Here is a 72,089-nt window from a genome sequence, read left to right on the forward strand (position 1 = left end):
GTCTGAGACAACTGGTTTCCTGGCTACGGTTGACAAACAGGCCTAGAAAATCATGAGCTCTATCTCAAAACTCCTGCTCCAAAGGAACACACGTCACTTCCTTCCATATTTCTGGGGAACAAGTCAGTTGTGGCCTCTCAGAACTGTGTCTGAGGACATACAGACTTCCCGCAGGAAGCTGCGGCAGACACTTGAGCCAGCCCGATGACCAAAATCAATGATCCCATGAGCAGTTCAAATGTACGTGCCCCCCCCCCCTCCAGGCACACTCAACAAATGGGTAGCATGTTCTAAACTCGTATGTTAAAGTCTGTGATTTTTATAAACAATTCATCAGGCAGAAAAGTATAGACACAAGTACTTGCTATGGAAGAATTGATATCATTGGTCAAAGTGACATCAGCTCCCTTTGCTGGAACAGAAACAGGGTATTTCTGATGCAGTTGAAGACCTCTTAGTAGCCTTCCCATTCTCCAAGCTCTTCCTGTCTGGAATAACCCATTGTTGCCTCTGTGTGTGTGTGTGTGTGTGTGTGTGTGTGTGTGTGTATCCTTATATATTTGCTGCAAAAATTAAAATGTAAAATCTAATCTTTGCATCATTTCCATTGTCTTCAGATGTGTGCACATTGCTGTACACAGACCATTTTGTTCCGGGATCCATGTCCCTTCATAGAACCCATGTGCTTCTGTCCCATGAGCAGTTTTATTTACTAGAAAGGAGAACCTTATCTAGACCTAACTGGTCCCAGGTGAGTGTTTAGTTGGCTATACACGACTGTGGTAAAATACTGGAGGTAGCCAACTTATAACTGCAAAATGTTGATTGAGCCCATAGTTTATAGATTCAAAGGCATGCCACCTACACCGGTCACTCCTGGCAGCAGATGGCAGTGGTGGGAATATGTCAGAGAGAAAGGACACAATGGTAGTTACGAAGCAGAGGGAGAGAAGTGGTAGACAGGGGCTTGTTTTTCTTACAATGACACAAGGATCTCCCCCTAAGCCATACCTTCTAAAGATGGCACCTCGTACCAACCGTGTGGCCCTTGGAATTGAGGTGTGAACATGAGCCTTGGGGAAACAATATGTATTTTTAATCTCATTTTACTTTTAATCAGAGTATATTTCCTACATCCCCCCTTCTTCTCCAACCCCCCAGGCCCCCTCAAATCCATGCCTCCTTTTATTACTGTTATGTAACAATATAGTATATACATACCACTTTGTATTGCTCGTATGTATGTTTTAGGGCTGACCACTTGGTACTGGATACACACTTAGAGAACCCATCCCTGGGAAAACTGATTCTCTCTCTCGGCTGTCATTAACTGTAGCTCTCCATCTGAAAGCCCATGCGAGAGGCCACCTATATTTAAACTATAGAAGATGTGTTTGTGGGATGGAGAGATGGCTCAGAGGTTAAGAGCACTGACTGCTCTTCCAGAGGTCATGAGTTCAATTCCCAGCAACCACATGGTGGCTCACAACCATCTGTAATGGGATCTGATGCCCTCTTCTGGTGTGTCTGAAGATGGTGACAGTGTACTCACATACATAAAAGAAATAAATCTTAAAAAAAAAAAAAAGATGTGTATGCCAATCTGGATTTATAAGGATGGAGGAGAGACTTCCTAAGACTTCCCCTTTCCTTAGGTGGAACTTGGCTTGTGTTGGGCTGTAACTGCTGCAGCCTGTGAGAGAAACGGACACAGGGAGCCTCAGGGAATCACTGAACATGATCTGGCTCCTCCTACCTCCAGCCTCCAGGTGATGCTCTAGGACCCTGGTTGTTTAAGTTGTTTTAAAAACGCTGTCACCGAAAGTCTCTCAGTTGCTTCTGCAGTGGCGGAGTGTGTGTGTAGAGTTAAGCGCCTCACTGACCAAGACCCTCAAAAAACAAGTCTTCTCATGAGATGCAGGTTTAAAATTCGACATAGTTAGACACCATGAATTCTTCAGGAGCATGGTTCAAACTCCAGTGACCATAAGCTACATTAACTCTCAACTGAATTAAGCAGAATTCTGCTGTTTTGCCCACAGATGTTTATCAGCATCACCAATGTTTCTCACCAATTACTCTCCAAGGCATCCCTGCTGCCTGGGCTGTTTCTACCGTAAGGGGGATAATGTCCCGTCTGTCCACCAGTCTTGCATGAGTGGATCTGTCAAGACCACATCAAGGACCCAACAACGCTGGAGTCTCAGAAATGTAGCTGCCAGGTTTTCAGTCCCTGGGATAAGAACTAGAAAGTGGGCAGAAATGAGCCAGCCATCAGTAGCAGGGGACCACACATGGCTGGCAGGGTACGGTGGAAGCCAAGAGACCGGAAAGCATGCACAGCGAGTTACAGAAAGCTCCACTTTATAAGCATTACACACTCTGTGCAGCCCATTCTTCTGAAATAAAATGGAAACACTATTTTAGGTAAATGTCTAGTTACCAAAGCCAAGCAATGAAACAACTCTCTAAAGCTTTATCATTATCATCACCATTTAAAAATTATTTTTTAATTTAACTTAATTAAAAGAAAGCCAACTCTCTTTTAGCCCACTGTTTTGGAGATGTGCCTTTGAGACAGTCATACAACATAGTCACGTCCCATACGGCTTCTGTCCCTAGGAAGCTAAGTGTGGAGTTTGTTTTAGAGGGCTTGGGGGGATTAATTCATTGCATCTCAGAGTGGCTTCTCATAAATGCTGTGAAAGTGTTCTCATCATGTTTTAGCCAGCTTTTAAGTTAAATACCCTTACTAACTTAAGTCTGTAATTTCGTAGTGGCGTGTGAACTGCAAGGCTAGGGAGATGGCTCAGTGGGAAAAGTGTTGGGTGTGCAAGCATGAGGTCCTGAGTTCAAATCCCGGCACCCATGTAAAAGCTCTGGATAGCAGGGTACATCTGTGACTCCAGAGCTGGGGGGGGGATGGCAGAGACAGGTGGACCATGGGGGCTGAGAACAGCCCCCCCCAGTAATATAGGAAAACACCAGATGACATCTGCTGCCCCCTCCCCCAATTGATACAGGCATACACAAGTATACCTCCTTTCCCAAACCAACTTAACTGATCAGTGCTTCCCACTTCTCAACCCATTAACACTCTGGCTCCTCAGAGCCACTGAAATGAAAGGTTATCACTGGGTTAATGTAACAATGGATTTAGGTGTGGGAGAATGGAGATCATCTTAGTGTTTGGTATGGTTTCTTAAATCTGGAAGCATTCAGGCCAGAAAAGACAGAATCAATCACACCTTAACACCCAAACGAATTAACCGCCACAACTACTCTGTTCCATATGAAATATTAAGTACTCCAGGGGTCATCTGGCGAGGTGGGCATCCTGAACGGAAGGATATTGTAACAGGATATTAAAAGTGTGGCTGCAGCATCAGCTACAACAGACGCTCTCTTTCAAAGAAGCTGGGGATTCTGCAAAGCAAGCAACCCCCAAAGAACAAAGAGTAACACATCTATTGAGTTCCCTCACCCTCCAGGTTGTGAAAACTCGAGGAAACAGAATTAAAAATAGATTTAGTATCTGAATTATGCACCCTTGTCCGCCTCCCTCTTGCTTCCTTCCAGCCCTTCCTGAAGCAGGGTTTCTGGTAACTTTCTCCCGCCTGGGGAGATCTTAGGCTTGGGGTAGAGTTCAATTGGGCTTTCTTAGTCAGGAGAAAGGGCACTGGGTGTGTGCTAAGGAGATGATACCATCGGCCTGAGGCTGGTTCAGGTGAACCGCAGAGAAACCAGAGGCTGCTTCGGAAGAACAATGGCCGGAGGGAAATGCATTGCCCGTGTTACAGAGGTCAAGCCTCCTGTGGGACCCAGCTCAAGTCCCAGCTGTGTGAACCAGACTGTACCAACTAACAAGGTGACAGCAGAGCTGACACCTGGGTGCCACCAACCACACCCTCTGAGTCCGGAGAGCTGGGTGGAACTCAAGTTAACAGGTTTTGGTGTGAATGAAATTGAGCATGTGTTATACCGAAGGTGCTCTCACCTTTGACTTCTTGACCAAAACTTCCAGTTGGACTTTAGATACAAGGTCAACGGGATGCTTCCATGCTCCTAACCCCTTTCCCCACCCCCAGCTTTCAGATCAGACTGATGCTGTGTATTTGTGTGTGTGTGTCTCTGTGTGTGTGTCTGTGACAACTACAGGAAGGTCTCAGTAAAAAGATTTGTGTATCCATGTGGCTGCTGTAAGCAGTCTTACCATAAACTGAAGCAAAGAGAACTCACCAGGCTCAGCAGGCAAAGATTTCAGCCACTGAAGCTTACCAACTGATTTGGTCCCGGGGACTCACTGACTCCTACAAGTTGTCACCTCACCTCCACCCCCATGCCATGATGACGACAGACACACAAACACACACACACACACACACACACACACACACACACACACAGAAAATGTTTTAAAAGTAATATACCATACATGTCTTAGCAAATGCATTTATTGTCACTGCTACTTTATAAAGCTTAGTATTTTTTTTTTTCTAAAAGGAAGGATTGGTTTACATGTGGTAGCCTTACAAGTAGACGGATACTGGTCATCTAGCCACTAGGAAAGAGCAGAGCCAGAACCCCAAGACAACGAAGAGGCAAGCAGCAACAAAATTAACACCTACGTAGGCCTAGCCGTGCAACGAGGTAAGCAGGGAGCAGCCTTACCATGCAGCTACCTTAGTACAGAAGGAGCACCTTGCATTGAACAATGTAAACTTAGTAGGTAGGTTCAAGTATAAGTCACACCCCCAACTCTTGTACCGGAATGCAAGGGTTTTGGAAACCCCCCCCTGAAGGCACGGTTTGAGGTAGCGCACCCTCTCAGCGCTGACTCAAAGCCCATGCCCTCCCTTACGTTAGTTATTTCTTCTTGCACTAAACGAGAAGCCCCTGCTTCTGTCCCAGGCACTCAGGTGTAGCCGTACGGCTTCAAAGACCAGTCTTCCGCAAGAGCCCGAAGCCACAAGTGGGACCCTAATACAGAAGTTACGTTTTGTTTCCCACCGGTGGAACTGCTTGACTTGACGCCTCCCAAGAATCCTAAGTCCTCTCCGAGGTTAATACGGTCAATTCACAAACAGCACGAGTAAGTGTAGTAACGAGAAGGAACAGCAAAAGGTTAAACCCAATGAAGACCATCCGGGAAGGAGAAAAGACAAACGGTTTGTGTCTGTGTTGGAATGTCGAGGTCTTGATCGAAATGACCTATGGCAGTTCCTGTGTGTCACAGATCTTAAAAGCAAGCAGTGCACACGGACCCACTTGCTGCATGTCCGATACACTCCTGAAAAGGGGCTACTTTCAGGTTCCAGCAAGGAACCAGCAGTGTGGCTTCAGAGTCGCAGACACCATGCAATTTTTACCTAACTCAAGAAAAAAAAAATTAAAAAGAAAAAAAAAAACTTTTTTTTTTTTTGCAACTTTATAAGCTTAGTGTTGATGAAGAATTTGATTAAGTAGCGAATGTCTTAAACGGCTACCTATCTCAAGTTTCCCAAAGCTAGTGTTGGGGGTAGTAAGGCTAAAAGTATACTGTAGTTAATATAAAGCTACTCTCATCAGACTCCCAGAGTCTCTTAAATTAATATTTTTTATCCTTTTATATAGTATTTCGCAGGGTACAAAAATGCAAAGAGAAGAAATAGCCTTATATTAAGACCCTACATCTAAGAAGTTTAAATAGAAAACAGACTGAACGAAGAGAAGAAAAGGAAGCAAAAAGGCTAAAGGTTGACTTTGAACAAACCAGCGTGTGGTGACGTCAGTGTAGAACACAGGGGACCCTAAAGCAGCTCGGCTCACCAAGGCCACGTGCACTTCCCGCTGTTGGAACAAGCGGCCCCCGGGCTCACTGAGCTGCACTTCCCAGAGCTATCTGTTGGAACAAACGGCCCCCGGGCTCACTGAGCTTATTCTGGGATGAACACTCTCGGAAGTGAACAGAATGCCCATTCCCCCTCTTCTCCTCCCAACACAAGGAACATGTGTGAAAGAAGAAAACAATTGTCTATTGCTGCCTCCCTCCCGTGCTTCATCATTCAGCCAGAACCCTCATCCGGGTTCCTACAGCCTCCGTCCCGATCTGCCATCCCGATTCGTATAAATGGCAACCGTGAGAAGGCACACACCCCAGTACACCGCAGTGAACATTTAGGTTAGGATACACAGGGCACGGAGCAAAAGGAGCTGATCACAGGAGGATTAGTTTTGTTTTAAACACACAGCGAGACCCCGTTGTTCATCGTTGCTGGAGGAGCAGTCACCAGGCACCTTGTCTTCAGTTTTTGTTTCCACACCTCCAGACGGGTCAGGACAGTTCATTAACGACTATGTGTAGCATTCACAGTTATTTTGGTCTTGACATTTATCACGTATATACAATTATCCACATTATTCATAAGCTGAAGATTAAGTGCAGGGCAAAATCATAACAACAACAACAACAAAAGTATAAACATTCAAGTCGCGATACCCTGAAAATATATGTTAGGATGATGCTGTAAACTTTGTGCAGGTAAGTCCCACTTCAGGGACAAAATAAATAACACCATAGGGATCCTCACTGAAGGCGGCTTCCCGGAGCCTAAGGAAACAGTAGCATGTTTAGGCTGCAGAGACTCACTACAGACTTGCTCAGGGCAGGTAGAGAGGCTCATCACCAACACTTACCCTGGTTAAGTGCTAGGCAACCCCCCTTCAGAAAAGCTACAGCAGTCACATAGCAATACTGCGGTGACACCGCGCATGGCCTGGATGCTAGGTGGTATTAGATGCATAATTAGTAATAATTACTTCCAAGGAAACAGATGACCCACGATATCGGGAAGTTAGCAGAGTCAGTGGATTCGGGAGTGGGCGTAAGGACACGAGCTGAGGACTGGGTTGGCCCGGGTTCCACTTAGGACATTTGTCTGGGACACAGGGACCGTCGGGCACTGAGGCGACCCACCCACTGAAGCATCAGGTTAGTCAGGTCCGCTGCTGGAGATTTCTAGTCTCCTCTGGGCTGAGCTAGTGTTCCGTGATTGGTTCCTTTCTCTTCTTCTAAAGGCAGGATCGCCAAGGCTGCCAGGGGTCTTGAAGAATGTCTCCCGATGCCTCCGTTGGATGCTCTTCGGGGTTGCCGGTGCAGGGGACTAAACAGGAGAAGCAGAAGGGAAATAATGTTTCGTGCTCCAAGATGGCCATCTTTTTCCTGCCGGGTTATCACTAAGCTGCCTGCTCTCTCATCTGTCAGCCAACCCTTAGCACAACGCTGATTATCTCAGGGACGGAAGAGCAGCCTACCAAAACATGATACACATGTGGTCGAGGTCTAGAAGGCCAGGGCCATGGCCTCTGCCGTCGCTGGCTCTGTGACACAGGACCAATCATTTCACCTCGATGTCCCTCAGTTTCTGCATCCCCATCAGGGATGAATAACAACCTCACAGGGCTAGAAGGATTATGTGGAAAAAAATTCTGGGATTTTGGGAGATGTAAAGCAAACACACATGCTAGTGGTCCTTTCCGCTAACATCCATCCTCTTTACGGGCCCTGAACTGGAACGGGACAGGATGCTGCCAATTCTCTGGCTCCTGCACTGCCCAGATCGGTGCTCATAAGTAGCCATCAAAAGGCACTGAACTGTTGAATAGATAGCCACACCGGGACAGCATTCACAAGTGTGCAAACTCAGGCCAGTGAAAGAGCTATCTCATGGGGGCTCAACGCTCAACAGACTCTAGGGGACTGAAGAACTGGGACTGTTAATCACAGTGTTTCCCAGGGAAGAGCTTCCAAGCTGGTTATCCAACACCAAGTGGTCAGCCCTGAGATTATATACACAAGTAGCATTATAGGGACTAAGCAAATTACACTCCCCACACCCACAGACTTAGGAATATATAACACATACGTAACAACTATTAAAGAAATTGAGGCCATGAATTTAAGAATGTGAGGCATATGTGTATACGAGAAGGGTTGGAGGGAGAAAAAGAAAGATGGTAAATGACGTAATTAGAATTTTATTTAAAAAACAAACAAACAAAAAAAACCCCCCAAAACCCAGGAGGGTTAGGAGGTGGGCACAACGTCCCACTACTAGCTGAGGAGCTACTGGGGGCTGACTGGGCTGGGAAGGAGAAAGGCAGATTCTTTAATGTGACATTCGCTATACTGACCACAGTGTGGAGCAGGACCCCGCCCAAGAATGGCTGCCTAATACAAACTGGACTGAGTGGGCTCAGAAAGACAGACAGACAGAGAGAGAGAGTGGGGGGGGGGGAAACAGTGTTGGACGGGGAGGGTGGAAAAGATGGGGGGGGTGGGAGTTAGAGGGGATGAACAGAATCAAAATACAGCAAATCATTATTTTTCCAAAAGTGTACGTTCAGGCAAGGGGTATGGACAAGTGGCGAGCATTTGCCTAGCTTATGCGGGGGCCCTAGGTTTAATTCCCAGGACTGCAAAACCAAATCGTGTCTGAATAGGAATATGACTATTTAAGTATGTAGCAAACTTCTGAGCCTCTGAATAACAACTGAAGAATTTCGGCCAAACAGAATGACATTATTTTTTGGGGGACGGCGGGGGGGGGGGGAGAATAAAGAGTGACTGTGAACACTGTCTTGTAAGAATTCCTAACAGATTTCTATGACAGGAACACAAACAGAATCTGATAGACAAGTGCAGAACCGATTATGCGACAGTTGTCTGCGTGTGTTTTATGAGTGTGTGTGTGTGTGTGTGTGTGTGTGTGTGTGTGTAACCTCGGCTCCCGTGTGGTGGGAGCCGAGAAGACTGTGTGAGACAGCGAGCAGGATTTCAGCTGTACAGTTACAATCGGGATGGTCTTAACAGCCTAAAGAGATGAACGCCAGCAGGGAGGCAGTCCAAGTATGAGGGCCGCCGATAACCACGCCCATAAGGTTCCTTCTGCTGTTGAGAAGCCGGATGCCATTGCAAAGATTTGTCCTAAAGCATGACTTCTCTTGTCTTGGAGCCCGGTGCTTTGTGGGATAAGCAGTTAACACTGGGTTCACACTGGTGGGCCTGGATGTAAAACCTCTCCGTATCAGTCACGTGGCTGAGTGAATAGCTAACCGTAGCTAGGCATACCCCATTACGGAACAACGGGATCTTGGGGCTCACCTGCTCTGCCTTTACCATCGACACCGGATGTCTCATGTAGCCGGGGGACTCCGGGTGGACGACACCGTATGAGCCTGGCATCACTGGACTCAGGTTTAGTGAGGGCTGACACTGAAGCTGAGGATCTGCAGAAGGGAGGGTGGATGACTTTGGATTGACCATGGCTGCCGGGCTGAGGAGAAGGTGAGAGGCAGATCCCAGGGTGGACAAGCCGAAGTTCATGGCTCCAGTGTTTGGGAGAGTGCCGGCAGCTGAAGAGATGGGCCCGGGTATTGCGGGAGAGTAGAGAACTGGAAAGGGGCCCAGGCCTGGAGACGGTAAGAACATGCAGGGCACCCCGAAGGAGGGCAGCTGAGGCGAGGAGGGCGCCATGGCATGGGGGGTCTGACCGCCTGGCAAAAGCATGTTAAAGCCATTTAACCCTGAAAGAGAAGGAAAACAAAAGGAGAAAAAAAAATCACAATACAAGCCTCTATCCACGTTCCTATCTCTCATGGCTCCTCCAGTGGAGCCCATGGTGCACCAGTGACCGAAGGCACCTTCTCCCCGTTGGTGGCGAGCACGCGCTTGCTGTGCTCCCGCAGCTGCCGTGGGCGACATCACATAGGTGGTAAAACTACATGTCAACATTTACCTGCAGGGGCTTTGTTTTTTGAGACCCGGTTTCCCTGTGTAGTCCTGGCTGCCCTGGGACGAACTCTGTAGGGCAGTGTGGTGGTTTGAACAGATTTGGCCCACAGGGAGCGGCACTCTTAGGAGGTGTGGCCTTGTTGGAGGAAGTGTATCACTGTGGGGTCGGGCTTTGAGGTCTCCTATGCTCAAGCTGCGTCTAGTATAACACCGTCTCCTGCAGCCTTCGTATCAAAATGTGGAACTGTCGGCTCCTCCAGCACCATGTCTGCCTGCTTGCTGCCATGCTTCCTGTCATGATAATGGGCTAAATCTCTCAAACTGTAAGCCGGCCCCAAATCATTTTATTTAATTTTTAAAATAAGAGTCGTTATGGTTATATTGTCCCTTCATAGCAATAAAACACTAGCTAAGGCTGGCCTTGAACTCAGAGATCCGCCTGCCTCTGCCTCCCAAGTGTTGGAATTAAAGGATGTGCCATCAGCCCCTGGCTACATGCAGGGTCTTGTGGTCAGTGCCTGTGGAGAATTCTTTTTATTTTACTTTCTCTGTGGCTGTGTGAATCCATGCATGAATTTAGACAAACAGGGACATAAGAGGAACACTTTGAATGCTGTGACCTCACCTTTGAGTCAGGGGCTCTTGTTCCTAATGCTGGGCTGTGCACAATCACTGGCACACTCAATCTAGCATTCTGAACCAGCGCCAGATTCGCTTGAATCGGTCATCTTTTAAATAGGTGGTTTCTACATCAAATAAAGTGTAATTCGCAAAACAAACAAACAAATGAAACAAAACCCCACGCATTTAATTTCTTCTGTAGTTGGTGAATGGAGACCAGCAATCTCATCCTTCATTTAAAGGCTGGGAGTGACACAGGTACAACCCGTCAAGGACCTCCTCTCTCTGGTCAGGTGACAGTGGCACAGATGCAAGCCCAGCGCACAGTGTGAAGAACGCCCTGGAACCCCTTACCTGCGGGAGGCTGCATGTACAGACACTGCAGCAGGGGGGCATCTTTGGTAATGTCGTTTTCGCCGGAAGGCTTTTCCGTGTCCGGATTTCTCGGTGGGTATTCGTATTCAGAAGCGACGAAGCTGTTTGGGACAGCCTTCCCCAAAACTCCTTCTGCAGCAGGGAGCTGACCCTGAGCACAGGCATCCTCCGGGGGCGTTGTTCTCCCATTTCCCACGGTCACGGGACAGGCAAGGCCTGTGGGATTTGAGGGTTTCTAAGGACAGCCAAACCAGAAAGCAGAGAAGTGAAACTCTCAGCAATCAATTTTAGAAGAGTTTTCCTAAGTTATCTACCACGCAGACAAGAGATCAGCCGTGTGTCATTTAGATTCGTGGCTCAGTTGCTTTGGTTCTATTTAAAGGTACAACACAGAAACACGTGCTATGTATGTATGTGTAGCTGAGGGTGACGCCTAAGCACAGACATGACGGAGATGACAGTGACGACAGTTTGTCCGTGACAATGGATTCTGAAGGAGAAACCCCTGTGCCACAACAGTAGCAAAGTTACTGTTACAAAGGTGCAACAAAAATAATTTTATGTCGGAGGGACACCGCAACCTGTATTAAAGGGTTGCAGCATTAGGAAGGCTGGGAACCAGTGTCTTAGGGTCTTCTAAGAGATGTGGGCTGGGCCAGAGCCGTCTTGGGGTCTAACACATGTGTTTGCACATTTTTTCTTCTCCTTCGAGTTTTCAAGTAAACATTTGGTTTACTTTTCCCTAAGTTAGTTCTCTGACCATTTCACGCGCGTGCACAACACACCCTGGTTGCTCGGAGACCCCTCCACCTGCATCCATCTCTCTCTACTGCTGTGGGGCCTGCAGGCTCCTTACACCTCTAACCCGAAATGCTGGGCTCTATATAAGGTCAGAAAAAACCATTTTGGCAAAAGAAAGGTAGCATCATTATTTTGGTAATGAGTGAGACTATTATCTCAATGAACGGAGAAACGTCCATGCCGCGTGACTGACCCACCCAGACCTCTAGTCGCCTTTCAGTCTCCTTTGTTCTTTTTTGGTCTGCAGCTAAGGAACCAGGGTCTCTGGGCAGTGACAAGAGCTGAGACAGTCCAGCCTCAGCCCCCCAGAGGCATCCACATTCCTGACCCAGGAACCCCACGGCTTCCAGGGCTCAAATGATTACTGTAAGATTTCCAAACTTGTTTTTGCTGTTTTTTCACATTCACAAAAAACAGACTGAGAAATATACAAACATGTTAACTGTACTAACAGGGGAGCTTTTTACACACACACACACACACACACACACACACACACACACACACACACACACAATTTTGGGGAGGCATTTTAAGTGTGACATTTTTCTTTTAAATAAAAATCATTTTTCTTATCGTATTATTTTATGGTGAAATTATTTTGGAAATACATATGGTCCTATTCCAGACTATACCACTTGAAAGCACATGACTTCGTTAAACTCAGACAAACAGGATGGCACCAGACACACTCAACCATACTCCCTTACCTTGGGCATAACTAGGGACAAGGGGCTGTCTTCAAATTCCTGACTTTGTCTTTTTATGGCAGGCTCATCTTCCTCCTGAAGGTTCCTCTCTTCACACAGGCGCTTCTGAGCAGAGGGTGCCAGTGACAGGTCAGTCGGGACATCAGAGCCACCACTGTCCTCCTCGGACCTTGACTCCGGGGACAGTCCCTCCTGCACACTCCCGTACAGCATGAAAAGCGAGGTGGAGGGCACATAGACCAGGGGCTGGCTGGCAAGCAGAGCTGGCTTCAAGCTCTCTGCGTCTGAGGCTGCAGAAGGAACGGGGACACCTACTTGTCCATTTGGACCGTTCTGCACGGAGAAGGCCTGCAAATCTGTCTGAGCAACAGAAAATACCGGCTGGGCCAAAGGCTTAACACCGTATTCAGAGTCAACGGGGAGGGCAGAGTCCAAGGCGCTCTCGGGAGGCACTGCTCTCTTACCGACAAAGGCTTCCCCCCTGAAATAAAAAGATACAGTGAGTACCAGCAAGTCTCTGAGCTCTGCCACGGAGGGCTCTTCTTCACCAAACCTACATGAGTTCTCACTGTGTGTCTGGGAGATACCAACCCTCTCGAATTTCAACACTTTTGCCAGTTGGACCTTGACTCAAATGCTTCCTTTTTATTTATATTTTTTGAGAGACTTCTAAAATTATTTTTATACACGTGTGTGAGTGCAGGTGTCACAGTGCATGTGTGATGGTCAGAGGGCAGCTTTTGGGAACCAGGGACTGAACCTGGGTCATTAGACTTGGGGGTAATAGCCTTTATCCTCTCTGTGCCGCTCACCTCCGAAAGGCTTCTTACTAATGATATTCTTACTAATGGCTGCTACACTAATTAGCATTCTCTGTCTCTCCTCAGCCCCGCCACATCGCCACATCGTCTGCTCCTTCCCACACACCTGCCGCTACAGCTCTCTCTCATCCCTTTAGTGCTCTGCCTATGCTCTCTAAGATCCCTTCGAAATCACATCTCGCATTTAACTCAGAGGGGTTTTAGTCAGCTGTTGGGTGTGGGCTGTGTGAACCTGGACCTCTTACTCCACGTCTTGGGATTCTAGCTTCTTTCCTCCTTAATGAGGGTAAACATCTCAGCCCCTGAAAAGCTGCTAATAGAGGGTAACAAACATGGGGGCGGCTGGGAAAACAGCCGGTGTTCACTGATAACTGAGCTGCGGTCCTGAGAAAGCAAGGTTAGTGCTCGTGAGTTCTCAGTGGAGCAGCCTGAGAAAAAGCAGCATTCGCTTCCTTTAAGCTACGGTGGCTTAGGGGGCAGTTTCCAGGCATTTGTTGGCCCTATTAGCTTAGGGTTGGGCACATAAGGAAAGATGTGTCACTCCTTCCTAAAAAGAGTGGCTTAAAAGAAAGAATCCATTTTTCGATGGATCAATGTCAATATGGCCCGAGTTCTGGGTTCTTGAAGACCACTTACTGTGAATTATCTTCTACTTTCTGTCTGTAGATGGCCGCCAGACTTCCAATTTCCAGGGAATAGGCTGACCCTGCAAGGGAACGTGGAGGTCAGCAAAGATAGAAGGAGTCTTGCAGTCTCGGATACACACAACAGAGACCATTCCTCACAGCTTAGGGATTATGAAGGCTACCTCAAATTTGTTCTGGTTTGGTTTCAAAAAGGGTGATTTCCAGAAGTCCGCTGTGAATGAGGGTTCCAGGTCTCATTAAGAATAAGCAGGAAAGCAAAACAAGTCGTTTCCCAAGTCACGAGCATCTGTGACATATTGAGGAGGCAGAGCTTGGCGAGCCAATTGATCAAGGCTGACTGGATCAATTTCAGGCATGGGGCTATGTTCACACACTGTGAAGTCAGCATGTCTTTTGCAGCCAATAACTGTTTGACTTCAGGCCAGTGAAAAGTTGGTGGTTGAAAAAAAAAAATGGCGTGGTCTAGAGAGATAATTTGAAAATGCCTGCATCTCCCCATAGCAACCAACGGACTCCAAGGGCAGATACCTTGTTTTCCTCCCTGTGGGCTGCTGGGTTCTGAGCTCACTTTTCTCTGTATCTTCTCAGACGTCTGAACCGTGTTAAAGGAACCGTACCGCGCCAGCCTCTCTTTTGCACACACTCGAATCTGACCGTATGTTTCCTTCTTCAGTTCCGGTAAGACCGATGCAGAGACGTCCAGCAGGTCTTCATCTGGAGAAAGAGAGACAGAACTGCAGAGCCTCTATACAGCTACAGGCTTTGGTCATCTTCATCTCTTTAAGGGATGCTTCCAGGGGGCTGGAGAGGTGGCTCAGTGGTTAGAAGCACTGGCTGCTGGCTGCTTTTCCACATGGCAGCTAACAACTGTCTGGAACTCTAGTTTCAGGGGAGCTGACACCCCCACACAGACATTTATGCAGGCAATACATATTGTATATAAAACAAAAATAAATAAATTTTAAAAAGAGAGATGGCTTTGAACTTAAAGTTGAAATGGAGTTACCCTATTTAGAAAAAGTTAATGAGCTATCTCAAACCCTAATTTCTTTCCACGTCCTGGAAAAAGAAAAGTAGCTAACTATAAAATGAGAGTGAACCCATATGTATCCTAAAATTATTCTAACGGCAACCAAAGTGGGGCGAGATGTTCTTCAGCCCGAATTAGAACAGGCCTGGCATTTTAATGCTCGGTTAGGGTTCAACAGCAAAGGAAACGTGGATTTCGAGAGCCACTTTCAAGATGAATGGAGATCAGCCCCTCTCGCCAAAGCTCCAGGGCAATGCAGAAGCGAGCCTCAATTCCCTACTTTGCTTTTTTATTTCTTTCTTACGCAGGGAGAAGCCCGGTTACCAAGTGACCAAAGGAATAAGGTCAGCAGCCCTGGGGCTGAAGGCTGGGGATGAAGACCCTTTCATCCTTCAGGGTACCAGTATGCTGGAGTGAAGATGGAGAGTTCCAGACCCTGGGCATCCCTCCCTGCGGTCCCCATCTTCATGCCTGCCTTGGCTGTGTATTTCTTATAGAGCTCAAAGCATACATCTTTTAATTATAAATCTGATTCAACAATGTACTTTCACCTCATACAGCCTCGAAACCGAATGAAAAAATAAATCTTTACGGCCTTCACTTTCCTTCGACAAAAGCCCAAACGTACGTTCCTTTTCTAAAATCAGAAAATAAAACAAAAAGAGCAACAACAAAAAAGGTCAAGCCGATCTCAGGGACTGTATTCGCCCGCTCTCCTGAATCAAACCAAAGGCAGAGCAGAAACGGATACACACGTGGCCGGCTCTCAGGATCTGGGCAGACAGCCAGGCGACAGTTAGGCGGGCTTTGGCTGCCCTAATTGACCTGCTTGGAGGTTTCTAGGGTGTGGTGAAGGAACCCAAGGATGCAGCGGGGAGCACAGAAGCATTAGGCAGCTGGAGTTCACACGGCAGGGTGTCCTCTACAGAAAGTCATGCTGTTCGGAAACTGGTCACTTCACCATTGCTTCCTTTTCGACTCATGTCTCAGTCCTGACGGCCTAAAGACCTCAGTGCGGGGGCAAGAGTGGGAAAGGGCTTGAGACGGTAGCTCACATTTCTTTCATTCTCTCCTCGGCTCTCCTCTGGTTTCACTTGTCTCATTAAGTTGTTTATTTGAAACCCTATTTTTTAAATGCTAAACACAGGCGCGTAATTGTTATAAACCCCCTTCTTGTTACTGCTTTATCCCACAGATCCTTATGTTGTACTTAATTTCCATTAATTAAAAATAAAAGTTTAAGGATCTTCTTTTGATTTTTTTTCATTGATGGAATATTAAAGAAGGATTGTTTGACTTCAATGTATTTGTACAACTTAAAAAGTTCTTTTGTTGACTTCTAGTTTGATTCCTTTGTGGTCAGAGATGATACGATATTTATTTATCAGACACTCATTTGTTTGGTGGCGTGACAGATGACCTTAGGGAATGTCCCTCATGCTGATGCAAACGTGTACTTTATAGCTGTCAGACGAAAGATTCTATAAGTGTGTGTCTGTTTACTCTAACAGTGTAGTTTCATTTGGATGTTTCTTCTTCCATATTTAAAATCTGGCTGACCCACCCACTGCGGAAAGCAGTGAAGCCTCCGCTAATCATCTCTTCAGAGACGGTCTCTCTATGAAGACTGGCTGGCTTGAAACCGGCCCCGTAGACCAGGGTAGCTTCAAACTCAGAGATCAGCTGTTGCTGCCTCTGAAATGCTGGACTTCACGCCACTCAAACTACTGCTGTCTATCCGCCCATCTCCCCCTTGAAATCTACTGATGCTGGCTTTCTATCCTTGCGTAGTACTTTAGTAATGGGGGCATCCATACACGTTTACGCTTCTGGTTGAACTGATTCTTTTATGATTAAACACCCATTGCATCTTTTTACCATTGGTGATACAAAGGCCATTTTATCTGATGTAAAAGTACAGCTACTCCTCATCTCCCGTCTGCATGGCATTTCTCTCTCCTCCTCTACTTTGCTCTTCGTTTGCCTTGGTGTCCCCATCCAGCGGCCTTCATCTTGATGGGAGGTGTGGGGTGTCATCTATGTGCACCCCGTCATCGCTGACAGGACATAAGCTTATCAGCCCGTTCATTATTTTCTGGTTGTTTTGAACACCATCCTTTCCTCCTCTTTGAGGTTTGGCTCTCTACATCAATGAGGTTTGAGTCTCTCCTTTGTGGAACTACGTATTTGATTTATTCTCATGGTATAGTTATCCATTGTTAAGACTGCTTTAGGCATTCCAAAGTTATCTCTATTTTAGAGCAGTGTGTGTGCACATGCAGGGGTGGGTGAGCGAGCGCGTGGGAACAGAATGCATGTGGAGGTCTCTACTTTGGCTTTAGGTCCTGGGGCTCAGGCACAAACTGCCAAAAATGGCAGCAAGCACCTTTACTTGCTGAGTCACCTCAGCAGCCTCAGGTTTCTCTTACATTCTGGTGGGGACATATTTACTCAGGTTTTGCTTTGTCTTAGGAAAGATTTTAGCATTCTTCCTCAAGGATTACTCTGCTGGAAACAGTGTTCTCAGCTAACATTTCCCCCTTTATTATGTATGCGATCGGTCATCGACATTCGTGTAGGTGAGGGTGCCTGTGGGGTTAAAGGTGTTCGCTGTGGAGGTGTGGGTATCCCAACTGGTCCTCACAGATGTGCAGCACCCGTTCTTACCCACTGAGCTCTTTAGAACTCTGACTACATCACTGCATTCTCTCCCGGTGTAAGGCCCTGGCTGAGAGGTGGGCTGGTCCAATGGGAATGCCACCTGACACTTCTGGCTTTTGGATCCAATGATATTGTTGCCGGGTCTCTTAGATTCTGTTTGTGTGCCCGAGTGCTTCTCGAGATTGGATTTCTCCACCGTTCCCAAGACTTGAGAACTTCTCTGCACTTTCGACAGCAGTGTCGGATTCCCTTCTGTATTCCTCCGTAGGACTGCTTGCTTACTTCTGGTTGAGTAAGTCTCAACAGCATGAAGTTTTTTTTTTTTTTTCCTTTTTCTTTGTTTATAACCTGTCCTGTTCAAAGGATGTCAAGTTCAGAAATTCCTTCTGTGTAAATCTATTCTGTTGTTGGGCCTCTTGACTATTTTTTTCCTTTTTATTACTGTTATTTGGCTCGAGGATTTCTCTTTGGTTTTTACTTGAAATCCTGCTCCTTGCTAAGTTTCTTATACTCACAATCTAGTTTCCTAATTCCATTGACTCGTCCATACACTTGCATAGCTCATTAAATTTCTTAGAATTGTACTTTTGAATTCTGTCAGGTAATTAAGTTTCTTCTCTTCGGAGTCTGTTGCTGAACTTGCTATGTGGTTCCATTAGATCTTAAAAATGTTTCTCCCGTGCTGCCTTGGATGTCTAGCCGGCTGCCAGACCCACTGACTACCAGTTTTACAGGGTGGTTTTTACAGTAAAGCTTTTTCCTGGCAGCATGTCCAATGGCAGTATGTGGACAGGCTGCTTAGCTTAGGCTCCAGGCACATGCTTTAGTCATGCGACTTCTTGAGCTGTAATCAACATCTGCAACATATGTGGGTGTCTTAGATGTAGAACACACTTCCAGCTAAGAAGCGCTGTCTCAGGGGAAGTGCGTCTGCAGGCATCTCTCCAGTGTACCTGGACGTGCGGTACCCTGTCTGTTCTGCTACAGAGGTAATGCTGTCCCCGAGAGCCCAGATGAGTGTGGGAGGGACATGCTCAGGAGCAAAGTGCTGCTAATACTCGAGCACTGCAAACAAGTGGAGCTTGTCAGGGCTCCTGGGAATGTCTGAGGGCTGCATGGGTGAATTCACAGGCCCTCTGGAAGCTGATAGACTCAAGGCCAGCTGTCTGGCAGGTTCCTGGTCTGAGGCTAGGTAGGTGCGGTCCAGTCTGCTTCTTAGAGCTTCCTTGGGAGGAGACTGAGAACAGTTTGTCCAGTCGCCACTTGGGGCCACAGAACTGGTTTCCAGGAGTCTCAGTGGATTGGTGGCTGCTTTTAAGGTCACGGAGGAGTGGGCCACTCTTCCCAGAGGGGCCTCTCTAGGTCAAAGTTCCCAGAGATTTACTGGTACTATATGCCACTGTGGGCCTCAGACACCAGCTTGTTGCTGAGATGCTTTCTCTAGCATGGTCAAGTGGTTCTGGGGCAACAGGAAGAGCCACTCAGGGGCCTCTGTAAACTGAGCTGCTCAGGGTGGGTTGCCCAGGGAACTACCTGGGATGAGGAGGGCTACCAGGCTGGTGCACAAGACCAAGCGAGCTGGCTGAACTGTTTAGGAGCACCATCCTGACTGCATGAACTGAGTTTCAAGATGGCGGGCTCCTTCCTAGGACCTGTGAGGGCTGCAGGCTTTTCTAACACATTTCAGGGATCTGGTGAGAGTATCCCTTGAGCAGCAGTTCTCAACCTGTGTGTCTTAACTTCTTTGGGTCAGTTTGTGATACGGAAAATACATCCTGCACATCAGACATCTACGTTACGGTTCGTAACTAGCAAAATTATAGTTATGAAGTAGCAATAACAATCACTTTATGGGTGGTAACCTCAAGTGAAGGTGTCTATATAGTCAGCCATCTTGCTGATGTCTCTCTGGGGAGCCATTTTAAGTAGCAGAGTCACTGACAACAGGACACCAAAGACCGTGAAGCTGAAATAAGAAGTCTTGTACATCCACATCTAGGAACGAGTCCACTGGAAAACAAATCCCCCTTTTGTTGTTTTGCACATATGCAAATTCCTACACACGTGCCACAAACACTCATTTTCAAGTGATAAGTAAATTTTAGTGGCAAGTGGATTTCCATGGAAATCCAGTATGGAATCCATGAGTGATGAAGATCAACTTATGTAACTCACTTACAATTCTAGAATTAGATGTGCAGACCTTGAGTGTGTGTCTTGGAAGCAGAGCAATAGGGACGAGCCAGCAGGGAGGAAATGAAGGTGGGATGGCTTGTGAGGAAGCTGCTCTTCACTATTTAACCCTAGTAACATACTCAGAACTTACTGAACTCTGCTATTTTATCGCACCTGTGATATGCCAATAAAATTCAATACAATAAATACAATAAACTGTGCTGCCAGCGAGAGAGAGAGAGAGGAGAGAGAGAGAGAGAGAGAGAGAGAGAGAGAGAGAGAGAGAGAGAGAGAGAGAGAGAATGGGGGCGGGGCAGTGATGGAGCTGAAATGTGAGAACCTTAACGGGTGAACGGGAAATCAGGGATCCCCGAAGAGTGGTTGCTGGGTTGAGAGAGAGCATCTGTAACACAGGTTGCCAAAGGGTAGGGGATTTTAAGTTTGCAATTCCTGACCTGATTCCAAGTCACCCTCGCTGAACCAGAACAGAGTTCTGGCAGCTGTGGTCTCACTGGCTGTGCAGGAGTCTGAACTCCCTGGCTTCTGGACAGAACCTCACGTCTCTACTGATCCCTTGCTTGACGTCGTCACCACACTGCAATCTTTCTCCTCTACAGTCTCTATGCTCAAAGACTCCTTGTCACTTTCAGTACAGCCTTGGCTTAACTTCAGAGGCTATACTGTGTGTTCCCAGCTTCTTGTATTTGACTTACGTCCTCTACGTAAATCAGGATTCTCCCTAATGTGGACCAGATTTATCCCTAAATATGCGATTCTTCAAATTTACCGAAGTTGAGTCCAACAGATCTTACATCGTATGATTTGAATTTGTATGAGCCAGTACCACCCAGCTAGAACTCGATTGTTTTCTAACTTCCAAACTGGTGCTAATTCTGCACCTTTGACAAGATTTCATTATCCAGTTCAGTGGGTGACACAAGGTGGATCTGTCCTCGGATGTGTAGGGCAAGGGTAATCTCGAAATGTCAACTTCTATACTGCAGCTGTCCAGGGGAGATGCTCTCGACTGTAGATGACCAGGGAAACCATTATGGGGTTGGTATTTGAGCCAGATATAGGTTGAGACAACACATTCATATGCCACGAGATGCTTGGGTCAGGTATAGGGTTTATGTGACACTGCTCCCATACTGTCTAGTGGCCTTTTGGGTGTAGGTAGACTGTCATATTTATGTAAGGAAGAAGGTGCTTAATGGCATATGTCTCAGAATGCATGCCTGCCAGTAAGGAAGGCGTGACTATTTTAAAGCAAAGGAGAAGGCTTCACAGGAAAAGACATTGGAGCAGGACAGTGAAGTTTTTTATTTGATGTGTGCATGGGCTGCCCTGCACAGCGCTTAAACCTCTCACGGCACACGGTACAGTTCTTGGCCTGCAGCCCACACTCAGTAAATAGTCGCTGGGTTTGAAGTAGTTACACTTGACTTTAAGGTCTTTTTTTTTTTTTAATAAATCCTACTTATGTGACACAAATTTATGCCACTAATGCTGACACTGAAAGGGTAAATTACAAATAATCTTACAGGCTTGGGCCCAGGTAGCACCTTCCACAGAAGATCCAGCCCACGACTGCCTGGATGCTAACTGTGAAATTAACACAATACCTTTCTTTGATGAGGGTTTGGCAAAATCATGGTGTATTTACCCTTTTAACTACATTGCATAAAAGGTAGTTCACTACATCCCCACTAGATTTAGAAGCTACCTACCTCATGTTATGCTAGTTTTGAGTATTTGATTGTAGCTTTTCAAGGTTATTTGGGATTTCCCTATACAAGGACGGTTTATTTTGCTTTACGTAGAAATAACCCAGGTTCAGAAGTATCTCTTCAGACCTTTAGTCCTAAACTCTCAGGAAAAAGTTTCAGAACCAAACAAAAACTTCATATGTAGGGATACTGTAACAGTTATAGAAATCCACTGTCTATTGTTTCTGATGTGTACGTGGCAGCCCACACCTACGTGTTCTGGACCATAATTATTGTGGTAAGAATGAGGTCATTAGTCTAACGTTCGATGTGACACGGAGAGTGGGAAAAGGTCAGTTTTGCTGTCTAGATGAAGAATCAGGAAAAGGAATATACAAGAAGTCCTTATAAAAATTGCATCTCCTGAGGCTGGAGATGGCTCAGTGGTTAAGAGCTCTTCCAGAAGCCCCGAGTTCAAATCCCAGCAACCACATTGTGGCTCACGACCATCCGTAATGAGATCAGATATCCTATTCTGCTGTGACTGAAGACAGCTACAATGTACTCATATATAATAAATTAATTTTTAAAATGTACTTATATATAATAAATTAATTTTAAAAAATCACATCTCCTTACCAATGGAGCTGAAGTCCACAGGCCCAATCCATTTGAAGGCTGGTTTACGGCCTCGCTCTTCTGTTACGTGAACTTTCTTTATCAAAGCCAAGCTGGTCAGAACATTGGCTATGTCATAGAGCCTCCGTACCTTCGCTTGAAGATATAAAACAGTACAGTCATGCCCTGTGTAATGCTGTTACATTTTAATTTTGGTGACAGGGAACATCTCTTGGCTACCACATACACCTCCGGGGGACCTGTCGTATGAGGTCAGTGGCTCTGTCATGATATCACCTGAGATCTATGTGCCCGATGCCTCCACAGACACAGATGTAAGGAGAGGACAATATGTCCTTCCCCTCCCCCAACTTAGCATCTCAAGAATCCTCTGCTGATAAGCAGGGAATTCCCCAATAGCAAAACTACACGGGAAACAGGCTGTGACGAAAGGCTTAGTAAATGTAACTCTGGTATGTGGGCAGCTTGTCCTGAGTGTCCCCCAGCATGAGGTGGTGGCACCTGCCTCACAGGAAGCTGGCCTGTGTGAAAGTGACAGGGATACCCTGGGCAGCCAGTGAAGCCACACTCCTGGGTAGAGAGAACGCCCAAGGTTCAAGGTCATGACGTGCAGTTGTGAAGAACAGCAGCTGCTCACCTAAAACCCTAGCCAAGGGGGAGAGAGGTGTGAGGGGCACCTGATGCATTCTGGGAAAACTGTTGGAAACTGCATGTATGGAAGTAGGGAGACATAGAAAGACAAAAGAAGCCATGCTGAAAAAAAAAAAAAAAAAAGCAAAAAAGCAGGACAAGATAACATGCCTACTTTTTTATTCAAAATATGAATAAAGGGTCAGACGTCCACTTGAGGTCAGGGCCGCTGCCAGGGCTGGAATTTATCTTAACCGGCTCACCCACAGGGTGGCTATTATTTCAGAAAAACCAAACCAAAAGGCAATTGGAGAATTCCCTAGGACACGGACCCTGTAGCAACTGTAGCATCGCTCTCGGGGGAAGGAAGGGTATGACACTGACAGACTCTCCCTTCCAAGAGCCCTGCACCCTCCCGGACTCCACCCCGAGCATCCTCTCCTGCTTACCTGTAGACAACTTTCAACTCCACCCTTCAGAGAAGTAGGCGGGGGATGGGGAAGAAAGGGGAAAGAACACTCAGACAGTCTGCTTGGATGTCGTGTGAGCAGAGAAATGCACAGCCATCACACCCTCCCTGGCCTGTGCTCTCGGGGTGCATCCTGCCTCCCTGTCCACTGTAACCTGGGGGCGGGGGTCTTCTGACTTGGGTTTGGTGGGGGTTCTAATGGGTGACTGACTTCTTAAAGCACAGAAGGCTTTTATGAGCACAAGGAGTACATTTCTCCAAAACCAGCACGATCCATTAAAACCCTCTCCGTACACATTTATCTCAGAGGTGGGGAAACAGCATCTGCTGCCTTCCCTTATTGTGCAGATACGTGGATTAGGTGAAGGCTCTTACTTTTGAATTTACTGTGGTCCGGGGTATCTTGGCTTTCCTCTATGAGGATTTTGGCAGCTACATCCAGGGTAACAATCTTGGTTTTGGAGACGAGGAACAACATGACAAACTTCTGGCTCATAATTCTTAGAGATTTATCTTTCCGACTGTTTGCAGATGCTAAAAAAGGGGGGAGAAAAATCATCACAACATGAATTTACTACAAGAAAGACTTTGCACCAGTTTTCCAGAGTCACCTCGTCCCACCAGCACATGAAAGGATCATGCAGTCCTAGGCAGAAGCCTACTGAGTGCACATGACAAAAACAAGCCCGTAGAGAAGCTGGAAGGATTTCCCTGCATCTTGTAAAATGCCAATTGCAGGCGCAGACTCCATGGCTTTTCTACAGCTCTTAACAGTTCATACTTACGTACGTGATAGTGGCAGTTTTCCTTAAGCAACTCTTTTGAAAAGACTGATAAAAGGAGGGGGCTAGGGTTCGGTTGTTTTCCGAATACTGATTCATCTTTCAAAAGAACTTCATTTGCGTATATGGGGGAGGGGTGTAAGCACATGTGGAGCCCAGAGGTCCATGTGTTGTTGTATTTCAATTGCTTATCCATCTTATTTTTTTGAGACAGGGTCCCTCACAGAACCTGGAGCTCACCGATCCAGCTAGATTGGCAGGTCAGAGCCCTAGGGCTTGTCTTATCTCTGCCTCTCCAGTGCTAGGATCGTAGACAGGCACGCACCACTGCGACCTACTTTATTTGGGTACTGGGGATCTGGGTTCAGGTCCTTAGCTATCTCCCTAGCCTAACAACATCATCTTTTCTCTGTTATCACAATGTCTGGAATGTCCCCTAACAGAGTAGGTGGCTGCCTTTACAGAGAGAGGAAACTGATCATCGGTGGGTTTCTGTGGAAGGCAGGTGGAGAATCCTGATAGATGATTATCTCCTCTGGCTATACGGGTAAGTACTTCCTCGTGGAGCGGAGCTAAAAGTCATGAGACTGAGGAGCTAAAGAAAACTATTCTATTCTTCCTTGAGTGCTGAATACTGCAAATTGTCAGTGATGCCTGGCATATGCTGTCCTCACAGTGGGGAGGAGCACTGATGTTTAGAGCAAGAAGAGACATGTTAAGTTAGGGTAAAGGAAGAAAAGGAAGATACTTTAAAAAATTTATATATATATGCAAAACAACTGAATGGCAAAGGCAAACAGGGGTTGTCTGTCTTCACAAATTCAGCTACTGAGGCTGTTTTCCTTGGTAATTTCCTTTAATAAGTAATTGAATAACATGCTGCGAGAACATGTATTCAGTGTCAAGTCTCAAAGGCAAGCAGAATATGGCTATCATATACGGCCCACATTCTAACCAGGAAAGAGGGGGAGAGGGCAGCCTAGCTGGGAGCCCTCTGACTTAGTAGACAGAGTGAGAGAGCACCGCCCCGAGGGCTGTCACACCGACGCCTCACGTCCTCCCTTGGCCTTTAATTCACACGTTTATAACAGACTCACAAGAGGGGTAGTCGGATTCAGAAAAATCAAGTAGGTGTTGATCTCGGGGATCTGGAGACCCATCTTTCCTGCGTTCTCCGAACCTGTACCCCATCAAATCCAGCTCCTTCTGCTGGAGGCAGGCCATCTGCTCCTCGTACTTCTGCTCCTCTCCCAGCCTCTGTAGGGTCCTCAGGGTTTTGGGAAGGCTGTGCCGACCATGCCAGCCGTACTGATTCTTAGCCACCCGGCTGACCAGATGCAGCGACTCCAGCACGTTGACAATGTCGTAGATGCGTCTCCTTTCCACACCTGTTTGCAAAGAAGAAGTCAAAGGGAATCATCAGATGGGCATTTCTGAGTACCAATTCCTGAACCACGGGTTCGATGTCCAAGTCGATGCCCAGTGACTGTGGATAATCCATGAGTCGGTCTGAGGAAGGTTCAAACAGACCCTGTTGTTCTTGGGAACCAACCTTCAAACATGTCTAGGGTACCAAACTCTTGAGATGGCCGGACTGCCACCCACGGTTAAGAAAACTACACGTGCACAGGTGCTGAGCGTGTGACTAAAGGCGTGCCTACCGGACACAGCAGCTATTCCTTGTATTAGTTTCCAGTCTCACTGTTGCGACAAGGTACTTGACAGATGCTGTGTAAAGAAGGGTCCACTCCGACTCACAGTCTGAGGAGACAGTCTATCACGGTGAACAGTCATGGTGGCGGGACAGGAAGCAGCTACTACAGTTAGTCAGGAAGCAGATTCGACAAAGCTGGGGTTCGGCTTGTCCTGACCTCATTTTAGTCAGTTGGGGACCCTAGCCCACAGGACCGTGCTGCCACGTTCTGCTCAGTTCAGTTTTTCTGGGGATACCATCATAGGTTCAACCACAGTGTGTTCCTGTCGTGATCCACGCGGACAGCGATTAACCATAAGTGACTGTGCCAATATTATCTCCTCACTGGACGGTACTGGCCTTTCTTGGGAGTTTGAATGACGTATGAAATAATTAATACACAAAGTCTGACCAGTGGCTAGTGTTGTCTGCCTACCATGGTTTGCAGTGAGTCTTCCTACCCTTTCATCCACCGCTACCAACATCAAGCCAACAGCGAGGCACAAAGCTCAGTGCAGGCCACTGTGAAACCCTCCTCCTCTCCCTGCGCCCCCCCCCAGTCGGATTGTTCTAATCACTGAAAATCCGTGTGCTAGGTAAGTGTGGAAGGTTCTAGAATCCCTGGACATGAATTCTCAATTTGTCCTTTGTAAGTGTCCCACTGTGGGAAGTTATTTAATCTTATCCTATAAAATAATTGCTGACCGTTACTATAAAGGGTCCTCAACAGATGTTAACTTTATCTCAACATAACATGATTTGGAGCTACCTCAAGCCCCCACTAACATGAAGAGGCACAGTAGAGGCAGATTCTAACCACCTCTGGTCCGTGACTCATGCTGTGGTGTAAGAGGCCCGAGGCCTGAGGTCCCTTTTGCTGTCATCTAGATGAAACCTCCAGGAGCTTTGTAGAAAACCCAACCATCTATAAAGATGCTGTTTCTCTTCAAAGATATAATGGGAGAAAGACACCAAATAACGAAGACACCTCTAGGATGAAGAGGAGCTTTGTCAAGCACTGGAAGAGGCATTTCACGGTCAGTCAGAACATTTCCACTCATGATCCTGACCAGCTTGCCCCTCACCCCAGGCTCAGTGCCAGCTGCCCTGCCGGAAGGTACTGGCAGGAGCCACTTGTGCAGAGCTGCCTGGTTCTTTTCTCCAGCCTGCTTCCACATTACAACACATCCTGTGTAGCCTGCACCATCCCACAAACCTTCCCATTAGAAATGTCAAGCAAATGCAACTGAGACACCCTGGGGGCGGCCATATGCCTGGCCGTTGTGTTATTTTGTGCTTGATAAATAAGCTGTTCAGTCTCCACCTAGCAGTTAGGAGTCCCAAGAAGGGAAGGAAGAGCCTGCCTGCTCTGAGGATAAGAACTCTCAAACGGGCACTTGGTAGGTTGTTTTGGTAAACGCCAAATGTGGCAGCCCCTCGAAAGCTTAATAGCTCATCATATCGATCATTCCTACGTCTCGGTCTAAAGGGCAGTGCACATGGAGTTCTCTGGACCTACAGGCAACTCTGGGGCTTGCTGTAGGAAGGTTCCCTTAAGGAATTCTGCCTCCTTTCCCCCTTTTTCTTTTGTTCAGAGGTAGTCTTATTAATTCTACTTATGGTCCTAGTTGTAAATACAAGAACAGTGATCACCACTGTGTTTTCTATGGTCTATTTCCCTAGGAACTGACGGAGAATATCACTCTGCTCAGTATAAGACGCAAAGGCTGTTCTGTTTCCCATTTACCGAAGTTATTTCCAAGTCTTTAAATGCTCATTCATTAACGCCAGAGTCAAGTCTATATACTGCAGCAGACTCTGAAAATGACAGATTCGAACTCTGCTCATCTTTTGGGAAATGAAGGTCTGGCAAGTTAGGAGGGAACTAGGGGTTCAGACTCTGGCCAGTAGATGGTCACTGAGAAAAATAGTTCCTAGGGAGAGCACGAGTTTTCAGTCTCACGTGATAAGAGCTGGTGGCTTGTTTTACTTAGCGTGTCTGTGTCGTCATTGGGGCATTGGGAGGCTGTTGTGCAAATCTCTGGAGTTTGGTTCCAGACAGGTATAACATGGCAGGATTTACAGGTCAGATGAGAAAGGGTCACATCTTTTACTCTCCCTGGGGCTGTAAATTCCCCCTCCACCACCTCGTCTTTGTGTTTTGCAACGCCAACATCAGTGCAAAACCTGCAGGGGAAACTGAGTATGTGGCAGGCAGGCGGGGGTCAGGGGGAGACTTTGTGAACCCTGATGAGGATACCGAATGAGATAACCCCCATTTTCTGCAAAATTGCTTTCTAAGACTCCTGCCAGCATTGAGTTAAACTTGTTAATCCTATTAGCCCAACATTGTGACCTCTCTCCAAGTTTATGTTACAGGAAAGTCCATAGCCAGGCCTATCTGCCTACCTAGTCTCTAGTCTTCCCCTCAGAACCCACAGTCTCGACACTGTCTCAGTTTCCAACAGTCAGCACCCTCTCAGCTGTCAGCTCAGAGGTCTGACAGCCTGTTCCCACTGACAGCCTCCTACTCTGACATGTTTCTCTGGGTACGGAAGACAGAGAGCTATGAAACACAAGTTATTGGTCATTTGCGTAGCTTCTCCCCTAAATACTCCCCCATAGTTAAAACTTCCTGTTTTTTTTTTAGTGGATACCCCCCCCAACCTCCAGATTAGCGGGATTTCTACTTAACGAGTGTAAGTCAATCATCTGGAAAAACAAACACAGTCCCTGTCCACTAGAGGTCTCTCTTCCAAAGCAACTGTGTACGTGTTTACAGCTGTGCAAGGCAGCACACTTGACACAAGCTCCCGACACGTGCACACATGCATTCTTCTTTGTTAGGAAGCTTAGCTCTGAGTTACATCCAGCTGTGCATCCTCTGTTCTGACAGCCTTACGGCTTATGGTAAAGGCGTTCAAGCGTCATGTTCTTGCTCTTGATTTTTTGTTTCATATAGGAAATAATACTAGTTCCAAACTCTTTGAAGCATTGTTAAAGATCAAGATATCTGTAATTTTTCTCTACGAGACAGAGTCTCACTGTGTGCCCTGGGATGGCTTTAAATTTAGGGTCCTACCTCTGTCTCAAAAGTCCTGGGATTATAGGTGTGTACCATCATACCTGCCTTTCACTTGATTTGATTTGATTGTGAAATAAGAACGTATGATGAGACGTGGGGCTGGAGAGATGGCTCATTGGTTAAGAGCACTGACCGCTCTTCCAGAGGTCCTGAGTTCAATTCCCAGCAACCACATGGTGGCTCACAACCATCTGTAATAGGGTCTGATGCCCTCTTCTGGTGTGTCTGAAGACAGTGAGAGTGTGCTCACATAAATAAATAAATAAACCTTCAAAAAAAAAAAGATGAAACTAATCTGCAACGTAAGTATAAAAATATTGCCTTTTACCATGAAACTCATTCTCCCCCTGTATCATTTAGTGGTTAAACCCACTTTGTACATGCTAAGCAAATTCTCTATCACTAAGCCACAGTTCCAGTCCCCACACTTTTAAGGTTAAAAACCTTGGCTCTTTAGGTCTCGGCTTCCTTGAGTCCTATACACACTTGGTGGCAGTGGAGGCAGATTTGCCCTCACTCCTGTCCTTACCCTCTTACAGGGCCTCTCTGTTAGTAAAGGAGGGTGCTTGATGCCTCTGGCCCACCCAAGATAACCGCTTCCCACAGTCACAGACGGCAGGTCTCCGGGTAACGGGGCAATACCTACCAAGACTGACAGCAACCTCATCAAGGGAGATGGTGGTTTTCTCCGTTGACAATGGGTAACTTGGGTAGCGAGCGAGAAACTTCTGGCACAGCAGCCCCAAACTCTTCTGTTTCCTGCTTGGCCTTTGCTTTTCGTAGTCATCCACAGCACTGTCTCCAACCACTTCCAGCTACAGAGGGCAGACAGAAGGGCGGGGGAGAAGGCATGTCATGGTTACCAACTTAATTGATGCTGAAAAGCCATGGGCAAAGTGATCCCAATCCAAGATTTCAGCGAAAACAACTTCTAGTCTCATTTTCTTAGTGTTTTTCCTATTAACTGTTTCTTATTTACAACAAAAGGCTGAGACTCATGGTTAGAAGTTTAAAACAGGAAGGCTGTCCTGGTCGGGCGGTCCCACCCTTGCCTCTCTTATTTGGGCAGACTTGGCAGCAGAAATAGTAGCAGCAGGTACTTGCTGAAGACGTAGCATCTCGGCCTTCATCTTGGACCCACTGAGGCAGGAATCTGCTTTTCAGGACTCTGGGTGACTGTTACTGACAAAGCGTGAGATACAGTGACCTGAAAAACTGTCATGTAGATCAAGGTGCACCAAACCCTGATGAAACTCCTCAGGGGTCAGTAAGTCAGAGTCTTCCGCTGTTCTAAGACTACTCAAGCAGTATTCTTATCACCACTCACATTTAAACATTTCGGCTGAAAAAAAAAAAGGCTTCCAGTAAACAGGCCAAAAGAGAAAATGAGATGATTCTCTCAACAGATACAGAAAAAGACGTATAATAAATTTCATGTTGCACACTCATGAGAATACGAAAGCCAGCTGAGAAACCTTGAAAATATCCCCTTAAAACTGGGAAAACAAGGATACCCATAGTCACTGGCCCTTTCCTGGGTTATGTGGGGAATCCTAGTGAGCGCTTTAGGACAGGGAAGCACAAATCAACCCTCTTCATCTGGAGAAGAAAAGAATTGTTCACTCCAAAAAAAAAAATAGGTGAACTAGCTGATGGTTAAGTACAAAAAGATATGTTTTAAACCCAAATTGCACACCTTTAATCCCAACACTTGAGAGGTAGAGGCAGGCGGATCTCTATGAGATTGAGGCCAACCTGGTCTACACAGAAAGTTCCAGGACAGCCAAGTCTACACTGAAAAACGCTGTTTCGAAAACCCCTCCCCCAAAAAGAAAGACAAAACAAAACAAAAAAAAAAAAAAAAAAAAAAAAAAAAAAAAAAAAACCCAAACCAACCACAAAAAACAAATAATATCAACTAATCAACCAACCAACCAAAAACCCAAACTATCCCAGTATAGCAAGAGAAAATAAGTTCAAAAGATGCTACTTATAACAACATCGAGGATGATAGAGGTTTTAGGAGTAAATCTAACAAATGTTCAAGATCTTAGGGCAGCAGTTCTTAACCTGTGTGTTGCCAACCCCTTGGCAAACTTCTATCTCCAAAAATGTTTATATTACTGTTCATAACAGGAGCAAAACTACAGTCATGAAGTACCAATAGGATAATTTTATGTTGGGGGGTTCACCAAAACGAGGGAAAATATATGAAAAGGCTGCAGCTCTGGGAGGGCTGAGAACCCCTGTTTTAGAGAGCACTTATAGTTGGGAATGTGACCATTTTCACGGATAAGAAGCTAGTTGTGGAGAGGTTCTCCAATCAATTCAGTCAAATGAACCCTATTCAAATTCAAATCTAAGGCCAGGCATGGCGGCCTGTTTCCTTAGCCCTAGTACCTGGGAGGCAGAGGGAAGCAGATCCCATGAGTTTGAGGCCAGCCTGGTCTAAGGAGAATTCCAGGAGGGCCAGGCCTATGCAGTGACACTCTGTCTTTAAAAGCAAATGGAAACAACTGATTGGAAACTGATTTGGAAGTGTATTTGGAAGAAAGAGCAGGGAACACTTTTACACTTTAAGAATGTGGCGGAGGCTGAGCTGCGCCTCTTGACAAAGCTCACTGCAAAATGGTGCTGGCCTTGAAAAGACGTATGAGCCAGGGGAGAAGAAAAGGTTCTTGAAACAGAAGCACACACATGTAGAACCGTGACTCATGACAGACGTCACTTTGCCAACTGAAAGGGGGGGCTCCTGAAAAATGTACAGCAAACAAACCAGACAGGGACAAGCCACTGGGTTCTTGACACACGTTACGTATAAAAAGCAATTCCAAATGGACCCAAGATGTCTAGAAAGCAAATCACAATAAGGACTGTGTAGGAGAAAAGGTTGTTTTTAACTCTGGGCTAGAGAAACATCAAAGAGATACAAAAAGATCACATTTATTTGCTTTCTTATGTGTGTGCGCATTGCCCTCAGAGGCCAGAAGAGGGTTAGTGAACCACCATGGGGATGCTGGGAACTGAACTCATGTCCTCTGCAAGAAACAAGTGCTTTTAACTGCTGAACCATCTCTCCAGCCCCCAAAAGAGCATCCTTAAAAGAGGTCTTGGGGCTAAAAAGATGGGCTCAAAGGTTAACAGCACTGGTTAATTTTTCAGAAGCCCCAGATTTAATTCCCAGAATCCACAGTGGCCCAGAATTACCTGCAACTCTATTTCCAGGGGGATACGAGGCCCTTTTTTGGTCTGCATGAGCAGCTCCACACACATGGTACATACACAGAGAAGCAGGTACACATATACGTGAATTTAAAAAGTAATTAAGATGAAAAAAAGATCTTAGAGAGGAAAGGCCCTAATACAAAGCCATGTTAAATAAAGAGCTGTGTGAGCCGAGAGCCAACAGAAAGGAAATGAAGCCAACCCAGCCGAGCCAAGATATATAAACCAAGTGACTAATGATAGTTTGGTATCAAGAATATGAACCATCTCCTAGAAATCACTATGAGAAAGAAAAACAACCCAATACAGATCGGCACACACAAACAGGCATCACACAGAAGAGGAAAAAAAAATCCACGGTGGCCAGCGATCACATGGACTGCTTAATCTTAAGAGCCACAGTCAAGAGGAAACCAGTAGGTGCTACAGAAAGACTCCCATGACCTTGACAGATAGGTGACAGTTGCAGGGGAGACATGGGTCAATCAATGTTTCACATGCCTAGTGACAGGGGAGCAATGTGGCACCAAACACCCAATGAATGTATGCATAGCCAATGATATCCTTTCCACTACCGGGGGTACAGTAACCTTCAAACTTTGTGTTCCTAAAAACTATTGAGGACCTCACAGAGCTTTCTGTTCATGTGAGTATTTTGATTTTGCTGCTGTTGGTTTTGAGAAAGGTTTTGTATATGTGCGTGTGTGTCTGTGTCCCTGGCTTTTCTGAAACTCACTCTGTAGACCAGGCTGAACTGCCTACCTCTGCCTCCTAAGTGCTGGGATTGAAGGCGGTGACTGGAGTGAGTTTTATGAATTGACATTTGATATAGTAGAAAATACACGGAGACATCTCCGCTGCTGAGAAAAGGTCAGGTTCCCATGTCTGTTTCCAATGTCTTTAGTGTTGGCTTCACAGAAAATGATTCCAGGCTTGTTTCTGTACTTAACGTATCTACATCTCGTAATCACTCAAATTTCAATGTAGCCGAGAACGGGGATTTAACTGGCAAACATCTTAGTATTACTGAAAAAACAATTTGGGGGTTAGGGAGATAACTCAGCTTAAGAACACTTACAGTGGACCTGGGTTCAATTCCCAGTACCCACATATGGGCCACACCTGCCCATAACTCCAGTTCCAGGGGATCTAAGGCTCTTTTGATCCCTGTAGGCACTGCAAGAATGCAGTCTACATACAGACAAGCAGAAATATGAACATTTCAAAAAAGCCCTCTGAGAGATCCTCTGGGTATGAAGAATTTCCCAAAGACCATTCCGAGAACCACTGCTCTAGAAAATGTTATATACACCAGGAAATATGAACAACATATATTTGTATCAGCCCCAAACTGCAAACCACCGTAATGGCTGCAGACAGAAAAGACAGGTATCACAGTGCCCACACGGTAGATCACTGGATAGCCACCAGAGGACAGCTTTAACGGTGACAAAAACATAAATGATTCTTGAAAGCGTGCTGACTGAAAATGCAAACCCTGCAAGGGGTGGTGGCACACGCCCTCTAATGCTAGCACTTACAGGCAGAGCTCCGTGAGTTCGTGAGCTCGAGGCCAGCCTGTTTTACAGAGTGACTTCCAGGATAGCCAGAGTAAGACCCTGTCCTGAAAAAACAAAACAAACCAAAACAGAGAAGGAAAAAAAAAAAAAAACACCTAGAAAAATAGAAGCCAAGATGACCACCATTATAATAGTTTCAATTTTATAAAACTTTGAATCCTGAAAGAATAGCCCAAGCAAGTTTGCAAGAGCACAGCGTATACAACAGAGTAACTTAACTTAGCCACAATCACTTCTGATCTGAGCCCAGTCTCTGAAGCTGGGCTTCCTGTGATTGTCAGAACACATAAAATCCAGAGAAGAGGCCAGGGAACAGACCAGACACAGAGAGGAATTATGAAACATTTCTGGCATTAAGCATAAAGGAATTGCTCTCGATTCTGCATGATTTGTATCTAGCGACCCAGAAGAATCCAGTGCAGCGGTGTGTGTAGATTAAACTCATTTTGCTCCATTAGCTTTGAGTTGCTGTCATCTGAGACATCTTCTCTTTTTCTTTCCAAATTTCTGTATTTTTGGCTAATGCTTTAAAAAATCCAGCAAAAAGGGGGAAAAAAGAGCTGAAAAGACTCCAAACTGCAAGTCATTTTTCTTGGGAGAGAGGTCTCAGAAAAAGTTTGGTGGGAGTAAAGACTGATTGTTAAGTCTTTTAAAAACGGTATGACTATGCTGTTTATTGAGCAGTCCTGCTTCTTCATGGGGAAGCTAATTTAAAGATGGCCTAAGAGCCTCTGCAAGGATTGCTGGGATGTGGCTTGGTGGCAGAGGGCTTGCCAACTAGGTCCAAAGCCCTATGTTAAATCATTAAGGCTCTTGAGGTTTGAATGAGAACGGCCCTTATAGGATTATATATTTGACTGCTGACTCATCAAGGAGCACGGCACTGTTTGAAAAGGATTAGGAGGTGTGGCCTTGTTAGAGGCAGTGTGTCTCTGGGGGGTGGGCTTTAAGGTTTCAAAAGGCCACACCAGGTTCAGTGCCTTCCTCTTGTCTAGTCAGGATGTCCCTTCTCCAGTGCTATGTGCGCCTCTGTGCTCCTCATGATGATGGTGGACTAAGCCTCTGAAAGTGTACACAAGACCCAATTGAATGTTTTCTTTTATAAGAAAAAAATAAAAATAAAAAGATGAGACCTCATCACCTCCACCCTCCCTTCCTGCACAATACAGTACAGCAGGAGGTCACCATAGCTAGATGGCTGTCAAAATGGCATCTATTCACAGCAACAGAAAAGTGATTAACACAGCAGAGTTCACATGCATTTGCACAAGTGCACGCACTTTTTCCCCCACATGCCCACACTCAACCAATCAACCAACAACAAATGACAGTGCTTTAAAAAAAAAAAAAATCAATGTTAGAAAAGGGGGGTAAGGGCCGGAGAGATGGCTCAGTGGTTAAGAGCACTGACTGCTCTTCCAGAGATCCTGAGTTCAATTCCCAGCAACGACATCAGGTGGCTCACAACCATCTGTAATGAGATCTGATGCCCTCTTCTGGTGTGTCTGAAGATAGCTACAGTATACTTATATACATAAAATAAATAAATCTTAAAAAAAAAATACCAATGTTAGGGTGGGAAGATGGGAGGGAGTAGTTGGGTGGGTGGGGGAGTACCCTCATAGAAGCAGGGGTAGAAGAAATGGGATAGGAGGTTTCTGGAGGGGAAACCTTGAAAGGGGATAACATTTAAAATGTAAATTTAAAAAAACCAATTAAAAAAAAAAAAAAAAAAAACAACTGAAACTGAGAGACAGGGTTACTAACTCACAGTCAAAATTTCTGACCTAGAACTGTTTTTATCTAAAACAACTACAGGGACAAAAATGAAGAAGAGAGTGAAGGAAAAGAGGTCTAGTGACCAGTCCAACTTGGGATCCATCTCGGGGGGTACCAAGGCCTGACACTATTGCTGATATATGATGGACTCACAGATGGGAGCCTGGCATGGCTGTACTCCAAGAGGCCCTGTCAGCAGCCGACTGAGACAGAACCTTTGGACTGAAGTTGGAGATCCCTATGGTTGAATTAGGAGAAGGACTGAAGAAGCTGAAAGAGAGAGCAACCCCGTAGGAAGTCCAGCAGTAGCAACTAACCCAGACCCCAGGGAGCTCCCAGAGACTGAGCCATCAACCAGGAGCATCCACGGGCCAGTCTGAGGCCCCGGGCACAAACACAGCAAAGGTCTGCCTGTCAGGCCCTGTTGGGAGAAGATGTGCTTAATCCTCAAGAACCTTGAGGCCTCAGGGAAAGGGAAGGTCTGGCGGTGGTGGGAGCACCCTCTCAAAGGCAAGGGGAAGGAGGGATGAAATAAGGAGCTGTGGAAGGAGGAACCGAAGGGGAGGCAACTACTAGAATGTAAATAAATATTTAAAATGAAAAAAAGAAATAATCCAAATTTCTCTATGGGATCAAACTACTGTTAGCTATTTTTAAGATTTTGGTCTGGTTAAGGGAGAAAAGCAATTAATTATGAAAAATGAGAATCCGAGCAAAAACTCACCCTTTAACAAATAATGCCAGATTTAATGAGCGCCGTCTGACCACACAGGTATCGCGTGACTTTTAAATAATCAAGTAAATCTGCGACGTTTTTACAAAGTCCTCTGAGCACAGCTTATTACCTGCAGGGAGTTCACAAACGCATCCTCCTTATTCTCAATGGGTCTGAACAGCTCCTTCTTTTTCTCCCGGTCTCTTATGTCTGGGCTGGCCGCACTGATGAGCATCTTCAGGTTGGCTGTGGGTGTCCATGGCTCCACCTGCGGCTGCCTGTCCACCAGCTTTACTGGAGTAATGGGGTTTCTTTCTGGGGTAAAGATTCTTTGCTTTGACAGATCAATTGGCTCATTTTTCATGGGTGTCTTAGGTGTCATCCTTGATCGATCGGCAAATATATTCTCCTATTTAAAGCAAAGGGAACTTTTTAGCAGGGCCAAGAAAGGGCAGGTGTACAGAGTAGGTTCCACTCAGACGTGGAAATCCAGACAGGCCACATGTTCAAGGTTGGAAAGAACCAATACTGAATAAATGAACAGAGAACTGCACGGGCATTGAACAGTGGCTCCAAGGAACCCCATTATATCTGCTTTTTTTTTTTTTTTTTGCACATATTTTTTATAAAGTGCTGGAAAGGGAAGTCACAAATGTATCTGTCACCAACAGTTGCCTGTGATAGTTCCAACCACATCTTTTTTGCTTCACGGGGCTGTATTTTTCAAAACCCTACTTACAAGTTTGCACTCACAGTTGAAGAGCAGTTGTGACTTGGTAGGTCTGTGGTCAAAAGCAACTTGTTACAAGACTAGTTAAAGGGAGAGTAGGTGACAAAATATCATCGTGAGCTACCCTGAGAGCTGCCTCATGTTTTCTGAGCAGTGTTTCTCTGACCACTCACAGCGAAGGACCAGTGTTTTGCTAGCTTATATTGCTTTCTATTTCCCTGAGTCCTGCCAAGTGACCCTTACTTACCTCATAGGGCTAGTGTGGAATTTTCGCCGCACATCATATACCATTTGAGTTTGTCACTTAAGACAATCTATAGCCTCTACAAGAAGTGAAACCTCCAGGAGGTAAGCTTAGATGCCCCGGAGGTGGCATCAAATGGCTAGCAAGGTTTTTAAGTGCTCCGTGCTAAGGTTTTGCTTTTCAGCTTTTGCAAACTTGAAATAGTTTGCGTAGCGCCACCTGCCTCCCACCATACTTCATGTAGACTGCCTAAGACAATTCTAAGAAAAGGTGCAAAATGAGCCCATAATACAACAAATCAAAACAGCAGCATGAAGAGCCTGCATTTGGATACGCCAAATAACATACACAAATGTCTTTCCGCCGTTTTTCATCATTCTAAACCAGAGTCTTCCCTTTTCTAGTGGAATTCTCTTCCTGTCAACAATGACTCATAGAATGGAAAAGGAGGAAGGTTCAACATCTCACTTTTCCTGTACTGTATCAACCACCCTACAGCTACTGAATGCTTCAGTTCTGACTGATCAGTGCCTAAAACAGTCCTCTTCTGGACAGAGGTAGAAGACTGGGAGAAATTGGTGTTTGGGTCCAAAAGCTTTGGAGTTTTAAATGACAGTGGCCCCCATAAACTCATAGGCAGTGGCATTATTGGAGGTGTGGCCTTGTTAGAAGCTGTGTGTCAGAGGGGGTGGGCTCTGGGGTCTCAGAAGCTCAAACCAGGACCAGTACTACTCTCTGCCTGCTGCCTGAAGATCTGGATGTAGAACTTTTAGTTACCTCTCCAGCACCGTATCCATCTGCCATGCTTCCTAATGTGATAATGGACTAAACATCTGAACAGTAAGCCAGCCCCAATGAAACGCTTTCCTTTGTAAGAGTTGCCTTGGCTATGGTGTCTCTTCACAGCAACAAAAAACCCTAACTAAGACACAGGCCAACCACTCTTGTTCATTGGGTTAGTAGAAGCTGGTGATTAGCTAAGGTGACACTCTCTTGTACTAGAATGTGCTGGGAAGGAGTGGTGGAGGTGACAAGGTCTCATGCTTTTGCAGCAGCAGGCAACCAGCAATCCTAGAGGGTTGCTCAGTTCTGCTAACAAGTCCCTGCTAGTGAGCTATTGTGATGGTGCCTACAAGGGAACCCTCAAGGGAAATGATGGAGTGCTTAATACATGTCACTCCCTGTTTCCTGGACTTGTATCATTTCCTAATCCAATTCTCTGACACAGGCACTATTGTTTATTTCAGTTTGTGGATGAAGTTATATAACCTCAAGTATAGAGGTTAAGTACTTTGCTTGAAGATGTATACAGCAGCCCGAAAGCATGTGAAAGGCAGCTGATAGCAGTTTCTAAATATGATGCATCTACAAATGAGCTCATTCAGGGTGCAAATTAGAAGGAAAATATCTTTTTTTAAGTTCCAGAAAAGGTGCCCAGTGGTACCTGGAGACACAACACAGGGAAGTGGTTATGTATAGAGGATCCTGGGTCAGCGGGCAAGTTTTTCCTGCTTCCCTTACTTCATTGAAATGTATTCAACTAAAAAGCAATGTTCATAAAAAATACCCACCTTAAGGGTTCAAAGTAGCTCACTAGTGCATAATGAACTCCCAAGAAAACTTAAGCAAGCCTCTTCCCCATTTGCCCTGATATCATACAGCCCCCTACATTTCTCCTTTACTTGCTGATGTATGTCTTGACTCAGTAATGAGTCCATGCACCCGTGGAGGCCTGTTCCACAGGTCATATTTCGTATGATGATTTGCCCATTCCAGGTGTGAACTCTATGTCTTGCCAAAAGGAACCCTCAAGGCACAAGGTGTGTCCCCGGCTTATGAGTAGACAGACTTACTCTTCCTCCCTTCTGTTTCCAGAGTACATGCCCACACAGGAATGAGTTATTCAGTTTCTCTGCAGTGATCAAGCAATTTTGCATAGTTTCAAGTACGAGTGAAGTTTGGGAGTGTGGCTGGTTTAGAACTGTATCATACTTGTGCTGGCTGGTCTTATGTTAACCTGACACAAACGAGTTATCTGAGAGGAGGGAACCTTGAAGAAATGATTCTATAAACCCCAGCTCTAAGAATTTTTTTAATTAGTGATTGATGGGGGAGGGCTCAGCCTATTGTGGGTGCTGCCACTCCTAGGCTGGGGGTTTTGCTTTCTTATAGAAAGTCATAAGAAGCAAGCCAGTAAGCAGCCCCCCCCCATGACGTCTGCATCAGCTCCTGCCTTCAGGTTCCTGCCGTGTTTGAGTTCCAGTCCTGATTTCCTTTAATGATGAACAGCCATGTGGAAGTATAAGCTGTAAACCCTTTTCTCCCCAGCTTGGGGTTTTTTTGTTTTTTTTTTTTTTTTTTTTTTTTGGTCATGGTTTTGCTACAGAAATAGAAACTGCAACTAAGACAACACCTCTACATTAACATTTAAAAATGGCACAAAGAATTGTGTTGTGAGATGGGCAAGAAAGTGAGCTATGATCTAGTTACACTCTGTGCCCATGGTCTGTACTGCCTTTTGGAAAGAACCAAATGGAATTTATATAGTTCAGACTGGGTTATTCATTCTACCTAGTTCCATGTTTCCATATACATACATACATACATACATACATACATACATACATACATACATACATGTGTGTATAGTGCACACATACAGACACACAAAACATGGGGTTCAATCTAATTACCAAGGCTTTCTAATAAGGCTGCCTACACATATGGTAGACTCTGTTTGCAACCAGGTCTCTTCAGGAATGACTGAGTCATCTTTCCAGTTGTTGGAAGTCATGCCAACAACACATGCCCTTGGCTGGATTGCCTTAGCTGGAGAGGGCCCAAGTACCTAGGACCACACCCATTCCTGGGACACCAACCTTGAACTCAATGACTGGTAAAAGTCCTCCCAGCAAGCGACATCCAGTCTCCCTACTGGGGACCATTCAAAGGGGTCACCTTGAGTTCCTTGTAGTGGGATCTCAGAATTCCATCCTGCATCTCAGTTCTGCCCCTTTCCCCTTCCTTAGCTAAAATCCTGGGCACTCACAAGTCTCCCGCACACACAATTTAAGTGGAACCTGCTTGCTAGGGAATCCAATCTGCAACATCTTGGACATCAGTTCTGTCAGAGAGCCCAGAGAAGTGCAAACCATGGGATGGTCTCACAGCTTTCAGATATGAAGGAGGGAATGAACCTGGGTTTCTCTGCCACAAAGCCACTGTATCAGACAGCAAAGTGAAACACTGCCGTCTACGAATAAGCAAGCGCTCATTGTTATGATCAATAAGTACTTGTTACTATGGCTACGGGGAATTATGCTGTATATTGTCACAGGGAAGGCTTGGAAGCTAAAAGACCTTGTTTTTCAACTTTTTTCATGTCTCTATATAGCTTTGACTATGCAATCTCAAGTCACATGTGGCTACCAGCTTTGTCAAGAACCTTGATAATAGCTGCTTAACTTCCACTTCCCTCTTCACAGAGGGCTCACGTTGTATCTCATGGGCTTTCTGTCGTCTATCACACCCAAGCTCTTCCTCTGAGCATCCCTTTCTCTCTAAGCCATATGCAGAGTCTTGCTGACGAAACCCGACCAATTGTTAAAGGCTCACTGCAGAGACTCCAGGTTAGGTGTCTGGCCAACAACTCTCCTTCCTGCCAGAATACACTTCCTCGAAAGAGTGATCCACACTGATACCTTCCTCCTGTCATCTTCCAGTCCTTGTCATCTTCCAATCCTTGGTGTACTTGGGCCACCTCTTGGTTGCCAAATCAACCTGGTGCTAAAACCTCTTGCTGATAAGCACTGAAGTGGTTAAGGTTGGCAGTGATTTTTGGCTCTGTAAGATCTAGACTGCAGCCTCCTAGACACTACTTCTATTTTAGTTCTCTCTATTTCCGACTCTACCTTCTCACTCTTCTCCATTGGGCCCCCTTCCCTACACTCAGACTTCTAGCTCCCTTACCTCTCTCTGGACTAGTTCACCCAAACTCACACATATGCGGCTTTAAGGTCAACCCACATGCTCACAACTCCAAGTTTGGGTCCAAGGCTATAACTTTTCAAGAATTTCAAAATCAGGCTATCAGCTGACCCTTACGCAGAGTCATCTGTCTAGAGAGCACACAGGTACCAGCATATTCCAAGCTAAATCCACCTTCTGCCTTAGCTCCTCCTTAAAGAGACTAATGGCCTTTAAAGAACACACTTGGAAGCCAGGCATGGTGGTATGAGTCTGTTATTCTGGCCTCACAATTCTCCCATCTCTCTTGCCTCAGCCTCCACAGTGCTGAATTACAGGCATCCATCCACCTACCATCAGGTGCTGCACAGTTCCACTTCTTTGCTAGCTCCCCCTCTCCTCACGTTCCAGGGCCTTAGAAAACCCGGTGCACAGGCCAGCAATTAAGGTCCTCTTAGCAGCACCATCCTTAACACTCGCTTCTCTGTCCCAAACTGTCCCCTTCCTACTTTTGATGCCATTGAGCACAATGACCACGAAAGACACCGGAACTAAGAACAGCAAAACTGGGTGATAATGTTATATCAAGAAAGAGGTCCTCAAAAGGACAAATGATCCAGTGATCCTTCCAGATATTCCCCAGAGGAATCTTAGGAAGGAATAGCTTTTTCTCATTGGCTTCTGGCCGCTCTGGATGTCTCAAACAGTTTTCAAAGGCTCAAATCTCATTTTTGCTGTCCGAGATGTTCTTCCCACTAACTCTTTTAGGTAGGCTGAGTGAATTTCCTTACCCAATAAAGCTTTACCCAAATCTTGCCTCCCTTGAAGCTTTCCAGTGCATGTCCTTCTTCCTACCCTGTTCTGTGAGTATAACGTAGTTAGATACTTCTGTATCTGGGTCTCTGAAAGCCTCTAAGGTAACTAAAGGACAAGTTATGAGTTCACAGTCATTTTGATTCAATACGACATGAAAGTGTACAAAGCTAGGCACTTTACAAAAACCCGATGGGTGAGATTCTAGGCGCTGACTCTGATTTATAAAGGTGGCCAATGAACTAAGAAATATTAGGCGATATTCAACCTCCTTATCTCTGGTGTTCGGAACACAAATATTCGCTAAAAGGCCTTAAAAATATATTTACCTGGGGTCATTTAGCAGGTAAGTGGCAGAGCAGGAAATCAAACCCAGGTCTCTGTGACTGTGAACCCCATGTTCCTGCCATCCTTAGGAAACCTCGTTACCCTTCAACAATGGGGAGAGGTCAAAGGGACCCCCAATATCCCTGCAAAACCACCCTGTTCTCATCTCTTGCCTCCTCTCTGCTTTCCCGATCGATCTCTTGGGTCACATGAATTTCTCTGCACTCCCATGAGGAAAACTCATCACTTACAAAGGCAAACTAAGGAGGGGGCCGTCAAACCTTGGGGAACAGTCCTGGGTAAGTCACTGACCAGAAAGTCAAGTGGAGCACTGAGAGGGAAGACTATATATTACACACACACACACACACACACACACACACACACACACACCACATCCTAGGCAAAACTATCCAAATTTCAAAGGCAAACAGAAAAGTTTTATTTTGGAACTGCCAAAACACAAAAGTCTGAATATATACATAAGGTCGGATTCTTAGGTGATTGTAAACACACCCTCTTTAAAACAATCATGTTTTGCTGTACATGTCCCCCCTAACAAACATAATAACTTTTTATTATTGCCAAATATTATATAAAGGCAAGCTCTTTGTCACCTGGCAGGTTCATTGTTGATGCTAACCTAAAACCAACACCTGGAATCCAGGGGTTCTGTGCCCATGGAAGTTGCTACTATAGATTTCTATTTGCTTTAGCTTAAAGATGTCATAGCTACATCTTCTCAACAGGACCTCTGTTTTGCATACCTGTGCATACCCCAGGGTGGTTTAGCTATTGCTGAAGCAGAGGGGCTGTAAACTATTCAGAGTAGCTGGGGGGAGGGGGGGGTCAGTCACGTTGGCAGTTGGCAAGACTGTAACTCTTGGGAGAAATCTCTGCACTTGGTTCATTCGGAAGGAGACTGTGTTTCTCAGCATGTGAGCATTAAATCCGGTATCTGTAACTACAAAATTCTGTTCCAGGGAACTGACTTTTCTAATTTCTGCAAAGCATTAGCTTACCTACCCTTGAGAGCCTCTGATAGCTGCATCCAGGATGTACCTCTGACTTTAGGAGTGGATTCCAACACTAATGACTTAAGAGGAGCTGAAACAATGGTGGTAGTGGTTCCGTTCCCTAAAAACTCCTCCACAATGCTCATCACAATTATGCTGTACACAAGATGAAAGCCAGGCACCATCGTCCAAAATAGAGACTATAAAGTATCTATTTGTGCTTACCTTTTGTGCGGTCTCTGCATCTTCAACGGCAAAATCTAGTCTTGTCTGCCTGGGGCTGATCAAGTCTTTTAGTGTTAAACAATTTACCTCCATCTGGAACACACAATTATATCAGAAGATTATTTCACATTTTCCCCTCCAACACCAACAGAATGCCACATGTGAACATCAACTTCCCTTCCCTAGAGCATTCCTGGGATTTCCCAAGAATGCAGACACCCTCCATTCTTCATTAAAAATCACATGAACAGTTATAATATACTTAGAAATCACTGGAAATCTGGGAAGAAGGAAAACTGAACAAAACAGTAATCCTTTATAAAAAGCAAGAGGCAAAATAGTTACCAAGTAAGGAAGGTGTTAGGTAAATGTCAAGAAAGTTACAGGGTCTCCCAGGTCAGTTAATTTTGGCGCAAAGAACCGGGAGGAATTCAACTTTGAGTGGGTTTCATCTAGGGGGTAGACTGAAACCCGATCTCGAGACCAACCCATGCGGGAAGCTCACAGCCCCTCCCTAGGCATCTAAGCACACCCCAAGTGAAACTTCCCAGGGAGCCCCCTAAATCGTGGGGGAGGGACCAGCCTCCTTCACCCATCGCTGCAGCCAGCACAACCGCAAGGGCACTCGGACCCGGGGCCTGTGGGATGGCAGCCAGGGCGGCGGGTAACCCTTCCCCGCATTCCCGCCTCCCCATCCGCGGGGGCCGCACGCTTCCTTACTGCCGCTGCGCGATGGAGGCTATCTCCGGGGACGCCCGAACCGCACGCGTGCGCGGGCAGAGCGTGTAGATCTCAGCGGCTGGCTGGCGACATGGGCAGGACAGGGCAAGGCTCGCAGACGCTCCGCTCCACCCGTGGTAGCGACAGCGTCTCCTACCCGCCTAAGCCAAGCTCTAGCCCGGGATCGCGGTCCCCGCTAAAACACCTCCTCTGGCGCCTTGAGACTGAATTTGAGCATTCACCAATGAGCGGCGGCCGGCGGGGCGGTGCCGACCAATGGCGCGGCGGCACGGCCCGAAGCCCCGCCCCTCGCTGTCTTGGCGCTCGGCGCCGCGCCTTTCCTCCCCTTCGCCCGCCCGCCGGATTGTTGTCGCCTCGCCCCCTCCCCCTTCCGGGTACCTGGAGGCGGTGACGCGGGAGCGGTTCCCGCGGGGACGCGGGCGGGGACGCGGGAAGCCGGGGCGGGGCGGCGCGGGCCGGCGCGCTCTCCGCGGGGCGCCCTTTTGTTGGGGGGGGGGGCGACCCCAGGCAGCAGATGGAGCCGGGGAACCGATCCGCACGCACGGGATGCTGCGGACGCCACCCTGCCCCCAGCAACCTGCGGGAGCGGAGTTGCCTGGACCTGCCAGGGCGGCTCCCTAGCACCGGGTGACACGTGAACCCTGCTTAGCACCTGGCCTGCGAGCAGATGGCACGCCCGTTAGCCCTGGGAACAAGCCAGGGAGCCGCACCGAAGGGGTTTTGGCAAAGTTTTCTTGGTGTTTCCTTCCCAGAGCATTAGAAATGGTCGAGGGTGTGTTATTTGATAGTTTCTGGTAAAGACTAGGTACCGGGGTGGGGGTTGGGGACTGGTCAAGAATAGCTATTTCTGATTTCTATTAGATCTCTCACTTTCTTCGGATTTTTCAAAAAATATGAACCTCAGGAAAAGACTGCTGTTTTAGGCCCCTCCCAAGAAACTCATGTTTAAAACTGTTCTGGATTTGCAGAACAACCGAAAAGGTACTTTAAAAAGTTAACTCACATCTAGTTCCCAGTTTCCGCCATTTCTGTAAGTAAGTACAGAACATTTGTTAAAGGCACTATTTATTGTTTTCTCTTTGCCTACTGCTTTTTATTTCCTGTTTGAGGACATCGCTTTTGTTCATGTCCGCTAAGCTCCTGGTTGAGTTTCTTGTATTGATACCCACACTTTCCAAGAGTACTGTTAGTTTATAAGGTACACTCAGCTGAGATTTATAACATGCCCACCAGTATTTCTCCACTTGGTAACATCAATACGAAACTATCAACTTCATTACTCCTTAGCGGTTCTGTGCAAAAGCTCCATCCTTCACATCTCAGCTCTCAAATACGTACAAGGAGCCATCAGAAGAATTCAAAATGTTTATTTATTTTTTACTCCAGACTGCTGGTAAATACAGCCTAAAAATGGCTACAGAACCATACCTTAGAAAAGACGGGAAAGCATGTAAAGCAATCAGCCCGGGCAAATAAACAGTAGTAAAAATACATCTGTGGCAAATAACATGTTAAAGACCGTAGGGATGACTCAGCCAATAAAGTGCTTGCTGTGCAAGAAGGACCAGAGTGCCCATGTGGCTGCGGTGGTGGCTGTGGTTCCAGGACCCCCAGGCACAGGGATCACCCTGGGGCTTGCAGGCTAGCCTGTCTAGCCTAATCAGTAAGCTCCAGAGGAAAGAAAGACCCCGTGTCAGGAAAGGAGGTGTGGGTTTGGGGAGATAGATGGCTTAAGCAGTAAAGTGCTTGCCAAACAAGCTGGGATTCCCAGCACCCATTTTAAAAGCTGGGGGTGAGGTATTCTGTAACTCAAGCTGTGGAACCCCCTCCCCTACTTCTAGGAGGTCATTGGCCAGTCAAGCTTTCCTAGGTCAATGACAGTCCCTGTCACAAAGGAATGAATTAATGAATAAGTAAAATGGATAGAGCTATTGAAAAAAGACATCTAGCATCTACCTCTGGGCTTCACACTGGCATTTACATGTCCATCTCCCAATCTTTTCCTGTCTGTCTGTCTGTCTGTCTGTCTGTCTGTCTATCTGTCTGTCTCTCTCTCTCTCTCACACACACACACTTCAAAAAATGTGAGCTGAAATATATTTTGTAAATGGCTAGAGATGCAGAGAGGCGTGGAAAGAGTAACACTGGAATTTACTGTGCTTTCTCCTCACGTAGATGCAGAGAATTTAGATGAGGAAATACATTATTTATGACTATAGTAGTTTTCTGTGGCTGCTACAACAAATTAACCACAAAATGACCGTCTTAAAAAAAACCAGAAGTTCACATATATATATATATATATATATATATATATATACATATATATATATATATAAAACACACACACATATATATAATACATAAATATTACATAAATACATAAATATTACATAAATACTATTTCCTGTATGAAGTTAGAAAGTCATCTAAATAAGGCAATGCCCATGCGTTCCAGAGTTTATTATATGAATATATGTTTTCATGGAGTACCATTCAAAACTCATACACCCAAATTAAAACAACAAATAAATTCCATTCATTTCTCTGACATTTGAAAACTTAAGTACTTGTAGATAGCCTATCACAAGGAAGATACTCCCTTTCAGATGCAGTGAGCCAAAGTTCACCTGTATCCCAGGAGAGAAGACACACACTCTTACTTCCCAACAGAAGAACTTGGGACCATTTTAAAAAGCAGATACATCCGATTTCATGTCAGAAACTCTAGATAAAACCCTGCTACATCAGATTTCATACCCATTGAAGAGCCGCAGACTAGAATGTTCTACAATCACGTATTTGGTATCAGTCCCCAGAGAGCCATGGTGTACTAAACCAAGCTTGCAGTTCTCAACCTTGTGTGTGCTTTAGCAGCCACTCCAGGAGATGCCTGAACTTGTCAGTACTAGGACCCCACACCCGAGTATTCCCCATCCGTTTGATCTGTGTTGGACTTGAGAGCTGAGCATTTTAAAAACACTCAGTGATTGGGTTACAAATCATTCTAGGTCCATGCATCCTTCTTGGATTCTTCTGCTTCTGTGGTTCAACAGTGGACTCACAGATTTCATCAGTGGGCTCTAGGGTTAGGTCGGTGTGCTTCTTTCTCTCTGAAGCAGACACAGAGATTTTTGAGGTCTTTCTGTTCCAAGGATGAAAGAGTTGTGGTTGTCAATGAAAGCCTTTGATGGGTGAGGAGGGTGGGCAAGAGGCTCGGAAGTGGGGGCAGGGTAGGGGGCTGCAAGAGCTGTGAACAGCAGAATTCCTAGGCCTGACATTCCTCCCTCCCAACCTTCCTAATGCTACTTTGCTTTAATGCATTAATCCTCATGCTGTGCTGACCCCCAAACAAAGAATTATTTTCATTGCTACTTTGTAATGTACTATTTGCTACTGTTATGAACCGTAATGTAAACATCTGCATTTTCGAATGGTCTTAGGTGATCTCTGTAAAAAAAGTTTTCAACCCCTAAAGGGGTCACTACCCACAGGTCTAGAACATCTGCATTTTTCCCAAAACTGCAAATTTACAGTGTTGGGGTTTTGCTTTTTTGTTTTTGTTGCTTGTGTGTTTTAGTTTTTTATTTTGTTTTCTTTTGGATTCTGAACACAAAGATTTTCAGAGACACGGTATATTTTTTTTTCTTACAACTTTATTTTAAAAAGAGAGAGAAACATGTACAGATATTTTTAAAAAGCATTTTGGCATAAAACCATATGAACATATTTCTATCAGTACTTGATTTTTTAAAAGTTTTGATAGTATGCATTGAAATCTTACTAGTTACCATAGGCATAAAGTACATGTAGAACAAAACGTAACATGGAAACAGTCAGAGTTTTCTTGGTGTGTATAGATTAAACATAATGATTATTAAAAGCAAAAATTGCCACAAGGCTATCTTCTTAGCTCTTGAGTTATTAATGATTTAAGGTCTAGGTGTACCCCACTCTCAGTGGGTACTATACACTTGTTGTTGCTTTTTGTTTTGTTTTGTTTTTTTTCTACAGACTGAGGCTTCCAGTTTTTGGCTTTTTTTTTTTTTTTTTTTTTTTTTTTTGAGCTTCATATGATCTGTGACTTGTCTCTTGGGTATTCAGAGCTTTCTGGGGCTAGTATCCAATAATCACTCACTGCATATTATGTCTGTTCTTTTGTGACTGGGTTACCTCACTCAGGATGATATTCTCTAGATTCATTCTCCTAGGAATTTCATAAAATCATTGTTTCTAGTAGCTGAGTAGTACTCCATTGTGTAAATATACCACAATTTTTGTATCCATTCATCTATCTGGGTTCTTTCCAGCTTCTGTCTATTATAAATAAGGCTACTATGAATATGGTGGAGCATGTGTCCTTATTGTATGTTGGAGCATCTTTGGGGTATATGCCCAGAAGTGGGATAACTGGGTCTTCAGGTAGTACTATGTCCAATTTTTTGAGGAACCACCAGACTGATTTCCAGAGTGGTTATACCAGCTTACAACCCTACCAACAGTGGAGGAGTGTTCTTCTTTCTCCACATTCTTGCCAGCATCTGCTGTCATCTGAGTTTTTGATCTTAGCCATTCTGACTGGTGTGAGGTGGAATCTCAGGGTTGCTTTGATTTGCATTTCCCTGATGACTAGGGATGTGGAGCACTTCCTTATATGCTTCTCAGCCCTTCAATATTCCTCAATTGAGAATTTTTTATTTAGCTCTGTACCCCATTTTTAAATAGGATTGTTTGATTCTCTGGAGTCTAACTTCTGAGTTGTTTGTATATATTGGATATTAAACCTCTGTCAGATGTGGGATTGGTAAAGATCTTTTCCCAATTTGTTGGCTGCCATTTTGTTTTCTTGACAGTGTCCTTAGCTTTACAGAAACTTTGCAATCTCATTAAGTCCCATTTTTCAATCCTTGGTCTTAGAGCACAAGCCATTGATGTTCTGTTCAGGAAAATTTCCCCTGTGCCTCTGTGTTCTAAGGTTTTCCCTGCTTTCTCTTCTAATAGTTTCAGTGTACCTGGTTTAATGTGGAGATCTTTGATCCACTTGCACTTAAACTCTGTTCAATGAGATAAGAAAGGGTCTATTTTCATTCTTCTGCATTCAGAGTGCCAGTTGAGCCAATACCATTTGTTGAAGAGGCAATTCTTTTTCCATTGAATGTTGTCAAAAATCAAGTGACCATATGTGTGAGAGTTCATTTCTTGTTCTTCTATTCTGTTCCATTGATCTACCTGCCTATCTCTGTACCAGTACCATTCAGTTTTTAGCACAATTGCCTTGTAATATAGCTTGAGGTCAGGGATAGTGATTCCCGCAGATGTTTTCTTGTTGTTAAGGAAGGATTTCGATATTCTAGGTTTTTTGTTATTCCAGATGAATTTGCACATTGCTCTTTCCAACTCTATGAAGAATTGAGTTGGAATTTTAATGGGGATTGTATTGAATCTGTAGATTGCTTTTGGTATGATGGCCATTTTTACAATGTTGATCCTTCTAATCCATGTTCCTGGGAGATATTTTTATCTTCTGAGATTGTCTTCAATTTCCTTCTTCAGAGATTTGAAGTTCTTGTTATACAGGTCCTTCACTTGCTTAGTTAGAGTCACACCAAGGTATTTCATAGTTTTTGTGACTATTGTGAAGGGTATCTTTTCCCTAATTTCTTTCTCTGCATGTTTGTCCTTTGAGTAGAGGAAGGCTACTGATTTGTTTGAGTTAATTTTATATCCAGCCACTTTGCTGAAGTTGTTTATCAGCTGTAGAAGTTTTTTGGTGGAATTTTTGGGGTCACTTACAAATACTATCATGTCATCTGCAAATAGTGATGTTTTTACTTCTTCCTTTCCAATTGGTATCCCTTTGATTTTTTTTTTTTCTGTCTAATTCCTCCGACCAGAACTTCCAGTACTATGTTGAATAGGTAGGGGGAGAGTGGGCAGCCTTGTCTAGTCCCTGATTTTAGTGGGATTGCTTCAAGTTCATAGATACAGTATTAGTTTCATTTTATGAAAAGAATACACTGTAGTGAAATAGAATTCATGAGAGTCAACTCTAGAGCAAGATGGCTGGGGTTGTCTAGTCAGTGTATAAGCTTCTCTGATATGTTCCTCTTTTCTTCCACAACTATGAGCAATGGAAATAAATTGCTCTTAATGTGACATCTGGGCTCCAAAGTACAGTTGCAGGTTTCAAGTGACAGAGGGATCTCACGCCTTGCTTAACAGCGCTGTATAATAGCTCTCTCCTTTTCCATACTGCCCTGTTCCAGGGTATTAACAGGGCCCCATGCCAGCTGAACAAATGCTCCATCAATGAGCTATACCACCAACCTTTCTTTTTTTTAACATTTACTATTTATTCTATTTTGTGCATAAGGGTATTTTTGTTTGGATGTAGGTTTATGCACCACTTCTGTACCTGATGTTTGTAGAGTCTAGAAGAGGCATCCGACTTACTGGAACTGGAGTTCTAGATGTTTATGAGCCACCATGTGGGTGCTGAGAATTGAACTTGGGTCCTTTGGAAGAGTAGCCAGCATTCTTGTTGCTGAGCCATTTCTCCATTTTAATTTTGAGACAGCATCTTGCTAAGTCTCCCAAGTTGGACATGAACTCATTTTCTAGCCCCAGCTGACTAGAAATGGTGGCCTTTTCATTTCACCCTCTGTGGTAGCTGACTTACAGACCTTCATCACTAGACCAGGCTAATTGTTTCTCTTAAGCTGAGAATTGCTGTTTAAAATAGCCTTTGAGCTGGGCATGCTGGCTCATGTCTTTCATCCCAGTACTTGAGAGAAAGAGGCAATGATGAACAGAGTAAGCTCCAGGTTTGCTGGGGCTGCGTAGGGGGACATTGTCTTAAAGAAGAAAAAGACCCATATCGTCAGCCATTCATGGATCTGAGAGCCTGGTGCATTAGCTTCTCTACCTAGAAGCAGGACAGGGAAAGTAAACATTTGCTCTTGCTAGATTCTGAGCAACCTAAGGAGCATGAATCTTTGACTGGGTCATGACAATACAAAGAAAATAACAGCAAAGGACAGTTATGACTCCCATCCTAAATGAGTGTTCCAAGAGAGGTGCTCCAACTGGGAATGCATGTCCCCTGGGGAACGGGGGAATTCGTTTGTTGTCACCCAGACTCTAGGAGTCATTAGCACAATGAAGCAGGGCCAGTTTTCTTTGAAATGTGAGTTTATTTTCTACTAACACCTAGTTAGTACTTGACTAGGATCAAGTTATTACTTGATATACATAGAATATTTCTGGATTCAAGTTTTCTTTCTATATTTGATAAAATAGAATTTATCTCTGTTCATTAACTCACCTTATGAATATTTATGTGCTCAATCCAAATTTTAATAGTATAACTGTTAAAAAGTCAGTCCAAATACTATGTAACTTTCTTGTTTCTCAGTTTAAAATTAAATGTCTGGATGTAACTTTTTACTACCCATGAAATAGTAATACTTAGTAGCATTTAATTACTATACTACTTTGTAAGACAAACTAGAAATATTTCTACTATGTGGCAGAAAGATGAGTTTGTAGCAAGAAGTAAAGAAGAAAAGACTGGGATTAAACTTCATTTCAAATAAGAAAGGTGTTTACTTTTAAAAATATGTACATAACTGCTTTATATGACACTGTAAAATGAATATTATACTAATATATATTACATTTTCTGTAGTAAGCTATAAATTACAGAAATTAATAGGCATGCACAACTTATAGCAACATTATAGCTTTCTTATATGTGTTTTTAGTCATTCTTCATTTTTATTTCCAACTCCACCATTTTCCCCATGTGTACCCCTGTCATGTTCTCTTCTCCCTCCTCCTCCCTGCCACCTCCTTCCTTGTCCCCTCGTTTTCTCCATCTCTTCTTGCCATCAAATTCATTTAATGCTCTCCTCATGTGCACGAGTATCAGGGCATCTACAGAAGCACGGGAGACCCACCAGTGACCACATCACACAGAAGAATCTTTTCCTGCCCCTTCCACTATCAACTGCCAATATTTTTTCAATCAGGGGTGGGTCTTGTGAGGACCTCCTCCATCTATATGGGAATTCTGACTGTCCTGATCTTGTGCTGGTCTTGAGAAGGTAGTCAAAGCTGCTGTAAGTTCCTGAATGAAATGGCCACATTTTACATCTAGATGACAGCATCCATCACAGCTCATGTCCCCCATCCTCTGGTTCTTACCTTTTTCCTGCCTTCTCTGCCACAATACTTCCTGAGCCTTGGTTTAGAGGAGGGAGGGCGATTGACTGAGAGTCACTTTATCATTTGTTGAGTTTTTATACCTTGCAAAAATGACAGAGGTGGTGTATGGGGCACAAATAGATATATTGTAGTGCAGACTGTTGTTTCACCATCTTGTTTTAGTTAGGGTTACCATTGCTGTGCTAGAACACCATGACCAAAAGCAACATGGGGAAGAAAGGGTTTATTTCAGCTTATAAGTTCACACCACACTCTATCACTGAGAGAAATCAGATGAGGAACTCAAACAGGACAGGAACCTGGAGTACGGACTGATGCAGAGGCCACTGAGGACTGCTGCTTATGGGCTTGATTCTCCTGTTGAGGTAACAACCATGAACAGAGAGGGACAGGAGGAGAGAGAGAATGTGAACAGTCATTAGAATGGTATGGGCTTTTGAAATCTCACCCCACCCCCAGTGTCACACCTCCTCCAAGGTCACACCCCCTAATCCTTCCCAAACAGTTCCACCATCTGGGGACCATTTAAATCTATGTGCCTATGGGGACCATTCTCATTCTAACTACCTCATCTTGTAGTGGGGTTACCTGATGAAAATATCGGAAGTGAGGATGCATGTACTGCACTGGTCTCACACAACACCTTAGCTTAGGCTAACTTACATCGGACATGCTCAGAACACTCAGATTAGCTTACAGTTGGGCAGCTCATCTAATACAAACCCTGTTTTATGAAAAAGCATTAAATATCCGATAACATGCATTGAATGTCTAAACTCAAAACAAAAGGCAACAGAGTACACTGTAGAGTACCATTTGTTTACTGGCTGGGATCCATGGTGCAGTGAGTTTTTTTTTTTTTTTTTTGTGGGGGGGGGGCATGGCAAGACAGGCTTAGATTCATAGTCCCAGCCAAGAAAGACACAGATTCAAAATATTAGATCTACTGAACGTGTATTACGTTTACACTGTTGTAAACTCTCAAAATGTTAGCCAAAACTTTCAAATCTGAGAAGTCCCTACAGTGTAATTTCTTTTTTTAATTTTAAATGTAAACCTAATTTGTATTTATGTTAACTTATATTTTATATTTGAATTATACATTATTCCATAACATTTGATCTCAAAAACAAATAAAAGAGGTAGATGTGCCATTCTATAATTAATTTAAAACCATGAGTAACTAATAGAATTGGCCTAGGGTCCCAGCCAATGCCTTACAGAAATTACTTTCTGCCTCAGAAAATAACTGTTGAGCCCTGAAGTGGGAGCTGTTTAGGAAACTCCTGTTGCCTTGTCAACAGAAATTTTAAATGGTATGCAAGCTTTCTGGAAAGTAATTTCAGAAACAAAGTTTTCATGTTTTGAAGAGAAATTCTATCTCCAAGTTTACAGTTTAGGTAAAAAATTAGATCTTTACACAATAGTTCAGCTACAAAAAACTCTTAGCTATTGTGTGCAAATAATTTGCCCAAATGGATGTTCGAAGTCAGTGTACAGAGACTCAAACACCTCTCACTTTGTGACTCCTAGGCATTCTCTCCTGGTCTTCTGGGTGCTGGAGAGATGACTCAGCAGTTAGGAGGAGCACTACCTGCTCTTTTAGAGGACTGAGGAGATGACTCAGTAGTTAGGAGCACTACCTTCTGTTTCAGAGAATTGAGGACATGATTCAGCAGTTAGGAGCACTACCTGCTCTTGCAGAGGACTGAGGACATGATTCAGCAGTTAGGTACCTGCTCTTTCAGAGGACTGAGGAGATGACTCAGCAGTTAGGAGCACTACCTTCTGTTTCAGAGAATTGAGGACATGATTCAGCAGTTAGGAGCACTACCTGCTCTTGCAGAGGACTGTGGAGATGACTCAGCAGTTATGAGTACTATCTGCTCTTTCAGAGAATTGAGGAGATGACTCAGCAGTTAGGAGCACTACCTGTTCTTTCAGAGGACTGAGGAGATGACTCAGCAGTTAGGAGCACTATCTGCTCTTTCAGAGAATTGAGGAGATGACTCAGCAGTTAGGAGCACTACCTGTTCCTTCAGAGGACTGAGGTTCAATTACCAGCACTGAGGTGGTGGGATGTCTGTAATGACACGTTCAGGGCTTCTGATTTCTTCTTCTGGCTTCCTTGGGAAGTGGGCACACATGTGTTATAAAGACACACAAGCATAAAAACACCCATCAACATAAGATAAAAGCCAATCATTGTAAGAAACAATTTCTGACTGATGTGAAAGAAGTCAGGCGGAGGCATGAGTTCTGTATTGAACCTGTAAGGACAGAGATTACATCTACTCATGTTTCCTTGGTCAGACAGCTCTAGGCTTACGGTGTAATTACTAACCTTATTTAAAAACATCCTTCTTTCTGAGGGAAATCTTACAATTTATCTATCGTGAGTGTGTGTGTGCCTGCGCGCTTGCGTGTACCATGGAACACACGTGTAAATTAGAAACAACTGGCAGGAGTTGGATCTCACCTTCCGCAGTGTGAGTTCTAGGTCATGAGGCTGGGTGGCAGGTGGACTGCTGAGCCATGTTGCTGTCCTTCTCGAAGTGAACTTTGTTAGTGTTCTGTCACATATATTCCTAAGAAGTCTTTTAACCTTCCAGGACACCAAAACCTTCCCAGGCCATGTGTTAGTCCCCTCTGCTGTCACTCACTGGTTATACGAGGCACCAGGCGTCTTCACGTAATACAGCTCTCTCCTGCCCATGTCCTCAAGTAGGTCAGAGATGCTTGTTGGTGCCACCATGCATCAAGGGCACCAGCTGCTGCTACGACTAGCAAGTGAAAACAGATCAGAACCTTGCCTGTTTGGAGGATGTATCTTGTCATTAGTTCTGCAAGGTGCCAGTGACCAGAGCTTGGGGGCTGGAACTTGGTCCCCTCACCCTTCTCCCATGTCCAGTAAAACATACAGGCCAATGCTTTGTATGAATTCTCTAGAGTAGTAGAACTTATAAATGATTCTCTTTATATATATGTATATATATATATATATTCTAACAAATCCCATATATATATAATGTTTAATATATGTTGATATATGCTGATATATAATATATGTGTAATGTATAATATATGATATATAATATATATTATATATAATATGTATATATTATACACATGGAACTTAACATATATTAGAATATTCAGGTTCCTGCCAGTAAGTACTACTTGGCATCAGCAATAGTGCTTGGGTTTAGTGGCTGCATATGGGGTGGATCCCCAGGTGAGACAGTCTCTGGATGATCTTTTCTTCAATTCCTGCTCCTCTCTTTGTCCGTAACTTTGCTCCCCAATTACTCTTTAAGAGAAGGAAAATTCCATGTACTTGTTGAAAGACAAATATGGCTGGATGGCTGCAGAGGGGGTATTGGAGTGTTCTGCTTTAAAGTGGCAGGTGGTCTGAGAGACACGAGTAGTCTGATAGTCTGTCACCTTGTCTGCAACCCCCCCCCCCCCCCCCCCAGTGCCCTGCTATTCAACTATTACGGCAGTTTCTGTGAAGGTGCTTCACGGAGATCTTCCTCATGGAACTTGGAAAGTAAGTAAAACAGAGTGACTTCCATAATGTGGATGGGCCTCATCCAAGGAGGCGAGGGCATAAACAGAAGCAATGGGTGAGCTCTTCCAAGGGGGAAGCGATTGTTTGGCCAGCACACAGACTTCATACTTCCTATGCCAAATCCGCTCTCCCTGGTTTAAGGCGTACCTGCCTTTGGACACAAGCTGCAACTGTTTCTGGAATTTTCCACCTGCCTGCTGCTCCCTCTCTGAATTGCTGGCCAGTTCTTTTAGACTGTAGAGGTGTATTTCTATAAATATATTCTGTTCTTTCTGGGTATGGGAGACTCCTAACTAATACAGGCAGCCTTGTTTTCCCAGGAAGTGGGGCAAGGGTATCACAGGTGGCATTTTGACCTCCCAAGTCCTGTCATTCAAGTCTCTGGCAATCTTCTTGGTACAAAAGACACACACACACACACACACACACACACATGTTATGGCTATTCCTGTTCCTGGTTGTCACCTTGACTGTGTCTGGAATGAACTGCAATCCAGAATTGGAAGGCTCACCTGTGATCCATATTTTGAGGCTAGGAGATACAAGTTTCTGACCTGGATCTTAGCATGAAGGCATAGTGGCTATGAACTCCAGGAGACTAAGGCAAGGAGATCTCTGAGTTTAAGGTCATCTGGGACAAAGCAAGTCCCAGATTCAGGCATGGTCAAACACTCCTTTAATCTGGGACACACATTCTGCTAGAGACCTACATAGTAATACTGGAAGAAGGAAGGCTCTCTTTCTTCGACTGCTTGCCTTGTGGGACTGAGCAACCGCTAGATCCTTGGCCTTCCATTCACAGCTGCTGCTGACCATTTTTGGGGAATTGAACTGCAGACTGTAAGTCACCAACAAATTCCCTTACTATATAGAGACTACCCATAAGTTCTGTGACTCTAGAGAACCCAGACTAATACAGATATAAAACTAGGAAAATGAAAACAATCCATGTCCACCAGAGCTCCTGGACTGTATCCTGGATTCTGCAACCGAGTAGCTCTTCATGTTGCCTTATTAAAACCAGGAGCCTGGGAGCTGGAGTGAAGTCTAGGACAGCAATGCCTAGCTGCCCCCAAGAGTTCCAGCTCTTACCATAAGACAGTGGCAACAAATCACTGTCCTCCCGAGTCCAGTGCAGCATGAAGTTCTGCTTCTTCCCTCAATAGAGGGTGAGAAGAGAGAGAGATGGGTCCTCTACTGTCTTGTCCGTGCCCTATAAGCTAAAGCAGACAGCTCGGAGCTCTGCCTAAGGACAGGACAGTGGAAGAAGCTAAGTAGGTCGGGGTTCCCACCCACAGGAGAGGTACCCGCCATCCAGGAACCGGTGGCCGACTAGAACGAGAAATAAAATTCCCTTGCTAAGCCGCTGAAATTCAGAGGTTCATTTGGTACAGAAACTGATGTCCTGAACGTGGAGGAAGACTGCTGCAGCTCTCTGAGTGAAAAGCGTTGCATCAGAGGTAGTAGTTCGAACCACCGTGGCCTTGAACTAGCCTGGATCTGAGTGTGGCGGAAATTAAACACGGAGCGGAACCGGAAGGAGAGAGGAGCGAAGCGGCAGGCTAGAAGCCAGATCTTTGAGCACCTATAACCCAACAGTGGACATTGTCCTTGACCTTGCATGAATATCTGGAGCAGAAGGGAGATGCGGTGTGACACTTTAATTGGCTTACTTTACCTGTCCTTCAGGAACACGTCACAGAAGGATTCCAAATGAAGTCTGTTTTGAGACTGTTAAAATCCAGGGAGAGTGGTACCACATGCTTACAATCAGGTAGGATGGTGGAGGGCATAAAACGTCTTTGGGTCCTAAACATATCTCTGTGATAGTGTCAAAGGCTCCTTGTCAAAATCTAAGTGTGTGTGTGTGTGTGTGTGTGTGTGAGATCATAATATACAATTTTCTCTTAGAACTGTATCTTGAATGTTCTGGTAATTGGGTGTTTTATTTTCATTTCATTTTAGGAAGATTTTAATTTCCTCTTTGATTTTTTTTCAATGATCAACTGGTTATTCAAGAACTTCTTGTTCACTTTCCATGTGTAGTTTTTTGTAGTTTTGGTTTTACCCATTTCTGATTTTATTGCATTATGATCTAATATGCTATGAGATAATTTAAATTTGGATTTGTTGAGACTCGGCCTAGAATGTGTTCAGTTTTAGAAAGGGGTCCATGGGCTGCTGAGAACAATGTGTCTTCTCTTTTGTGGGGTGGGCCATTTTGCAAACACCTGTTTAGTCTGTTTGATTTGTGGTGTAGTTTAACTCTGCAGTTTCTTTGCTGGCCTTTAGTGTCCGTGACCTACCTAAGAGGACAGATATTGAAATAATTCACTATCATTGTATCAAGGCCTACCTGATACATTTGTCAGTGTTTGTTTTATAAGGAAGCTCAACATTTGACACATACATTCACAGAAGTTACATCGCCTTGAAATGTTTTCTTTATCATATGGAGATATTCCTTCTGCATTTTAACCTTTTTTTTTTTTTTGTTTGAGAATTTCAAGTCTACTTTATCAGACACCGCAGTATTGTCTGTCCTTTTGTTTCCTGTTTCTGTTTGTTTGTTTTCTTCTTTCAAACCCCTCCTATCACTTGACTCAACCTGTGCAACTCTATACCACAGGGGTATGAATCCAGCATACAAAGGAGGTTGGATTTTGTTATTTCTTTTAAAATATAGTCAGATGGCCCGTTAACCTCTTTATTGGTGAGTTAAGGCTTTTTACAATTATGTTAGTTTTAAGAGGCACTAATTAATGTCTGAAATTTTGCTCTTTTTCTGAGGTTGAATTGTTTGTTTGCTTTCTTTCCTATTAGTATGAAGAATCTATTGATACTTTATGATGGACAGAATAGATTGCTTTCCACATCTTTGTTCAGACATTCCCTTGGTGAGATGTCAACTTTCTTGGGCTCTCACGATTGAGGCTGCCTTTCTCCCCCTTCTGTGTTTAATATCTCTTTAAGTATCTTCTACACTGCTGGGGTAATAGGGTGAGGCTCATAAATGGCCTTATTTATGTTTATCTTGAGATTCTGACTTCTCTGTAAATTTTAATAGATGATTATATATGTGTATGATATAATTTTGCTGGATATATCTCTTGTCTGACAGTCACTTATTTTCAGGGCTTTGAATATGTGTCATATTTTATGCTTCCTGGATTTGAGGGTGTTAATGAGAGACTTGATAATATTCTGATGGTCCTCCTTTTGTAAGTAACTTACTTGGGGTTTTTTTCTTATAGCTTTTACAATTTCTTTGCTTTGTATTTTTGACATCTGTATGGTAATATGCTACTACCAAGTGGTTCTCAGTTCATGTCAGCTTGGGGTTCTGAATACCTCTTGTGTTTGACTTTCTCTAGGCTTGGGCAGTTTTCTACAACAATTTCATCTACTACGTTCTCTGTGCTTCTAGTATTTCTCTTAGCTGGCTCTTCCTTTTTCCATGCATTCTTAGGCGCTCTTCTGAATGTATCACAGCCTTTATACTTGATTATGTTTGTTCTTTCTCCTCTCTCTCTCTCTCCTTTCTCCCTCCTGCCCTCCTTCCCTCCCTCCCTCCCTTCCTTCCTTCCTTTCAGAAGTTGTTTCTATGCGTAGCCCTGGCTGTCCTGAAACTCACATTGTAGACCAGGCTGGGCACAAACTCACAGAGATCCACCTGCCTCTTCCTCCCCAGTGCTGGGATTAGAGGTGAGCACCACCATCAGCCCTTTGGTTTACTTATTGATGCTTGGATGCAACTTTCCCCCAGCCTTGTCCTCTATTTCTTACGATCTTCCTTCGAGTTGGTCAGATCTATTGATGATGCTTCCTTTCCCCAGCACGCTGAAGGCAGAGGTGGTGCATCTCAGCGTGAGAGGAATAACTGGAATATCTGAATCAGTGAACTGCTGGTTCAAGTGACCCTATATAGGACACAGTACATCAATCTCCGGATTTTTTACCTTTATGCATAAATCTATCTGCCCCTTACATATGTCCCTCTTCATATGAAAATATGTGTGCACACATACACACGTATACACAGTCATGGTTTGAATATGCTTGGCCAAGGGAGTGGCACTCTTTAGAGGTGTGGCCTTGTTGGAGTAGGTGTTTCACTGTAAGTGTGAGCTTTAAGATCCTATCCTAATTGCCTGGAAGTGAGTTTTCCACTAGCAGCCTTCAAATGAAGATTTAGAACTCTTAGCTCCTCCTGCACCATGCCTGCCTGGATGCTGCCATGCTCCTGCTTTGATGATAATAGACTGAATCTCTGAACATGTAAGCCAGCCCCAATTAAATGCTGTTTTTATAAGAGTTGCCTTGGTCATGGTGTCTGTTCACAGCAGTAAAACCCTAAGACAGAAGTTGGTACCGGGACTGGGTAATGCTCTGATAAGCCTGACCATGCTTTTGTTTGGAGGAATGTGGATTTTGAGACTTTGGAAAGCAGTGGAGTGCTTTAAATATTTTTGTTGCTGAATATGATTTGAACTGTGCAGATATGGCCTAAGAGGTTTCAGTAGAGAAGAATTTCAGAATGTGGCCTAAAAAGTTTTTTTTATGTTTTTTTTTGTGGTAATTTGGTGAAGAATGTGGCTGCTTTTTACCCTTGTCTGAAGAGTCTGCCCGAGGCTAAGGTGAAGAGACTCAGATTAACTGCACTGACAAAGGAAGTCTCAGAAACACCCATCAAAGACTTTGTTCTCTGGTTAAGTCTCATGAAGAGCATTTTAAACAAGCATAGCAAGCTAAGAAAAAAAAATACAAAATGTATAGTTTGAGTATTAGAGAGACACCAGGAAGTGAAATGGAGCTGAATTCGGAGTTCAAGGATAGTCAATTAAATTAAGGGAATAGTGTCACCTTGGGGCAAGATCCCACCCAGTTAAATTTAGGTCCAGGCATAGTAGTAGGAGCCATTAATCCCAGGAGACAAAGACAAGCATATCTCTGATTTCAAGGCCAGCCTAAAAGAGAGCAAGTTCTGTGTGAAAAAAATCATAAACCCAGGCTTGGTGGACCACACCTTTAATCCAGTGCTTAGGAGACCGACATGCAGATCTCTGAGCTCAAAGTCAGTCTATAGAGCAAGTTCCAGGAAAGCCAAGCTTAGGCAGTTAGGGAGTTGGAAAACAGAAAGCTGGTAATAGAATAAGGGAGGCCATGTTCTATTTCTGGCAAGCAACAGAACGTGGCAGCTTTGGCCGTGTGGCTCTTGCCTTAGAGTCCAGAATAGCAGAGACTACTAGGACAGTTGCTAAGAAATTAGTGGTGATTAAGAAGAGGTCAGCATCGCTGAGGTAAAATCTTCTGGGAAGGGTTTTCTGAGAGCACAAAGAGGCTGTGTTGTTCCAGAGATAGTCAAGGTTGTATCTCCTGCTGCAGCTGGACTTGGTAATGTGTAAGAGTCACCCAGGTGGTACTGTTTTGAAGGCACGAAGGCATCTTGAGGCTTAGCTCCTGTGAGAGGCCATGGAAAGCCATCATTGGTCAAGGTGCAGCCTCAGTTGTAGTTGACAGCCCAGGACTGAAGGGGTCATGAAAAGTTTGAGGTTTGGCACCATGAAGAGAACCTATGAGAGGCTGTTGGTGAAGCCTAGTTACAGTGGAAGATCCCAGTGTATTGGAGATGCCAGTACCATGGGACGATCACCAAGAACAGCAGTGGCAATAGAGTGAATCAACCTGAGCTTAGAGTGCTACAGATGGCAGAGCTGGAGAAGTGATGCCAGCCCTTTGGAGGAGCCCAAGATGTTTGAGATGCCAGACATATGGGCTATATGCTGAGGAAAGATGCTAGCAGAAAATGGAACCAGCCCAGAAGAAAGAAGTTTATTGCATTCAACAAAGATGAAAAAAGAAGTTGTAGATCTGAAGATCACTTTGACATCAGGCATGGAGGTGCAGAGTTTGGAGTTTGCCCAGCTGGTTTTCTGTCTTGCTTTGTAAATTACAGTTAAGTGATTGGATGAATCTCAGAGACTTTGAACTTTGAACTTTTAACATTGTTGAGTCTTCTATAGAATATAGGGTCTTAGGAAGTTAGACTAAATGTATCTTGCATTATGCTATGTTTAGGTATGGCTCCAATAGACTCTTTTGTTTGAACAAACCTATGGGGACCAGTGAGTAGAATATCACCGTTTGAATATGCTTGGCCAAGGGGGTGGCACTATTTAGAGGTGTAGCCTTGTTGGAATAGGTGTGTCACTGTGGGTGTGGGCTTTTAAGATTCTATGCTAGCTACCTGAAAGTGAGTCTTCCACTAGCAACCTTCAGGTGAAGATGTAGAACTCTCAGCTCCTCCTGCACCACGCCTGCCTGGATGCTGCCATGCTCCTGCCTTTATGATAATGGACTGAACCTCTGAATCTGAAAGCTAGCCCTTAGTTATAGTGTCTGTTCATAACAGTAAAACCCTTATTAAGATAAACAGACAGACAGACAGACACACACACACACTTCACAATACTACCAAAGAAGAGTGTGAAGGGAGGAAAGTAAGGAGAGACCAAGAAACCAAAAAAAAAAAAAAAAAAAAAAAAAAAAAAAAGATATTGTTTCAAAATGCAAAAACACACAAAGTAAAATTAGATGAGTGTGTGGAAGATGAATAACAAGGAAAACCAAAACATTTAAAATTCAACAAAGTAAAAAATCTTTCTGAAGATATAAGAAAGTACACAGCACAAGGGGAGAAAAGATGACAAAGAAAAAAATGAAGGAGAAAAGTTTTAAAAAAGGTAAATATTGGATCAGTTTTTTCTGGGCTTTTAAAAAACCCTGCCAGTTATGTGCAGGGCGGAAGTCATCGCGTGTTTTTCCTATGGCTTATGCTGTTCTGAATCTGTTATTACTAAGTAGATTTCTTCACCCTGGCAGTTTTTCTCATATGCACACCAGTGGCCTCTGCTGGCCACACTTGGCTTTGCAGGCTCCGGTCTTAGCCTTGGGTGGCTAAAGTCTTAGCAGTTGGAACTGTAGCATCCAGATTGGTCCAAACAGAGGACTTGTCTTGGGAGTTTTGAGATCACCTTGGGGCTGGAGAGAAAGCTCAGCAGTTAAAAGCACTGGCTGTTTTCCCTGAGAACCCAGCTTTGATTCCCAGCTGTTACGTGGCAGCTCCCAACTAGCTTTATATAATTGTAATCTAAGGGGATCTGACCCTCTTCTGGCATTCAAGCATCCTGCATGCAAGTGGTGCCCAGACCTACGTGCAGACAGAACACCCATACACACAGAATAGGAAAATATTAATATAAAGTCCCTGAGCATGCAGGAGGGATGCTGTGGCGAGAGTATCTAGTATCTTCAAAGTTCCTGGGCTGGAAGTCGCTCCCTTGATTTTCAAGCTGGCCTCCAGCTCAGAGTTCATTAGTAGTTGATGAGAATCGGCCTTTTAGGGTCAGGCAGTCTCCATTCAGTACTCACACTCCTCATCTCTGTGGCTCGCTGGTCCTCCAGCTACTTGCATTCGTAGCTCTCCATAACTGCCTCTTGGCTTTTTCCCGTCCCAGGGGCTATGCCAGGCCAAAGTAGGTCCTCTAGACCTGCGGATGGTCCCGATCTCAGGTCCCCCCGAGTGACTCACATTTCAACACCCGACTCTCTCTGAAAAGGGCATCTGGGTGCTTCACTCTGAGTCATCTAGGGCGACAAAATGGGATTCCCACCACTTACCTATCTGCCAGGTAACTCTGTCTCTCTAGATCCTGTCACTGGATTTGGCTCTCTCTCTCTCTCTCTCTCTCTCTCTCTCTTTCTCTCTCTCTCTCTCTCTCTCTCTTCTGAAGCTCTTCCCCCAGAATGTGTCCTGTCATTGTGTGACCCGGATTCCCACCCCCCACTTTTTTTTTTATGGGCTCACCAGGAGACATGCCTCCTCCAGCCAGCCTGCTCACCTGGAAATCCTGAAAGTCCATGTTTTAAGTTCTCCGAATTGTTTTATTGATTTGAAATAGCCTTAATAAACATTCCTGAAATCTTTTCTTTTGTAGATGGTGAAATTATTATGCAACTTAAAGGGAAATGCACAGGACTGAAAATAACAACTATTATTTTGAACATTATCCAATTTCAAGATGTCATGAACCTTCTCAGTTTCTAAAAATGGACATACACCCATCTAACAGAATAGAGAGTTAAGAAACACACACACACACACACACATACACACACACACACACCCCTATTCGTATACACATAAACATACAATTACTTGGAAATTTGATAAAAGCTCAAGATAAATAGATGAACCACAGGACAATAGTCTCAACAAACACTACTGGAATATCTGGACATGGAATAAACCTAGAAATACTTATATCACACCAAAGACAAAATAATATTTTTAAATGCATCATAGATAAAGATATGGAAGCATAAAAATTCTGGCATGAAGTACAAACCAGTAAAAAAAAAAAAAATCCCAGAACAGACTATCAAGATTGCAGCATTTGTTTTAAGGCCATCTTATGACCTTAAACGGGGAAGAATCTATTCTCAACGCACACATATAAAGAAACTACACTTTCCAGAATACATGAAGATCTCTCCCAATGCAGAGACAGAAGCCAAACAAATCAATAATAAATGAGCAAATGATCTGAGCAGTGCAGTTTCCCAAATAAAAATGTACAAAATGGTCAATAATCATATAAAGAGGTACTCAATATCTTTGCTATTAGTCATCATTAGCTCAAGGTTATTAACTCTCAGGAAGTTGTGACAGGAGACTACAGTGTCGAGTTATTAACCCACCACTGGGACACCTTGAGAAGGGAGAGCATTAATAATCCAACCATGACAAAGATAAGCAGGCTCAGCCACACTCATGCATGGCCAGAGGGAAAGCAAGACAATAGGCTTTGAAAGACAGTTCTGCAGCTCTTTAAGTACAACACATGTATTTATCGCTCAGCCATCCCACACATAGGTATTTGCCTAAGATAATGAAAATTCAAGTCCATGCAAATTTGTTCAGTTCGAAGGCACATCATTTATAACGACGCCCTTTGGAATCAGTCCAGACACCCATCAACATGGAACCGAAGGAGGAAATGGTAGTGTAGGGATGTAGGTAGCTGCTGGTGGGGCAGAGAAAAGGCAGGGCACACAGTGAGGTGGTTAGAACTTCAGAAATAGTGAGTGCCGTAAAAGCCGCACACAAAAGCGTGTTCTGCCTGGTTCCACTGACGTGAGCTGAGCCAATGGGGCGAGAGAACAGATCGGCTTCAAGCTCTTCTCTCTTCCAGATGCAACTCTTTCGGTGATGTTTTTCCTGTTCCCGTGGATGCAATGGGTTCTACACCATCAAGATAATTCTACTGGAAATTAAAAAAAAAAAAAGTCACGCTGCCTCTGTTTCTTCCATGGAGATGTTTAAAGTGTAAAGTGTTGACCCACTAGTTCCTGTTTATCTGTTAATGATCAAGAGGGACTCTCCACAAGGTCCTAGGCTGTAGACTGACAACTGTTTGCCGAGTCAACTTCTGAACCATAGTTTAGAAGAAACTGAACACAGAGGCACCGAAAGAGTAGGGAACATTAGCTAGCCAATGCCAACATGTTTCTGAGATAGGGTTTCTCGGTGCATTCCTGGCTGTCCTGGGACTTGTGCTGTAGACCAGGCTGGCCTTAAGCTTGGAGATCCATTATGTCCCTTCAGCCTGAAGCTGGTTATCTATCCATCACAACTGTGAGCAATTTTCTAGTGACAGTTTTTGTATGTTCTTACTGCTTTCCGAGCTGTTACGCTTGTTTATTTTCCTTTTGTTCCCTACCATTGCCTTTATAATTAATTCATAATTAGTTATAATTTCCACAAGTAATTACTTCCTTAAATGGCCTTGCCAAAATCAATCATGAGATATTTTCTTCCATTTTTAATTTGTTTGTATTTTGTCAAGCAGGTGACGTTTCTAGTTTTTAGACTCATTTTCAACTCCGCAAGAGCTTTTTTCACCGTTTGCTGTGCATCGGGAATGGGGTGGAAGAGAATTATTGCTTCTGTTTGAGCTCTTGCTCTTCACAGGGAGAGAGGGACACATAAATACTGTCATAAAAGGTTGTGAGAATCAACTCAAAGAACAATGGATGATCTTGGTTTTGGATGAAAAATTATTGATTGTTAAAGCTCAAGTTACTGAACAGTGAAAGAAGAGAGCATGTATCCAGAGGAAATGGAAGAAACAAAGCATTCTGGGAATATGTTCCTATGGTCCCTGAAAGTTGAATCAAGAGGCAAGCTAGTCCACTAAAACTGCCATGATATATTTGAATCACATTTTAGATGTTTTCCTTTTACTCTAGTCTCCTTTCTTTAAAGGATTCTTTTTTGTGTGTGGGTGCAGTGGAACTTTATTGATGGTATTCAAGAGAGTAGGGAGGGCTCCCTAGGCCCCTATTATTATGGGTGTCTGGAATGGAAATCAAGGGAGATTGCTCAGGGTTTGGGGCTGAGTTGGGATGGGACTCCTCAGCAGCTGAGGGCCTCTCTCTTGCTCTCAGTGATCCTGCTGGGGAGGGGGGAGGTGGGTGTCTCAGGGTTTTTTACTCCTTGGAGGCCATGTAGGCCATGAGGTCCACCACCCTGTTGCTGTAGCCATATTCATTGTCATACCAGGAAATGAGCTTCACAAAGTTGTCATTGAGAGCAATGCCAGCCCCAGAATGAAAGGTAGAAAAGTAGGAGTTGCTGTTGAAGTTGCAGGAGACAACCTGGTCTTCAGTGTAGCCCAGGATGCCCTTTAGTGGCCCCTTGGCTTCCTGCTTCACCACCTTCTTGATGTCATCATACTTGGCAGGCTTCTCCAGGTGGTATGTCAGATCAACAACAGATACATTGGGGGTAGAACACGGAAGGCCATGCCAGTGAGCTTCCTATTCAGCTCTGGGATGACCTTTCCTACAGCCTTGGCAGCACCAGTAGATGCAGGGATGATGTTCTGGGCTGCCCCATGGCCACCAAGCCACAACTTTCCAGAGGGGCCATTTATCATCTTCTGAGTGGCACTGATGGCATGAAGTGTGGTCATGAGCCCTTCCACAATGCCAAAGTTGTCATGGATGACCTTAGCCAGGGGGGCTAAGCAGTTGGTGGTACAGGATGCATTGCTGACAGTCTTGAGTGAGTTGTCAGATTTCTCATGGTTCACATCCATCACAAACATGGGGGCATCGGCCAAAGGGGTGGAGATGATGACCCTTTCGGCCCCACCCTTCAAGTGGGCCCCAGCCTTCTCCCTGGTGGTGAAGATGCCAGTAGACTCCCTGACATACTCAGCATCAGCATCACCCAATTTGATATGAGCGGGATCTCGCTCCTGGAAGATGGTGATGGGCTTCCCGTTGATGACAAGCTTCCCATTCTCAGCCTTGACTGTGCCATTGAATTTGCCATGGGTAGAGTCATACTGAAACATGTAGACCATGTAGTTGAGGTCAATGAAGGGGTCGTCGATGGCAACAATCTCCATTTTGCCAGATGCAGAGCAGAAGGCAGCCCTGGTAACCAGGCACTCAATACAGCCAAATCCATTCACACCAACCTTCACCAACTTGTCTAAGGGGACAAGGCTGGCACTGCACGAGAAGTTGCGGCTGTCTCTGGAACAGGGGGGAGCAGATAACATCTTTAAAGGATTCTAATGTACAAGGCAAACTCCTGAGATTCCTGTCCACATTTATCAACACCATTTTTATCCCTCAATGTCTGTTGAAATGACCACTTTCCTGACAAAGCTGTATAATGCCTTCCTTTCTGTTTGCTGCGTATACACCCTCTTCTGGTGATGTATTAACTCTCCCTCTGTCTCTCATTGCTTTATGTCTGCACTGTTTTTAGTTATTCTGGGAAAGGCTGGGTCCCCATGTGTTCTTATTCCAAGAAGTACCTTGGTGTGGTCCTGAGATAGTCTTCTCTTCATCTACACGTTCCTTTCAGATGTCTGAATTACATGAACTACATGCAGACTGACTAATTCAGCATGAAACTGGACTCACAGTGGCTTGTCCTCCAGCTTCTTGTCAGAATATAAGCCTAGAAATCTATGCTTCTCAGAACCCATGGAAAGCTCAGGGGTGAAAATTTCTCACAAATGGAGAATTACCTAAAGGGCTGCTGCCAGTCCACTTCTCTAGATGCACTGCGTTTTATCCCCGGTTAAAGTAAATCAAAAGTGAGCTGTGGCCAGAGATATCTTTTAATAGTTTCTCAGAGAGTGTCCTTAATAGAATTTTCCTCATTTTTATATCGCTGGCTTGCATTTTGGTGCATATTATGAAGAGACACTTGTGTTTTTTGCCAGCAAATTTCAAAATCTCGATGAAACCGACAGTTGCTAAGATATGATAAATTACTTAAACTGATTCAAGTGGAAGTAGAAAAACTTCGATAAGGAAGATTTTACAGGTTCCTAGATTTATTTCCTTCTCAGAGATGGTGTGTGTGCCTGTGTATGTGTGTGTGTGTTCGCTCATGTGTCTACTGATTATTTATCTAACAATTTTGTGTCTCCCTATTTCTGTTTTCACTCCTTCTCTCTCTATTAGTACTCCTGACCCCAATGGTATGATACTAGAATAGCAATGATATGTAAACCAACAGCTGGCCTCAGCAGTCAGGCACCTGTTGATTGTGTTTGCATATATCTCTCTGTGTCAGCCTCACCATACTGTGGGACTTCCTAAACCTCATGTGCAGTGAACCAATATATTTCTATTATTTATATTTCTCAAGTTGTGTTATTCTGCTATAGCAACGAAAATAGATCTTTTTTCATGATCTAGGTATATTCTTTTTATCATTCATTTCCTCTTCTTAATTTAAAGCTTAATATTTGAGTTTTTAAAATGCAGCAATGCTTCTTCATGAGCCATCAGTTTTCATGTCAGTTAGGATAAACTGGTTAGTTTGTGTGTGGTGGTTTGAATACATTTGACCCCCATAGATTTATTTGTTTCAATGCTTGGCCATAGGGAGTGAAACTATTAGGAAGTGTGGCCTTACTGAAGGAGGTGTGGTTTTATTGGAGGAAGTACATTGTGTAGATGTGCTTTGAGGTGTTCTTTGCTTAAGTTCCTCCCAGTGTGTAATTCTCTTCTGGCTGCCTTTGGATCAAGATGTAGAACTCTCAGCTCCTTCTGCCCTATGTCTGCCTGCATGCCACCATGCCTCCCAACATGATAATAATGGACTAAACCTCTGAAACTGTAAGACAGTCCCAGTTAAATGTTTGCCTTTATAAGAGCTGCCTTAGTTATAGTGTCTCTTGACAAGCAATAAGACCCAAACTATGACATTGTGGTAAAAATTTGCAATTCCTGATCACTTACTATTACAAAGAACTATTTCCCACTTATCATAGGCATAGCACAAGTTGACACAAGGTCTTTCCTATGCTGTCTTCAATCAGGTTCATTGATCACTGGAAACTTATAATTCTGAATATGGTGATGAGGAGGAGGGAATGTAGAAAAGTATGACCAAGTGCTTTGTTGCTCTGTCCAGAAATGACACATGTCACTTCTCACATGCCTCCGCTACAGGACATACTAACTTTAGGACATAGAGGAAACAAAATTGTACCATGTGTTTAGAAGGACATGGAAGTAGATACACACAACAGATATTGATGTTAAGAATCTTGGCATGTTTATTAAAGAAAATGCTGGGGTCAAAAGAGGAACTTTATTACAGGTTGTGCAGCTTTTTAAAAAAATTTAATTTATTTTTTTTAAAGAAAAATCCTCCTCCAAAATCTTTCTTCCCCATATTTCTTTTCCTACTCTTCTCACAAAACCTCATTTCTCTGGCTCTCCTTCTTTCTTCTCTGGATTTCTGTTTGATGACTAAACTTTAATACTTCTCTCAGAATATTATGCTTGCTATTTTCATGTTCCCTCAAAGTCTCCTGTACCACCCTTAGATGGAAATGAAACCTACCTTCTGAATCATACAGTGATTTCTCTAATAAGAATTCTGGTAGATGCAAATTTGCCCATCTTATTACATTGATCATGTATTAGCAAGTCAAATCTAGCCTTTCAAATAGACTTTGCTCCAGAAGTAGAGGATGTTTTAGCATAATATATTATAATACCATTTATGAATATATTAAAAAGAAATGAATCTTTTACAATATGAGAGACACTCACCATGTGCTATTGTAATTGAAGCTTGAATAGTTAAAGTTATTATTATTTTTTTAATATGTCTGGCCTAAGTCATCAGCTTATTCAAGAGCTCCTAGGCCCAGACTTTATTCTTTTTTTTTAAAGATTCATTTATTTTTATTTCATGTATACGAGTACAGTGTTGCTGTCTTCAGACACACCAGAATAGGGTGTCAGATCTCATTACAGATGGTTGTGAGCTACCATGTGGTTGCTGGGAATTGAACTCAGGACCTCTGGAAGAGCAGTCAGTTCTCTAACCCCTGAGCCATCTCTCCAGCTCTAGTTTACGTTATTAAAACCTTGAATTCTCATCACTTATTGGCCACGTTTCTGGAGTTTAATAGCCATATATTAGGTGGCTAAAATACTCATACGGGTAATGAATATTTCCGCCATTGAGGAAAGTCTATCAGACAAATTTGATATAAATAAGTACTGTTGATCTTTTGCTAAAAAACACCTCCTGTTTAGGAAATTCTAATCAGAGCAACAAAGCAAAGTACAGCCATCGGACAAGGATTAGTGTACTATGTTTTTAATCTTCAGAAGATGTGACTCATTACCCCAAGGAGAATTGAATTGACTAAAACCTTAGAAGATGAATAAATGAACTCAATGTAATGCGAAGAACATGATAAACAGATCAAGGGCTCTTCTTCAGTAGATATTTTCATCAAAGAGGTGAGAAATATAATGAAACCACATGGAAGTTAAAATGTAGCGCCTGTGGATGAATGGAGGAAAAAGTGTGTAATTTACATGATCAAACCATAACATTTTATTGTAGGCCGGAAAATGGAGATTTAGGTAAAGATATTCTCTAGGCATGTTCAAGAGTCGGGTAATTCACTGTTAACAGGACCAGTTTTCTCTAACTACAATCCATGGGAGCTGATGTTTAACTTGATAGATTAATGATAACATTTATGCTAATGGCTAGCTGACAGAAGAGCAAGAGAATTGAAAGAGAATGAGGGAAAATCTCTTTGTAAAGGTCAAAATGCAGCACAGATCTATCGTAATTAAGAAGGTAGAAGCAGCTGAGAGGCTGCTAGCGAGACTGGGCGTCTGCAGAGCAAGGGCCACACAGCAGATTAGAGTTGAGTGGATGGCATGTGGTAAAGAGCACAGACCTTGGGGCCGCAATGGCAAAGTACAAATTACAGCTTTGCCACTTAACAGCTGTGGCTTTGGGTAAACTATTAAGCCCTCTGAGTTTCGAATTTCTTATCTCTTAAATGGGGATAAAGTGGTCAATAGTGCATAGAAACGCTACAAAGGCAAAACATGTGCCGCATTTAGAACAACGTGTGTCCCTTTGTAAGTACTGTGAAAGTACTAGCTATCGTTAATGTCAAGACTTAATGTGGGATAAAGGTCCCCTAACGAAGCTGCGGAGACAGGGAGTGATTTAATACCTAGTCATGGAGCAACTGACTGGCCATATGGAAGGAAAGAACACAAAAGACAGAAAGGAAGGAAGGAAGGAAGGAACTACAGGGTTTGTCACCTCTATTATAAGTGACATGATATATTAGATTGTAGGTGTATGCTAAGGTGATACATGATTGGAAAAAAAAAGAGGTAGGTGGGGAAAGGTCTAGGAAACTGGAAGAGAAGGCAGTAGGCAGAGATTCATGGAGGGAGAAGATGGAAGCCGACGTGTACGTTTCTCTCAGCCTATCTCTAGCTTGATGAGGTTGTTATGATTATTTCTAAGGATTTCTATGGGTCTCATTTATCTCATATAGATGGGCAGTTTGTATCTTTGTCCATTGGTTGTAAGCTTATTGTGAAGAGGGTTTGTAGATTGAGAATTGACAAGTTAATAGATGTGGAGTCATGTTTGTACTGGGCGAAAGTGAGTGAAAACAACACTCCGGGGCAGTCACATCAACCCAGGACAGAAGCAGCAGGGGCTGTGGAGTGAAGTTTGCCTGAGTTCTTAGAGGCAGCATAGAGCGCCAAGTTAGAGATTCCCGCAGTGCCATATGGCCCCTCAAGAGCTGGCATTAGCATGAGATAAAAGGTTACCACCATTTTTTAATATTTACTTTAACATTAAATATTTAGTCATCAACTTTCCCATAAAGTACAAGAAAAATTAAGAATGTAAAATGTTTTCTTGGTTCA

At 44.3% G+C, this 72,089-nt stretch overlaps 1 protein-coding gene and 1 pseudogene across 2 annotated transcripts; both read right to left on the minus strand.

Moving 5' to 3' along the window:
• Positions 1-6,971: 6,971 nt before the first annotated feature.
• E2F7 (E2F transcription factor 7) lies at positions 6,972-43,333 on the minus strand (the record flags this gene model as incomplete). The annotated part of the gene is made up of 12 exons (XM_080935650.1): positions 6,972-7,142; positions 9,143-9,564; positions 10,748-11,003; positions 12,280-12,760; positions 13,737-13,806; positions 14,276-14,461; positions 21,962-22,096; positions 23,436-23,594; positions 24,940-25,230; positions 29,267-29,435; positions 36,050-36,328; positions 43,241-43,333. The coding sequence occupies 12 exons, from the start codon at positions 43,331-43,333 to the stop codon at positions 6,972-6,974; spliced, it is 2,712 nt and encodes a 903-aa protein (XP_080791776.1).
• Positions 43,334-66,329: 22,996 nt separating this feature from the next.
• Positions 66,330-67,411, minus strand: LOC308434910 (glyceraldehyde-3-phosphate dehydrogenase-like; annotated as a pseudogene). The gene has a single exon. The product of its transcript is annotated as a glyceraldehyde-3-phosphate dehydrogenase-like (transcript).
• Positions 67,412-72,089: the final 4,678 nt, after the last annotated feature.

This window comes from Micromys minutus, assembly GCF_963924665.1.
Source record: "Micromys minutus genome assembly, chromosome: 22".
NCBI lineage: Eukaryota > Metazoa > Chordata > Mammalia > Rodentia > Muridae > Micromys > Micromys minutus.